The sequence below is a fragment of the Rhinatrema bivittatum genome, chromosome 3 (assembly GCF_901001135.1).
Source record: "Rhinatrema bivittatum chromosome 3, aRhiBiv1.1, whole genome shotgun sequence".
Classification (NCBI taxonomy): domain Eukaryota; kingdom Metazoa; phylum Chordata; class Amphibia; order Gymnophiona; family Rhinatrematidae; genus Rhinatrema; species Rhinatrema bivittatum.
The window spans coordinates 408,677,257-408,749,345 of NC_042617.1; the positions used below are offsets into that span (position 1 = coordinate 408,677,257).

The 72,089-nt window shown below is 42.4% G+C and overlaps 1 long non-coding RNA gene across 1 annotated transcript; it reads right to left on the reverse strand.

The window, feature by feature from the left end:
* Window positions 1-36,751: 36,751 nt before the first annotated feature.
* LOC115088803 lies at window positions 36,752-41,999 on the reverse strand. Its single transcript, XR_003855895.1, has 3 exons — window positions 41,896-41,999; window positions 38,058-38,149; window positions 36,752-37,443 (listed from the first exon to the last, which is right to left on the reverse strand). It is a non-coding gene; the product is annotated as an uncharacterized LOC115088803 (long non-coding RNA).
* Between the last annotated feature and the right edge of the window lie 30,090 nt (window positions 42,000-72,089).

The window sequence follows — 72,089 nt, forward strand, 5'->3', positions numbered from 1 at the left end:
GGCTTGCGCGCGCCACCGAGCCTATGCAAAATAGGCTCGGCGTACGCAGGGGTAGGTTTTCGGGGGTTACGTGCATATCTTATGTGTGTAACCCTTTGAAGATCTACCCCATTATACTTATCAACTGCCTATGATCAAATATCAAAAACTTAGGAGGACAGGAATAATGATTTCTTGTGTGACATGTCAAAAAGTGCTTCACTGAGACTAAGGGCCTATGAGTACCCACATCAACTTGGTGGTAGTGATTCCACCGCTTAGATGTGTGCAGGTGGCAATATAATTAATTGGGTTTCTGATGGTAGATGGTGGATCACTGTTACACCCAAGTGAAAACAGAGAGGGGATATATATTGCTCTTCTTCCAGTTGGGTCTTCTCAGAGGAAATATGGGTCAGAACCCATCCAGGCAGTCTCTCAGGGGAAGAGAGGGAAAACAGAGTCTTGACAGCTATAATTCAGATAGAATACAATTGTATGTAAACAAAACTTTAAGTGTTCAGTTTTATTGGTTACACTCCAGAAACCTTTGCAGAATTAAACATGCAATGGCATCATCACTGTCACCATCAGCATTTAAAACTTTTCTTTTTATTCCTATAGATATCCACAACCTTAACTATGAAAATAACTGGTTCCTTCACCATAAGAGAATACTCCTCAGATAAGTTTGGTCATTTCCACAACTACTTTACTTTTTTTGCAATGTAATTGCTCAACTGCTATTTCTTTAAAGAAATGGAGTCTTTGTGGCAACTTCCTCTTTTTCAGCTGTGGTGAATTACAGCTATCATCTGGATATGGTAAGTATTAAATTACTGTTCTCCTATTTGTCTGTGTTTGTGTTTCTCTTAGCTGTTTTTCTTACATATATAGGTAACTTTCTCTCTCTGTCTCTTTACTTTAGTAGTAAACTCTGGATTTCTTTGTAGGTGTCCTTTTTCTGTCTTTTATAGTTGTTAAATCAGAGTTAGTAAGTAAGGTTATCTCATTCTCTTTCTCTGTGTTTCACTGTTTAGGTGTTGGTAATGTCTCAGTTTCATGGTGGTCTAGCTAGACTGTGGGTGGAAGCTTTGGGAATACACTTAGCTATCTCTAATGTGCTCCCTTGCTGGCCTTCGGACCCTCCATCAATGTTTGATAGCACAGCTGGCTAAAAAAGGTCATAGCTTGAGCAACTGGAGGGGATCTGTCACCAGAACTGTTTGGGGAGCGTAGTCTTCTTGCTTGAGCCCTAAGCTTTAAATAACAAAAAAATTAAAATAAATAGTTTACTTCTAACTGCACTGATACCGATGGTATCTTCCTCAAGTGTACTAAATTTGAGTTCCCTCAGACTGTGATCCTACAGTCTTGTTCAACTTGCCTATCATAGTGAATGAATAAAAAATAATTCACTTTCCTCTTCTATCTAATGCACAGAGGAATTTTTCAGCAGTTTCTTCAGTGTGTTTAGCAGTAACCACACACTGTTCACACACACTGTTTGTATATTAGTCCTCTCCAGTGTTTATTTTATTTCTCTGTGAATAGAGTAGTAAATTCACACTGAATGTGAAGCACTGTACTCTATATTATTGTATAGTACAGCTTCTACAGTGGGACTCTCTGCTTCAGGATTACCATTTAGATAGGCAAGCAGTTTCAGTCAATTAGTAACTACACTTGGTATTAGCTTGCCAGACACACCTCATCTCCCATCAAAGAAGCAGAATTCCTGTCTCTCTCTCAGAGGACTTTATTACCATCTAGCAGATGAAATTAGGGAATTTTGTATACTCACAGGGGATTGACCTTCTCTGCCTTGCCTCAAGTATAGCCTTAAGTAGTTGGGCTCCCAAGGTATAAAAGAGTCTAGGATTGAATATATATATATATATTATATATTTGAGGTTATGAGCATGAGTTCCCTATACCCTCTCACTTCCCATGTTCTCTATAAATGACTGATAAAAAGTGGCATACATGATTCAGTCATAGTTATTAAAATTACAGAGTTAACTAATCCTATCCTGGCTCTAACCTGGATAATTCTGAATTCCCACCATTAAACACTTTTTATGCATTCACACACAAAATATTCATATACTATATGGTGTGTGCCTTTCTCTCTGTGCTTTCTAACACTTTTGAAAGTTTTCTGAGCAGACTCCGGTAGAGCTGGGACATACCAACCCTTCTGCTCTTTCTCACTCTCAATTGCCACACTGATTAACTTCTAACAGTTTGAGGTGAATTCATCCGCTGATGCTGACACCATCTTAAATAGTTCTTTGGAATCCTTTGGGGAAAGTTTTATTAGACTTTTTTCTTATAGCCACCCCCTTCTTTATATTAAGTTATAGGAATGAGATTTAGGGAATTTTAGAGCCATCTTTGAAACTTAAATAGGATCTGAGTTATTTGCTCAGTAAGGAACTCATTTATGTGTATAATTCTGCCAGCCTCTTCAAAGGACCCCCCCCACACACACACACACACCCCACACCACCACCACCATTCCCAGCTGTGGCACATGAAATGGTGGAGGCTCTCTCATTTACATAGACGCTGACAGGAATTCTATACAGTGCCAAAGTATTTATTTATTTATTTTATATTCTGCACTTTTTCCTGCCATCTGCCTGTGGCAGGAAAAAGGATCCTAAGAGAGAAATTCAAATCCCATGACATAAGACATTTAAATTAGATGACGGGGGTAGCAGAAGGCCATTGGAACATCACCCGCCTAATACAAATACAAATGTAATGGAAATGGGTGCAGTGGATAACAAAAGTCAGCTGAATAAGGCACAAAAGAAGTCCAAGAGAAGCAGTAACCTGAAATAGAGCAGCTGGAAACTATGACTACAAATGCTCATAATCTGGGCAACAAAATCCCAAACCTACAGGCCTTAATGGTGGAGGCGGACATTGTTGCTGTTACAGAGACATGGTTCACAGATTCTCATGATTGAGATATGGCCATACCAGGCTATAACATGTTAAGGAAGGACAGAGAGGACAGAAAGGGGGGAGGAGTAGCTCCTTATGTCAAAAATAATATCCAAGCAACTGAACTGCAAGGAAATTGGGGTAGAGAAGAAGCATTATAGGCTGTCCTAAAAAAAGATGATGGTGCATCCATTTTTACTGGAGTGGTTTACAGGTCTCCTACTCAGATGGAAGAACTAGACAGAGATCTTGTTGAAGACATCCAAAGGTGGGAAAGAAGGGAGAAGTGTTGATTGTTGGAGATTTTAATCTGCCAGACTTAGTCTGGAGTATCCATTCTGTGGAACCTACCAGACGTAGAGAGTTAGTGGATGCCCTGCAAGGGGCTCTGTTCAAACAAATGTTAATGGAACCCACAAGGGAGGGAGTTATACTTGATCTATAGGGGATAATGTCTCTAATGTCCAGAGGGTGCCCACCTCAGCACCAGTGATCTTCAAACAGTATGGTTTGATATTGCAAATAGGATTCAGAGAAGACACACAAAGAGCCGAGTTTTGAACTTCAAAAAACTGACTTTGTGGAAATGGGGAAATATCTGGAGGCAGAACTTAAAGACGGAGAAAACAAAAGAGGTGGAACAACAGTGGTCCATACTAAAAGTAGCAATTATTAAGGCAATTAATCTATATGTTAGAAAAGTAAACAAAAGCAAGAGAAATAAGAAACGGATCTGTTCTCAAAGGAGGTGGTTGATAAAATAAAAGTAAAAAGAACAGCGTTCAATAAATATAAAGGATCCCAAAAAGAGGAACACAGGGAAGAATATCTGGTGAAACTGAGTGAGGCGAAGAAAGCAATCAAGAAAGCAAAAAGTCAGGCGGAAGAAAGGATTGCCAAAGAGGTAAAGAGTGGGGACAAATCATTTTTCAGATATTTCAGAGAAAGCTCCAAAGTGGTATAGGAAATTGAAAGATGACAAGGATCAATGTGTGGAGAGTGAAAAAGAAAAGGTAGAAATATTAAACAATTACTTCAGCTCTGTGTTCACTTAAGAAGTCTCTGGAGAGGGACCATCACTAATTAACAAGACATTGGAGTAGATAAAACTCTGTTTACAGAAGAGAATGTATGGGAAGAGTTAGAAAATCTGAAAGTGGACAAAGCCTTGGGACCTGATGAGATTCACCCCAGGATACTGAGGAAGATTAGGAATATGCTAGCGGGTCTGCTGCAAGACCTGGTCAATAGATCCCTGTAAACGGAAGTGGTGCTGCAATATTGGAGAAGAGCAGTGGTGGTCCCACTTCACAAGCAGTGAAGTGGGAGCAGAGAGAAGGTTGGATATTACAGGCCAGTTAGCCTCACCTCAGTGGTGGGAAAATTAATGGAGGCTCTGCTGAAGGAAAGGAAAGTGAACTATCTACAATCCAATGGGTTGCTTGACCCGAGACAGCATGGATTCACCAGGGGAAGCTCCTGTCAGACAAATCTGATTGAATTTTTTAATTGGGTGACTAAAGAATTGGATCGAGGAAGAATGCTTGATGTGATCTAATTGGATTTCAGCAAATCTTTTGATATGGTCCTGCACAGGAGACTTATGAATAAAATGAGAAGCTTGGAAGTAAGCACAAAAGTGTTGGAGTGGATTGAAACTGGTTGATGGTTAGAAGGCAGCGTGTGATGGTAAATGGAACTTACTCTGCAGAGAGAATGATGTTAAGCTGAGAATGATGTTAAGCTGAGGATTGGTGTTGGGACCGGTTCTGTTCAATATCTTTGTGAGTGACAATGCGGAAGGGATAGAAGGTAAAGTTTGTTTATTTATGGATGATACTAAGATCTGCAACAGAGTGGACATGCCAGAAGGAGTAGAGAGAATGAGACATGATTTAAGGAAGCTTGAACGGTGGTCAAAGATATGGTAACTGGGATTAAATGTCCAAAAGTGCAGAGTCTTGCATCTGGGGTGTGGAAATCCAAAAGAGATGTATGTGATAGGAGATGAAGGGCTGTTATGCATGGAGCAAGAGAGAGACCTTGGGGTGATAGTGTCTAGTGATCTGAAGATGGCAAAGCATTGTGACAAGGCAATAGCTAAAGCCAGAAGAATGCTGGGCTGCAGAGAGAGAGGAATAATTAATAAGAAAAAGGAGGTGATAATGCCCTTGTACAAGTCCTTTGTGAGGCCTCACCTGGTGTATTGTGTTCAGTTCTGGAGACTGTATCTCAAAAGGGACAGAGACAGGATGGAGGCTGTCCAGAGAAGGGCAACAATAATGGTAGTGAGTCTCCAAAAATGGTAGTGGGTCTCCATCAAGTGACTTATGAAAAGAGGTTGAAGGACCTAAATATGTATACCCTGGAGGAGAAGAGGTGCAGGGGAGATATGATACAGACCTTCAGATACCTGAAAAGTCTTAATGATGCACAATCAACAAACTTTCTCCATTGGAAAGAAGTTAGTAGAAATAGGGGGTTACAAAATGAAACTCTAGGGAGGTAGACTCAGAACCAACATCAGGAAATATTTCTTCATGGAGAAGGTGGTGGATGCCTGGAATGCCCTTCCAGAAGAGGTGGTGAAGTAAAAAATGGTGAAAGATTTCAAAGGGGCATGGGATAAACATTGTGGATCCCTAGGGACTAAAAGATGGAAATGAAGAGAGAAGTGCATGGGGGTAACTTCCTATGTGGTGGTTGCTACCCTTAAACAATAGGCCTTCATGTTGTTGATGCAACTCTAATATTGCTCTCTGCTCCAATATTACTCTTTGCTTTAACATTAGGGGGGGGGGGGGGGGAAGGGGAGAGGGGAAATCGGACTCAGCAACCAACAAGGACACTAAATTTTAAGGTCTGGGAAAACAATTAGGAGTGGGGGTAATTTGCTGATATGGCTGTTACTAATAAGCCTGATATTTTTTATGCTACCACAAGCTTGCTGGGCAAACTGGATGGACCGTTTGGTCCTTTTCTGCCATAATTTCTTTTTCTAAAGCTGATTACATTCAGGTACTGTAGTTATTTCGCTGTCCCCAGAGGGCTTCTGTGAAATGGAGTCTACTGTGATGGAAATCAGGACTGGATTAGAGGGAATAAAGTCTGATTTTTTAAAAAATGTGGGTTCTCTTTCAACTGGTTCTGTGAGAGTTCTAAAGTCATTCACAGTATTCATCAGTGTCTCAGTTCCCATCTGTAGGATAAAAACTATCTCAAATGACTCCATCATAAATTTAAGCGTTCCATGCAGATTTCTCTTAAAATAAAAAGGATCCCCCAATTCTCCTTTTGGGGTTTGCAGGTGTTTGTTCACAGAAACTCCCTGCTTTTGGTCTAATTGTAAAGCATTTTATACAGCTTATGTCACCACCAACATTGAAGCCATTAAAACCCCTCCAAACCCTTTTGGATCACAGGCTGAGGGTATCTATGCTCCTCTCTCCTGACCACTACTGCCAATGAGGACCATTTTGTGCAATTTGAGTTGTTTTGGGGCATCCATTTAAAATGGAGTAATTTGGAGCCAATTTAGGACCCCAAACAGCCAATGGCCACCAGGAGAAATCCCACCCAACTTGACCTCAGCCTTTGGTTTGTCTATTTTTAATGTTTTGGAGGAGATTTGGGAAAAATCAGGTCAAGTGACCTTCACCTGAATACTCCAAATTAATGTGGGGGCATTGGCTGAGTCTCCCCATTCCGAATTGGCTGTTATTTTTAAATTTTACCATTTCTTTCTTTCTTTTTTTATTAATTTAAAAACTTCACTGAACTTGCCATGAACTGGAAGTGATTCACTTCGTGACTTTCGGCGTAGCCCACATGTGCTACCAGCATGGGGGCTATTCCAACTGTCCCTGATGCCGAGTTATTGCTTGCCTGAGGCAGCTGTAGCATCCCCAGTGCTGCCGTTGCAAAGATTAAGTGCCCAGACACTGTTTCAGTCTCCGTGATTGAGGGCATGTCTCCTCCTCCTCTCTGAGGCACTTCTTCACTGCCACAGACCCTGGAGCTTCGGCGCAAGGCAGGAAATCCCCACAGCTGCATTCTCAGCTGTCTGATCCTCTGCTCTGCATTGCAACAATTGAGGCACAGCAACATAAGAACATAAGAACATGCCATACTGGGTCAGACCAAGGGTCCATCAAGCCCAGCATCCTGCTTTCAACAGTGGCCAATCCAGGCCATACGAACCTGGCAAGTACCCAAAAACTAAGTCTATTCCATGTTACCGTTGCTAATAATAGCAGTGGCTATTTTCTAAGTCAACTTAAATTAATAGCAGGTAATGGACTTCTCCTCCAAGAACTTATCCAATCCTTTTTTAAACACAACTATACTAACTGCACTAACCACATCCTCTGGCAACAAATTCCAGAGTTTAATTGTGCGTTGAGTAAAAAAGAACTTTCTCCGATTAGTGTTAAATGTGCCTCTCCTTCGGTCCCTGAACCTTGCAGTTCTCTCTTCCTGCCTGATCTATGGCTGCTTTTATAGCAGCTACTGGCTGCCAATTCCTGCTGCCCCCTTTTAAGGGCCAGGACACCCAGAACTGCCTTCCCAACAGCATGAGCCATGACAGCTCACATACTGAGCCCAGCAGCATGGACACACCTCAGACATAGGCTAGGTCTGTCCAAGGTTCCAGTATGGACTATATGAGCCCAAGACCATAAGATTCACGGCCTACTCTGGGGAAGAGGCAAATAAAAAAATGTGTTATCCTCTTTCTTCTTTCATTTTAACCTATTGGGTTACACATAGAAAATCGGTATTAAATGTCTTCATCATGTCTCCCTTATCTCGCCTTCCCTGTAGGATATATGTTTATATGCTTACCTCTGTCATACTTTTGAATGAGAATCACTAGCCATATTTTTAGCCACTGTCTGGGTTTATAAACTTTGAAGGTGTGGTCTGTATAATTGCACACAGCATTCTAAATGAGGTCTCACCAGGGACATACTACAGGGGGACTATTCTCACTTTTCTAGCTGAGGTCTAACTATCCATGTCCTATAATGCTGCCTATAAATTAACATAGTCTGGAGCTCAAGCTGTAGCTAGGAAGAAAAGGCAAGTATAATTACATATATCCTGAAGAAAGGAGCACATACATGTACAGGGTGGCCCATGGAAAAGTAGCCTGCCTCCAATACCAGTGCCACGCAGGCAGGCTACTTTTCCATGGGCCACCCTGTATAATAACTACCGCTGTTGTCTTGAGATAAAAGTACAAGTGCTGGCCGAGATGCAAGCATCAAGCAGTGATGATTTCATCATAGCAGCTGATCAGATCTGCAGGCACACTAGTTGGGAAACATTGGCCAAAATGCATAACTGTCAGGTTTTAACAACTCGGCTAGCAAATTCCTATATGCTAGAATCCCTGCCTCCCAGAGACTGTACCACTCAATCTAGCCCCCATAGAAGCACGAAAAAATTCTGGACAGGAGAGATGGGCAATTCCACCTGGCTAAGAACATTCATGGGACACTGCAACCTGTCCCGCCATTTAAAGCTGATGCAGGTAGTATGCAGCCTTTCTCAATTGTGCTCCTCTCAAAATAGCTATTCAAACCACTATTTCTGGCCCCTTCCAAGATGGCCATAAGGTTATAGTCTGCTCTCCCACATATGGCTACAGGCTCTAATTCAAGCTTCTAAAAAAAAATAATAATAATGACCATTGCCATCAACTCAAGCCCTTCTAAATTAGCTACCACAAACCACGTCAGGACACATCATCATGCAAAATATCTGGCACCAGGTCACTCACTGCCAAGGGACCCTGCAAAACAGTTCCACATGATGGGGGATGCAAGTTTCTAGGACCAAGAGAGAACCAACTAGGAAGAGAAAACCAAGCCTATGGTTCACAAGCTATGAGGCAGCATTGGAACAAATTACCTATCTTTCGACCTTAATCTCACTAGGCCCAAGACATGGGATGGCTATGATCCAGGGACAGGTGGGTGGGTAACCTCCCATGCTCCTCCTTTATGCACCTCTGCCAACAAGGAGGCCTATGGGTGCCGAAAATTCAGCTGCCTACAATCTTTTCACTGGAGCTGACTGGGAGCAAACAGCCCACCCTCATGTACCATATATGCTCATGGTTGCCAGATCAAAGGCTTCTATTATGGTCTATAAAGGAACATTTCCACTTAGTCCGCAAGAAATCATGCCTAAATCATGTCCACAAATATACTGCCCACTAGGGGATGGAGTGGGGGCTAAGGGCCGCCATCTGGGAGCCTTAGGTGCCAGGGAAAGAGGACTGCCATGCAGGCTCCCGATCAAGACTCAGACTATTTTTTATTTAAATCCCTGCCATGGAGTGCACATAGTAATAGGCACAGGGCCTGCCCCAATGCAACACATGTCCGTGAACATTGATGACCAGGAGAAAAGAGAAGAAAGGCCATTCTCTGCACCAATACCACTGGAGTGTTAATGTGCATCAAAACGTGCCTCTTCAATACGAGCAGAAGCATTGCTACCCCTCTGGTCTGAAACCAGTCCTGCCAGGCTAGATGGCTGCATAGTCCCAAAGTTTGCTGAAATTGCACCTCATTTACCTCCGCAAAGGGCCAAGGGTGCTCTGTTCTGGCCTCTAAATCTCACAGGCCCAAAGATCTCAGCTGCCACAATAATGTCAATGACTGGCCTCCCAGGAGTGTCAGGAGAGGAAGGCCAGAAGAGATCTTGAACTCTCACTAGCCCCAATTGGGGGGGGGGGGGGGGGGAGAGGTGCTGAATATCCCATCTAAATTAGCTGGATAACTCTATCCAGCTAACTTAGATAAACAGATACATTTTTAATATCTAACCTATTAGTATTTTATGGCTTGTTTTTCTTTGTTCTTATTCCTTGTACCTTCTCCTTACCATATGGGCTAGTGGTACAGCATGATGTGGCTTGTTAACTATTCTGTTTGCGGTGCAATTTGAGTTGTTTCTTTGAACAACTGCTGTGTATTTCCTTTATCAAGGTTCTCTTGAATTGTTTATTTTGAAACTAATAAAGAGAAAGTTATAATAAAATTAACTCATCCTTCATCCCCAATGCATATTATAAACTGAAAGCAGAAAAACCATGATCAAGTCATCTGTCCCATTGCATATTTACTTAGTCCTGAATCTCCTCCATTTATCAGATAACATCGCTAAGCCTTAGGGATGTGCATTCGTATTGAACATAAATGTAAAACGCTACTTTTTTTTTTTTTTAACTTAAAAAAGTGATAAGACATAAACGATCGGATTTCCAACTTATTCAACATAGCTATGTTGAATAAGTTGGAAATCGCGATTGTTGATCCAAAATAAAAATTTAAACCCCTCACCTTCCTTAATCCTCCCCCCCAAAGACTTACCACAACTCCCTGGTGATCCAGCGAGGAGTGAGGACGCCATTTCTGAAAGCCTTTCCGAGGAGCAAGTGACGTCGGCGCCACGTCAGCATGACGTGGCGTCACGTGATTCCCCGCGGGTTCGCGCCGGAACGCTCGTTCGGCCCAAAAGGAACTTTTGGCCAGCTTGGGAGGCCCCCCCAAGCTGGCCAAAAGTTCCTTTTGGGCCGAACGAGCGTTCCGGCGCGAACCCGCGGGGAATCACGTGACGCCGCGTCACTCCGACGTGACGCCGACGTCACGTGCTCCTTGCAAAGTTGGTCAGAAATGGCGTCCTGACCCCGCTGGACCACCAGGGAGTTGTGGTAAGTCTTGGGGGGGGGGATTAAGGAGGGTGAGGGGTTTAAATTTTTATTTGCACATATGGACATATACTCAACTCATTGAATTCTGTTTATGTCCATATTGACTGCAAATGGGACCCCCTTTGGACATATGGACATATTAACTTAAACTTTTGCTCTGCACATCCCTACTAAGCCTGATCTCACCACTAAAGAAGAGCCAAGATTTTACAAGTTCTCTACATTTTAAATAGTGAGCCTGAAGTCTCAAATTTCAAGGTAAGCGTTCCACAGATTTGGGCCAAATTTGCAGAAAGCTCTGCATTTCGTACTTGAAAGATCTGCCTCTCTCAGACCAAGGAGCACCATATGGGCTTTCCAGAGGGACAGTAGGATCTCGTAGGTTCAAAAGATTTTACCATTCTAGCTGGATAGATTGGTAAATCGTGATGAATGCATTTGAACATCAGCGATAAAACTTTAAATTGAATGCGGGCCTCAATGGGCAGCCAATGTCGTTTGTGGAAACTAATCGTGCTGCAGTATTCCGTATCATTTTTCATTTGATTTTCGATATACCTTCTGAGAAGCATGCTCGCCTTTCAATAACAAGAGACAGACTATGCCTTTTCTGTGGCTGCTCCTTCTATTTGGAGCTCTCTGCCTGAAGCATTAAGGCAAACGGAATATCCGAAGACTTTTAAAACTTTGCTAAAGTCCTTTCTCCTTAATCAGGCATATACATAGACATCTGCAACAGGCTATTCATTCTTGCTTGCTCTAATGATATGTATTTGGAAGCTGGCCGCTGTCTAGGCCTGACAGTAAAATACACACATACCATTTAAAGCTATTAATCAACGCATTGTGTGTTACACTTAGAACAAATGTAATTGTCCTTTATGTCTATTGTTTATGTATTTGCATGTTATTTTAATATTATGTACGTTACCATATACATCGCTTAGTGCTTAGGCATAAGCAATTAACAAATGTTAATAAAAATAAAACAAAATACTATTTGACAAATGTTATTGCAATTATAAAGTGTATTAGTAATCAGTTGATGTATTATTGTTTTTAAATCAGATAAAGTAGGGATGTAGTTGTCTAATTTGTCTAAGATAGAAGTCTGAACTGACCATGGCATGTTTATTCAGAATCAAAATACATGTATTTTGGTTGGTGAATATAGTGGTGGCATTTAAGTAATATTTTATAAAAAGCCATCATTATCTTCACCATACATCATTATCTTTGCCAAAGACATCATTACTTTCACTATAATAAAGAAACCTATATATATATATATATATATATATATATATATATATATGTACACCAAAAGAGAGAGAGGGAGTGATGGGGTTGACTAATAAAGACAAGGCATATATAAGGACATAGAGATAGAGGTACAATATATTCTGCATTTTGCACAATGCATTTGAAACAAGTTTCAGTATGGTTTTAAATTCATACCAAAATGACAAAAGGTACATTGTTTTGCAGTTTGAAACTGTTTTTCAGCATCATTTTGAAGATGAAAGATATGAACAGACCATTCTATAGAGAAAAATATAAATGCAGATTGAGAGAGAGAGAGATGTGGAGAATGCAGAATGCATTGTACCTCATTTATTATGCCCCTTTATATGACTTGTTTTTATTAATCAACACTATCTCTTTGTGTGTGTATTTTCACCCTTAAAATTACTAATGAAAAAATGAGTGAGGGACTGAGAAGATTGATTCCATGGAACTTGAAAAGAAAAATTCTGTAGATAGAAAATAAATCAAGAAAGAGCAGACTCAGAAATACCAATTTCACAGAAAGAAATAGTAAATGTCTGTTGATTGATGGCAGATGGCAGGTCTAGAAGAATCTGAAAGGATGACAGTGAAGCATGACATATGAAATGCAGTGACATAGTTATAAAGGGAAGTACACTTTCTCTGGGGTAGTGTAGAAAATACTCATACAGGAAAGGGTCAAGAAGGGAATGGAGAGAAAGAAATGAAAAGAGTTGAAATGGCATGTTCCAAAAACCCGAAGACAAATGGAAGCACAAGAGGAGATAAATGTCAAATGATCAGAATGTGTTTCCTTAAAAAATGACAGATTATGGCCTATTTTAAATAGTACAAATAAGTGCCAGAAGCAAGAAAAGCTATCAGCACTTTAGAGCTTGATTTATCCAAATGCTTTCTTTTTTCAGAACTCTCTTTATTAAGTTATAAAAATAGAGTTTACAGTAGGGATTATAAAAATCAGATACAGTTCACAATATTTAGCCATACATCAAGACAATCCCACTGTAGTATATTTATTTTCTCGATCAGGTCTACATTTCTAGCGTCTCTGCATTGGTCCTGTTTCAATGGTTTAGTTGTTATGTGCTGATAAGGGGTCGGGGGATAGGAAGGGTGGGCGAGGATAGACTGGGGGGTGGGGGGGGGGGTACGTAAAAAAGGTGAAGGTTACGGAGGGGATAAGTGGTTGAGCCCAAAGCCTTTCTCTATTTCTATTCTGCCTCCATTAAGTTGTATTATTGTTTTGGATATTCATAGTTTCTCAATGTGGAGCTGTTAGGGTTTTGTGCAGGGTGGGGAGAGGGCGAGGGAGAATAGCAGGAGAATTGTTCACCCATTTCTCCATCGTCTGGCTGTAGGGGCACCAGGTGCCTATACATTGTTCATGTTTGTTATCCCAGGAGCCAGGTTCAGTTCTAAGTCTGTGATTTTTGTCTATATAGGAGCCTGTTTTTGCCAAAAACATCCCCATCTCTCCCTCTCTTTGGACATTGCCACCACACATGGAAAAAAATATATTCTCATCTCTCTCTCCAGCACTGGGGAAAGGTTTGTATGTGAAGATAATTTATCTTATCTGGCATTTGGTATGCTCTCCTGAGGGACTTGTATTGTATTTCCCTGCGTTGATAGCAAAGGTGCATCTGTGAGCTAGTTTGTGGATTTGTCTTTAGTCCTTCATCCAGTGGTCTATTAATATGTGTGTATGTGTGTGTGTAATGGGGTAGTGTTTGTTATCAGAGCCTTCTGCCAGTATTTTCATGTAGTTTGGTCAACAGAACTTTCTACATTGGGCTTTTAAAGAGTGGTACTTCATTTTAAAATTGTTTCCTCAGGAGCTGATTCATGGCTGTAGAGTCACAGATTTTAAAATAGTGACAAAAGAGTGGTCAGATATTTGGATTTTTGGATATTTGGATGCAGTCAAATATTTGTTGTAGTGACATGAATATTAGGTATTCATCAATCTGTTGGAAAAACATTTGAACACTCACCTTTATGAGTTTGGTCATTTATCCTACATACATTGAAGCTACACGTTTTTATTTATTTGTTTGGAAGCTTTTATATACCGATGAACGTTGGGAACATCTCATCGGTTCACATAAAACACAACTTAGCAGCAGAGGCTTTACAATATAACAAGGAACTATAGAATACAAGTGGTATATGTATAGGAAAGAATTTTAACAATTAATAAGTAATAAATGTAAAGAAACGCAACAGTAAACTGTTATGAGGCGGGCAGGAATAAAAGAATATCTGGGATAGCAAAAATTTTCAACAGTGTACATAAAAAGGGGAGAAAGTACAGCAGGTACAATTCGAGAGGAATATTTACAGGAGGAATTGTAGAGTATGGAGGCAAAGAAGACACTTGAGGCAGCTTTCATCGCAGGCAGCAAAAAAGGACTGGAGCACACTTCGGCGCTCTCTTTTATTGTACATTCATACAAAGGCAGATGATGTATCATTACATGATTGGCTACTTTCCCATAGCAACAGACGAGTCCTTACACTATTGGCTTTGGCTCAGGGGGTGTGCACGGATCATTTCATTGGCTGCTGAAATCTATACCTCCTGACTTTTGTCCTGCCTCTGACTAGGGAACACCCAGCCCTACTTTCAGGCTATCAGGAATAATTATAAGCCAGAGAAATACATGAAGTCAGGTATCCTCTCCTTGGCAGAGACTTAAGCACAAGTGATGCTTTTATTCAGGCAAAGGTCAGGGAGAAGGGAAGTTAGTGTTTAAACCTGATGAAATGGCTTGCTGGCAAGTGCATATTTCCCACAAGGAATATTTACAAAGAGGTAATTTAGTGCCACATTACACTAGTAGTCTTTGGGTGATGGGATATGAAGAGTTGCTTGGTGTTGCTGTCTAGTGGGTCTGGTGGCATTGTGAAAAGAGAGTTGTTCATTAAACCATTGCATATCTTGGTTATGTAGGGCTTTGTGGACTAGAGAGAGGGCTTTGTACGTTATCCTTGCAGTACATTTTTACATATAGGGGGGAAAGGTTCCCTCTATGTTAATTCTTTTTAAACTGATTTCTATGTTATGATTAGAAATTTGATTAATGGGTGTATCTGACAATATTCACCAGAATATCCTTTCCTACCCCTATAGCTATCAAAAGGAACATGAGTTCTAGAAACTATTTTCTGCCTCTACCCAGGGATGTGCAGGTCAAAGATTTTCTGTTTTGGCTCATTCTTTTCATTTCATTTTTTTTTTTTTTGTTCATTTAATATTTTTGTCAATTTGGTTCATTTGTCAAATCAAAAACAAAAAAAGCAAAATAGGCCTCCTGGAGACCCTATGACCCCCTTCCACCCTAACAGAAGCCTTGGAGCCAGGCCAGGACCCCCTGAACCTCCTTCTGCTGCAAAATATTTTGGAACCCAGGCCTACCTAGGCCCAGCTGGGATCTAGCAAGGATCCTCCAACTTCCCTCCCTCCCCATTAAAAAATTACTGGGGCCAGGGGCCACGGCCCTCCTCTATCATCACTTATCCTTTCAGTGGCCATCTGGTAGTTGTAAAGGGCAGGAGTAATGCCTACTCACCCCCTTTCTGTCTTGGTCTCTTTAAAAATGGCAGTACCAGTCCTCCTAAGTAGCACTGAAGTGATGTCTCTTTGGAGTCTGTCTCAGATACAGCTGTTGCCATGTTATATGGTCATATGTTTGCACAGCCATACAACATGGCACCAGCTATGCCTGAGACAGAGATCAAGAGGATCAGCACTGACATTTTTAAAGAGATCGAGACAGGGCAGGGGCAAGTGGGCAAATGGGCATTACTGCTGCCCTTTACAACCACCGGACTGCCACTAAAGGGATAAGTGGGGACCAGGGAGGTCCCTAGCCAAGGCCTCAAACCCAATGACTTTTAAAAATAGGGACCCAGCCAGGTAAGCTTGGGTCCCAACCTATGTTGTAGCGAAAAGAAAGTCAGAAAGGTCTGGGGAAGACCCAGCTGGATCCTACCAGAGACCCAAGGCTTCTGTAGGGATGGGAAGGGTCTCAATGGGCCTACAGGAAGCATTTTAAAAAATCTTTTCCCCCTATATAAATACAAAAATTCCCACGCATTTTCATGACAGGTCTTTTTTGGTTCATTCCATATGGAATGAACTAAAAATGGCTTCATTTGTCCCTTTCATAGCCTTTTATTCAAATTAATGCACATATTTATAAATGATCTGGAAAGGAATATGACGAGTGAGGTTATCAAATTTGCAGATGATACAAAATTATTCAGAGTAGTTAAATCGCAAGCGGATTGTGATACATTGCAGGAGGACCTTACAACTCTGGAAGATTAGGCATCCAAATGGCAGGTGAAATTTAATGTGGACAAGTGCAAGGTGTTGCATACAGGGAAAATAAACCCTTGCTGTAGTTACATGATGTTAGGTTCCATATTAGGAGCTACCACCCAGGAAAAAGATCTAGGCATCATAGTGGATAATACTTTGAAATCGTCGGCTCAGTGTGCTGCAGCAGTCAAAAAAGCAAACAGAATGTTAGGCATTATTAGGAAGGGAATGGTTAACAAAACGGAAAATGTCATAATGCCTCTGTATCGTTCCATGGTGAGACCGCACCTTGAATACTGTGTGCAATTCTGCACACCACATCTCAAAAAAGATATAGTTGCGAGGGAGAAGGTAAAGAGAAGGGCGACCAAAATGATAAAGGGACAGAATAGCTCCCCTATGAGGGAAGGCTGAAGAGGTTAGGGCTGTTCAGCTTGGAGAAGAGACTACCGAATGGGGATATGATAGAGATCTTTAAAATAATGAGAGGTCTTGAATGAGTAGATGTAATCAGTTATTTACACTTTCGAATAATAGAAGGACTAGGGGACACTCCATGAAGTTAGCAAGAAGCACATTTAAGGCTAATCAGAGGAAATTCTTTTCCACTCAACACACAATTAAGCTCTGGAATTTGTTGCCAGAGGATGTTGTTAGTGCAGTTAGTGTAGCTGGATTTAAAAGGCTTGGATAAGTTGTTGAAGTCCATTAATTGCTATTAATCAAGTTGACTTAGGGAATGGCCTCTGCTATTACAGGCATCAGTAGCATAAGATCTTCTTAGTGTTTGGATACCTGCCAGGTACTTATAGCCTGCATTGGCCTCTGTTGGGAACAGGATGCTGAGCTTGATGGACATTTCTTTATATATATATATATCTGCATTACAGAGCTATTCCTTTTTTTGTCCTCATCTAGACATGATTCAGAGGTGAAGAGGTTTTGGTAATACTCTAGATGCTTTATACAGAGATTTCCCTGTTTGTTTTCAAACTCCTTTATTCTCTTGCCACTAATTATTTTTTTTAACTTGCCAGGCTAAGAGTTGACTTCTTACCCTCTGTTTTCTAGGTACTTTCTTTTGGTAAGCCTCATTAGAGGCTCTATTTTATCTTCTTTAATCTGGGCTATTTTGCTATGAGTTTCATTTTTTTTTTCCTATTCTAGTACAAACAGAGGCAGAACCCCAATTAGCAACTATTGTAAAAGCAGATATTTAGCAAATAAAAAAGATGTCATCATGGTCTGAATACAGATATTCACAGTGTACAGAAGAACCCACCATAGACACCCATTAGAAGCCTTCTGCTTCACTCATTGACAAATCAACAAATGCCTATTCAGTAAAATGCATGTGAGCCTTTTATTCTCTTATTGCAGCCCTTTCATGCAAATATATTTATTCTTGCTCAAGAATGGCCTACCAAGAACAATAAAAAGATTATTATTTCAAGAACTGAAAACACACAGTACAAATAAAAAAAAAATATGTACAATTTAATTTACAGTGGGTGGGCCTAGTGGATCATTAGTAAATGTTGTTCACTAGAGATGTACAGGCAAAATACTTTTGGTTTGGCTTAGTTCATCCATTTTCAGTCAATTGTTTTGTAGAATTTTGTTTAGGATTTTTTAATTTTATTCAGATATTTCATTTCAGCAAATATTGTGTGCTACTTGCAATTAGTGTTCATATAGTATATACTATTTGTTGAAACCAAAGTTCAGAATGTTTTTTTAGATTTTTGGAGGCATTTTTGATTCATTTCAGATTCTACAAAATAAAATGAAAATGGCACACATTCAGTTCAGAACGCAAATTCATTTTAAACAAATGTGCATCCCTAATGTATGTTGTCATGAGGAAGACCTGGGATTAACTCCTGGATCATGTTTTCTGTTCCCTGGCCTGGCCAGGGCTGGAGATACTGCAGAGGCAGCATTCACAGCTTTAGGGGGAGGGTATGTCAGTCATTGCTTAATAACAACACCAAGTACCAGGCCTTCCTCACTTCAGATCCAGATCTTGACCCAGGAGTCTTCATCAACTGGTGCAGCCTTTTGCTGCCACCAGTCATGAACTTCTTACAGCCTCAGGCCCATCACCTCTTAGCAGCTCAGCACTGGAAACACAGGCCCCTCTCCCTGGGCAAGCAGCTCTTCCCATCTGTCCTCCACTGGACTTCCTTTTCCTGCATAAGACCAAGGGCTGTCCACCAGTATGCTGCTGTTACTGGTGGCACAGACAGCCCCACTTAACCAGCTACTCCAAAGCTGCTTCTCCCACTTCCACCCCTCTCAAAAATAAGCTTTCCAGTCACAACCCCAACCACAGAATCAGTCACAGCCCTAGAACCCAGGTAACATATTTTATTTTACTTTCATTTAAATTTTAGCCCCCGTTTACAATAAATTTGAAAAAAGTCTAGGAGACTTTAAAAGTGAGGTGAGCTCTGTCTGTGGTTTCCTCTTGTCTCACCTTGTGTTACTGTGGATAAATATTCTTCTGCCTCTTCAGTGTTACAGAGTTACACTGTGCTCTATCACTGAACAAGCAAAATGAAGAGTCTGAGGCAGGGTGTCTGTATGTGCTCTGCACTTTGCCTTTCACTGCATTGCAGACAGAATATAGTACAGAGAAAGGTTTATTTTAAGAGCAGTAATGACAATGACTACTGCAGTTAGATAAAACAGCAGCCTGAATATGGGTTCAATTTTTTTCTTCTCTGTGAGTTTATTTGACTGTCACACTGAATATAGTGCTCTTTTCCCATAAACTGTGTCATCTGTGGGAAATTGTACTTAGGCATTCAGCAGCGCAGCAAGGAGCAAACAATGAGACATGATTTTGAGCAACAGAGTGTATGAAATCTGTGTTTACTCTACAGTCTTTTCCTGTAGTTTGTGTGTGTGTGTGTGTGTGTGTGTGAGAGAGAGAGAGAGAGAGAGAGAGAAAGATAGAGATTACTGAGTATGAAGAGTATATTAACACTATATAATATAGTGACTGCCAAATTCCATCATGGTATAGGATATGGAATCAAGAGAAATGTGCCCTAATACTAACAATAATGATAAAGGGCAAAGCAGAGGAAAAGCTTTACCTCTTTTTGGAAAGGCACCTGCTAAACCAAACTCAAATATTTCTTGTAGCCCTAGTAGTGAAACACTTGGACTCCCCTACCCAAGTTAAAGAGAAATTATTTTAGTAAAGGAAAATCATAGGTAGAGACAGCTTGGAGCAAGAAGAGGCTGCAGCTAGAAGAGAATGTGCTGTTTTCTCCCACCACTTGCTCTGTTCTGATGGCTCAAGGGCAGGAGAAGGCAGAGTCAGTGCAGGGTGGAATCGGTAGTGGAGACGCAGGGGTAGCAGGAGTAAGAACATAAGAACATAAGAAAATGCCATACTGGGTCAGACCAAGCGTCCATCAAGCCCAGCATCCTGTTTCCAACAGTGGCCAATCCAGGCCATAAGAACCTGGCAAGTACCCAAAAACTAAAAAGCTAAAAGCTGCAGTGTTCCTCCCTGACTCCTCCTGAGCAGTGTCTGTAGCACCTACTACAAGAAAATACTATTTCAGATGAATCATGCGAGGACTGCCCAGACTCCGATGACATAGAAATATGAGTAGCTGAGGAGAATTTGAGGAGTCTAATCACTAGCATGCTATCATCTAATGACTAGATACAGGAGGCAGAAAGTGACACTGCTAGGGCAAAGAGCACCCCCCATCCCCAAGATGAGGAGGTAGTGGAGTGCATGAGAGAGGCCTCTGGCCCATTGTTTCTCAGTCTGCCCTCAACTCCTTCCCCAACAGCAGCACCCAAGCCTGCAAAGAGGTGCTGTATGTGGCCAGGGCGGGGTTGATACTACCTATAGGGGGTGGAGCCCGCTGTAGGTCCCCAATATTGGCAGGTGGTCCGGGGTGATGCGGAGACCATACCAGACCTTCACCACTACCAGCCCTCGTTCCCCACAGGTTGAGCCTTTGGGTGCCGGGGCCGGCTGACTTAGGCGCAGGTTTCCATGCGAAGGTTCCCGGCAAATGTTGGACGAATACAGAGTCGGATGGGCAAGGTCAGGACAGGCAGCGAGCAGAGGAGTCCAGGAGACTAGCCGAGGTCGGGGCTGGTAGCAAGCAGGGGAATCCAGGAGACAAGCTGAGGTCAGGTAGCAAACAGGAGAATCCTGGAGACAAGCCGAGGTCAAGCCAGAGGAGCAGTCGTGAACTGGAGCAGGAGCTGGATCAGGAACTGAAGCAGAGATGAATCAGGAACTGAAGTGGGGATGAATCAGGAACTAAAGCAGGAGCAATTGTGATAATAAAATATATTAGGGCCATCTGTTTAGTGGAAATGCACTAAAAGGAGTCCAGAGGGCACTGCTGGCTTGTAAATTAAGGCATTCTGTTGAGCTGTCTCTCTCTAGATAAGTAGAAGAAATGATCTTGGCACAATGCACTACCCTCGCGGAGCTGAGCCATTGGTGAGGGGATTCTAGGAGGGCTAGAACCTTATATAGAGTGTGACAGCCAGCCAGTGCAACAAGAGGGAGACGAGATCTCACAACACATCAGGGTGTGAAGGCACCTTAGAGTTTCTAAGGACCAATGTTATGGTGAATGTATTCACTGTTATAAGATAAACAGCAGAGGAAAGATAGTGGGCCATTTTATAAATAGTAGCATGTGGCATAATTTAAAAAGAGAACCCGCATTGGCATTGGATTCAGGAAAGGCTGTTAGTACTAGCCTGGAGACTCCATCAACAGATCAAAATAGCAGCAGCAGTAGGGAAGCCCTAGAATAGGGTAAGTCAATCTCCAAAACCACCCCCTCAGCCTCTTCCTCCAAAGAGGTGATAGGTAAATAGCATCCCCCCATCTCCAAGTCAGTGGCAAGCCACCATGGAGCAGATGGAGTGTTTTGCCACATCACTCCTACATAGTAGGAGGAAGGCATTATCAAAGTGGTGACATGTTGCATTGGGGAAATGATTACCATGGATGACCAGCCCCTACAGATCATGGAAAAAATACAATTAAGCAGTTGCTTTACCGGTTAGCCCCTAATTACACAGTGCTTTTCCAAACAACATTCTATAGATAGGTTATCCCTTGCCCTCTACACACAATTTCATGCTCACATGAAGGTTCAGGTGACCAAGGTGTAGAAAAGAAGCATACATTTCACTAATGAATTCTGGAGCAGCCAGAATGTTATGCCTATCTTTTCCTGATGGCAAACTGGTGGCAACTAGACAAGGCAGGAGGGAGCAGTCAGCAGTCCTTGCAGGGGCAAAGCAGCAGGATACATGTGGGCTGTGCTGAGCACCCACTTCATGGATATCAGTCATAACTCAGGGTATATCCTAGGAGCAATAAGAAAATGATTGAGGGATGGCAGCTAGAGTGGAGTAACAGTACAGTTGTTTCTGTTTTTTTCATGAAATAAAGTGGTAAAAATATGAAAACGTTAGTGGAAGATGGCAGCAAAGGATCCCTTGAGGGCCAAGGTGCAACATAGCAGCTTAGTCCTGAAAGAGCTAACTAAGAGGTGAAGGGAAATAGTGGGGCATTTTCACCAGAATATGAAGGGTGGGCAGCAACTCTTTACAAAACAGAACCTCTTTAGGCATGTGCATTACATGGGCCCCATGGCAGGAAACACTCATCAGCACCCTCCAATGCCATTAGGCCTACTGGCCTATTTAAGCAAGGACCTCACAGCATTACCTTGCTTCAGCAATGGGTCTCCTGCCTTGCAGTGTGTGTTACCTAGTGTTTCTGATTCCTGTGTTCCTATTTCTTGTCAACCTTGCCTCATCCAGCCTTGTCTTCTCCAGCCTTCCTCGTCCAACTTTGCCTCATCCAGCCTTGGTTTCTCCAGCCTTTCTCATCCAACCCACCTTGTCCTGCCTCGCCCTATATTATCCATCTTGTCCAGTGTTTTAGTGTGTCTTTGTCCACACTTGGCCTGATTCCCTGGATCTTGATATTTTGCCTGCTGCCTGCACCTGACCCCTTGCCTGGACCTGACCACTCTTGCTAGCTGCCTGCCTCATCCTTGACATGTCTTTGATTCTATTAGCCTGCTGCCTGCCCTGACCCTGGTGTGTTCTTGGACTTTAGATATCTTCACTGCCCTAGGGTCCAACACAAGTCCTGCCAGCTGCCAGAACCCAAGGGCTCTGCAGGGAGGTGGTTGGTAAATGTGAAGCTCCAGATTGTCCTTCTTAGGGCATGTTCGCCATCTGTTGGTGTTGATATCATTGGTTCTTCCTTGAGGCAGCATCAACTATGTCGCAGCACAAAGGGCTCACATACCCACTACCCTTCACAGCTGCAGAAGTTAATGAAAATACAAACAATCCTTCATGATTTGACGCTGGAAAATGAGATGCATGTGGATCTTCCCCTTGGGCATCATAATTGGCTACACATGATGTAGCTGATTTGAGTCCCAAAGCCATTCATGGATGCCATGGAGGATCTAATTTCCTCAAGAGCCATTTTGGGTGAGGTTATACCCATAATCAACATCTTTGAGAATAAGTTAGAGGGTTTCCAGCAGAAACAGGGACTGGCTCAAGAAGTGTTGCTGTTTGTGTTTCCTTATAGCAGGAAAGATAAGGCTGAAACACCTCATCCAGAAAGATAATTATTTGCTAGCCATGCTGTGTGACCCCTGGTGAAAGGGAGTATCAACGTCTGGTTTAATTTATTAGAAGGAGATGTTGCTGGCTAGAGTGTAGAAATGGGAGCTCCAGAAACAGAGGGATAGTAAGGATACAACAGAGGAAAGAATGGGCACCCCATACAGAAGTGATAGCATGAGCAGAACCCTGTCAGCTACCACTTTGTCACCCACCTTGGAGTATTTAAAAGAAAATGGGCCATACCAAAGGCCCATCAAGCCCAGCTTTGGGTAGGCGCTAATTTCTGAAAGTAAAATGTGTGGCTTAGCTGCACATTTTCCTTTCTGAATCGCGCGGGAATACCTAATAGGGCCATCAACATGCATTTGCATGTTGTGGGCGCTATTAGGTTCGGGGGGGGGGTTGAAGGCACATTTTCGATCCCTTACTGAATTATGGATAACGCTAGCATGTCAAAAACGCGCATCCAATCGCGGGTTAACAGTGCGCTCTGCCGGAGTGGACTGTACTGTATCGGCCTGAAGGGAAGGCAGCCCCTTCAATAGAGCTGGCCTATTTAGAGTAAGGATTATGGAGCTGAGATTACTAAATTTGAATGCTGACATTTTTTTGCAATGTAAATAAAAGCACAAGAAAAAAACTTGACCAGTCATCATTGTGCCACATATGCTATCAGCCTGGGGATTTTTTTTTTTTAGCTAACCAGAGCACAGCCAGAAATACACACTTCCAGAAAAATAGCAGTATTTGGAACCATGTTAATGCTTGTATTAGACAAAATTCTTACCCACAAAGAAAGGGTACAATAAAGAGTAGGGATGTGAATCGTTTTTTGACGATTTAAAATATCGTCCGATATATTTTAAATCGTCAAAAATCATTAGGGCCACGATACAATACCAATTCCCCCGATTTATCGTTAAAAAATCGTAAATCGGGGGAAGGGGGAGGGCAGGAAAACCGGCACACTAAAACCCCCTAAAACCCACCCCCGACCCTTTAAATTAAATCCCCCACCATCCCGAACCCCCCCCCCAAATGCTTTAAATTACCTGGGGATCCAGCGGTGGTCCAGAACGGCGGCGGTCCGGAACGGCCCCCTCAATTGAATCCTGTTGTCTTCAGCCGGCGCCATTTTGCAAAATGGCCGCCGCCAAATGGCGGCGGCCATAGACAAAAACGATTCGACGCAGGAGGTCATTCTGGACCCCCGCTGGACTTTTGGCAAGTCTTGTGGGGGTCAGGAGGCCCCCCCAAGCTGGCCAAAAGTTTCTGGGAGTCCAGCGGGGGTTCCGGAACCCCCGCTGAACGACCTCCTGCAGTCGATCTCCTGCCGGCGCCATTTTCCGTACGGAAAACGATTCGCGGCAAGAAATCACTTCCTGAACCCCGCTGGACTCCCAGAAACTTTTGCGTCGAATCGTTTTTTTGTTTATGGCCGCCGCCATTTTGCGGCGGCCATTTTGCAAAATGGCGCCGGCTGAAGACAACAGGATTCAATTGAGGGGGCCGTTCCGGACCGCCGCCGTTCTGGACCACCACTGGATCCCCAGGTAATTTAAAGCATTGGGGGGGGGGGTTTGGGAGGGTGGGGGATTTAATTTAAAGGGTCGGGGGTGGGTTTTAGGGGGTTTTAGTGTGTCGGCTCATGATTTTAACGATTTTCACGATAGTTTACACACCCAAATGGCAACAATACGATTCCCTCCCCCTCCCAGCCGAAATCGATCGTTAAGACGATCGAGGACACGATTCACATCTCTAATAAAGAGTACACACATACAGCACTACTGCAAATAAAAGGATGTGTGAGCAACACTCTGAACTGTTCGGTCCTTCAGTGTGGTCCATTTGAAAGATGATAATAACATATAGCTGCACAGAGCAGTGCTCAAATCAGAGAAAAAAAGGAAGAGATATTTTTTTTTTTTGCCTATGCAAGAGAGTCTGGACCTAATCAGGGCACAGGCCAGACAGGCAATGAAGCAGCATAGATCAATGGTCAAGCCAGAGAAAAAGAGAAGAGAGAGAAAATTTTGCTGAGCAAAAGAGCCTAAGCAAGGCCCAGGTCAGACAAGCAGTGAAGGAAAAAAAAACATATACACACACACACACACACACACACACACACACACACACACACACACACACACACACACACACAGAGAACAGAATTTCCCAGGTGCCTGGATGCAGTGGTAAACTGAAGGATTTTAATTCATCTAAAAGGAGTAGCCTTGCCCGAGTAGTCAGGAGACCAGTGAGTGTGAGTTAGATCTCAACAGGCAGGAGTTTATTTTATGTTGTAAGAAAGAAAAAAATAAAAAAAGAGGGGGAATTTTTCTTCTGCACACCAGAACAAGTGGGTTTTTCTCTTTTTGTGGTAAAACTGAGCAGAGTGGAGCTCTATGTAAACAAACAGCCTGGTCCACACGTGTAAAAATCCAATTCTTTTGGATTCAAGAGGAACATAAATTGCTCATGCCAATAAGAGGATTGAAGCAGAGCTTGTTCTCTTAATCTCTAGCTCTCTAGAAGCAAAGCCAGAAAGGGCTTGGAACACCTGGAGGCTGAAGAAGCTCAGCAACCCTGGGAGTCACTAGAGTGGGGAGATACCCTCAAGGGCTCTGAGAGGTAAAAAAAGAAAAGAAAATCAGCCTGACCAAGACCAAACAGGATCGTCCCAGAGAGTGGCCTGTGGATGGTGCTACCAGGAGGCCTGGAAAATCACCAGTGGCAGCAGTGACTGCACCAGTGGAGCCCACAATGAAAGTACACCCAGCAAAAACAGGCCCAGTGGAGGGCAAAAGATGAGCATGGAAGTCTGGTGAGTGATCAACAGCGCTAATGTGCAACGGTGAGGCATAGTAGTATGGATTTATGTGGAAGGACAAGAATCCCATGCACTATCACATATAGGAGGGCATAAGCCATGCTGTATTCAACAGCAGCAGGGCCTTGGCATGCTAAACGTTTCTTCAAGGCCTGCACGGCGCAGGAAGCCAGGGTGGCTGAAGCCAGAGCAAGAAGGCAATGAAAGAGCTGAGACAGCGGTAGCTTCTTTGAGCCCAAGTATCCAGCTGTCTGTTGCCCAAGTATCCAGCTAGAGGAGAAGCCAGACCATATTTGGGAGAAGCAGACCGCTACCCATCAGCAAGTGGAGGATGCCGAGTTTGCAATGATAGAGTGGAGTCTCATGAGGAGAGGCAGACCACTTGGGGGAGGAAGCACACACTATTCAGAGCCGCCCAAGTCAGAAAGATAAGAAAAACAAACATAAACTAACAGAATCTCCCAGTGTAAGCTTACTGGAGGAGTCCCCCACACAAGCCCTGATGGATCTAGGGAGGTCTGAGGACTCTCATGTGGAGAGGCTGTGTCAAGTGAGTATCAAACAAGTCCAAGAAACTGTATCTCAAGCGACCTATGGTAGTCAAGCCATGAATGAAATAATGATGGAAGATAACCAAGCAAGTCCAAATGTTAGACTGTTGAGGGTAGAGCCCCGATGGGAGAAAGCATGGATATAAAGGATTACTGGGCCAGGTAGGGAGCCCTGGAATAGGCAAGTGCTGAACCTAGCAAGCTTGAGCTAAATGAGAGAATGCACAACAGAGCATATAGTCAAGAGCCTCAGAACACCTTATGGACCAGCTCCAATTATCTTGCCCGGTCCACCTTAAGACTTAATTCTGCAAGGAATTATGGTCCCATGGAGGATCCCATACTGGAAAATAAGAATGCAGGCCCAGGAGGAGGAAGGGTAGCCCTGGGAACTCCAGGAGAAGACAAGTAACAAGAAAGAAGCAAACTCTTAGAATAGCTGGCTGGTATTCTGTGTGTATTATAATAGAAGGCATCCCCTTCAATGTGACTGGCCTATTTTGAATTGGTATTAAGGAGCTGAAATTACTAAATGGGAATGCTGACATTTTGTTTTGCAATGTAAATAAAAACACTTAAGAAGAAAGCCTTGACCTCTTCTCTCTGTTACAGATCCTAAAATCAAGGACTAAATAAGATTAAAGTAGGTCCAGGTAGGATAAGGGATATGATTCAGAGAAACACATCCCCAAACAATACTATTACACAATCCTGTCACAAAAATGAATTCTACACCAAGATATCTGACAAGTAGGGACCTTAATTTTCAGTATTTATTTTATTTTCTCTAGGAATTTCAATGTTAAAGCAATATAATCAGTTGAAAAATGCTTTGTTATAACATACAGGAGAAATAGCAGTGGAAAAGTCATTTTTTCTTTGATTATTTTTTTTTTTTTGTTATAACATTGAAGTTCCCAGGTAAAATAAAATAAAAATTGAAAATAGAGGACCCTACATATAAGTTAACAGATTTGAAGAGTAAGGCCCACCAGAAAGCAGAATTCAAGTGTAATGCTAGAGGATCCCATAAAAGAGGAATCGTCTTCTGGTAGGGCAAAAATATTATCAGAGAAATAGATTTAGAGGCACTATTGGAGGGAGACAAGAAGATTAAATGTATACCAGGAAAGCTTTATATAGAGGTATATTACCTCTATAGAATGTCATTTTTTAAATGTGAAATATGCTAAAGAACTGGTGAAATACATGCTGCGCAAAACATGTAAACCCTTTCATAAACCTTCAGGAGATCAATTGTCTCAGCTAAGGGTTCCATATTAGTACCACTTTCTATATAATGTGGATACGTTTCTAAAGGATGTAATATGATGTGCTCCATCTTATCTGCAAGACTCTAACAATGTCACACTGATTTTTAAAAATCGTGTTGTAGAAGATTACACAAAACATTTACTTGTCGCATTCAATGTTGCTTCTTTTTACACAATCATGTCACAGATGTCAGCTTTAAGAATCTTTAAAGGGAATCAGGTTGCATGATTCTTTAAATGCACTGCAAATATTCATGCTTATGCATATGTCAAGTTAAGGTTTCTACATCATTTGTTCTTTCTTTGGCTACTTTAGAATTGAAGAATTTCTTCTTATTTGAAAGTAACTTTAATCTACAGATTCAAAATACAGTGATGGGATCAGCTATGGCCACAGATATGATCAATTTACGTACAGCTGAGTTTGAATCAATCTGGATTCACAGTCCTTTTTTGAATAGTATCCATATTTTTTGAAACATTTTATTGCTGATATCCTGTTTAAGTATGTACACGAAAAGGGGCTAATTTAGCACAAGTCTGAAACCTGTGTGCAGCAGCATCGATCATCAAGCCTTCAGCCCTGGCTACTGTCCATTCATGCATCTTTCATGTACATTCATAATTCAACATCTTAAAAAAAATTCTTTCTAAAGTAGAAAGTATATCTCACATTTAGTTACCTCATGTTTGAATCTGAAATGACTGAAAGGCATTTACAGTTTGCAGTATCTCTTAAGCAGTTGCCTAAGGAAATGTAAATATCAATAGGCAAACAAGTTTGTAGGTAGAGGTGATTGTCCAGGGAGGGGAAGGGAGAGGACTTGGAGTGAAGCATTTGTTTTTTAAGTATCTAGGTTGCAGTCCTAGGGAATGGGGTTAGTTGAATATGTGTGATGAAAATTTTAAAATTCAGATGCACTATGCTTACACATCCATTTTATTTCTCGATATTACCATCAGCAAGTCCACACAGGGATTTACTACTTTCATTTTTGAAAACCTATGGGCAGAAATCCAATTCTGCATTTTTCTAGACATCATCTGAAACATCTAAAATGTAATATTCCCCTGGGATAATTCCTCCATTTTAGAAGACTGTGCTGAAACTTGAAATATTTCAATGTAAAGTCTAAGATCATAAGTAATATTTTATGTAACGAGGATATCCTCTTTGTTGTATAAAACAGCATATAAAAGAGCTCACTGCACTAGTAGAGAGCTGTTAATACAAGATAAAAGATATAAATGTATCTAATGATATCTGCAAGATATTATGATGACACTAACATGAGGTTTTCTTACCTCATTCATTTACAGACAAATTAAAGAAGTCTTACTCTAACTGAAGAAACATAAGGGATGTTGTGGTATTATTGGCTTTACCTCCAGTTTAGTTCTTGAATAAAGACAAGTGTTTACTTAAATGATGTTATAAGTGTACTAATTGCACTAATCACTATAATCAACTGTGTTTAATACTTTAAAGGTAGAATATAAATCCTAGTAATTAAATTAAAATTAATATGGTTCAAGATAAGAAATTCATAAGAACATAAGATATGCCATACTCGGTCAGACCGAGGGTCCATCAAGCCCATTATCTTGTGTCCAACAGTGGCCAACCTAGTCACAAGTACCTGGCTGGCAAGTACCCAAACATTAAGTAAATAAATCCCAAGTTACTAATCCTTATTGATTAATAGCAGTTTATGGACTTCTGCTCTAGGAACTTAGCCAAACCTTTTTTTAAATCCAGCTACACTAACTGCCATAACTACATCCTCTGGTAATGAATTCCAGAGCTTAATTATGTGTTGAGTGAAAAATAATTTCCTCTGATTTGTTTTCAATGAGCTACTTGCTAACTTCATGGACTGCCCCCAAGTCCTTGTATTGTCCAAAAGAGTAAATAACTGATTTACATTTACCTATTCCAGTCCTTTTATGATTTTATAGACCTCTGTCATATCCCCCCTCAGCTGTCTCTTCTCCAAGCTCAACAGCCCTAACCTCTTTAGCCTTTCCTCATAGGGGAGCCGTTCCATCCCCTTTTATCATTTGCATTGCCCTTTTCTGTATTTTCTCCAGTGCAACAATAACTTTTTGAGATGTGGCAATCAGAACTGGGGTCACCATGGAGAGATATAGAGGCTTTATGACATCCACAATTTATTCACCATTCCCTTCCTAATAATTCTAGGATTCTGTTTGTTTTTTGACCGCCACAGCACATTGAGCCAACGATTTCAATGTATTATCCACTATGATGCCTAGATCTCTTTCCTGGGTGGTAACTCCTAATGTGGAACCTAAAATCATGTAACCATAGCAAGGGTTATTTTTCTCTATATGCATCAACTTGCACTTGACTAGAGATGTGAATCGTGTCCTCGATCGTCTTAACGATCGATTTCAGCTGGGAGGGGGAGGGAATCGTATCGTCGCCGTTTGGGTGTTTAGAGTATCGTGAAAATCGTTAAAATCGTGAACCGGCACACTAAAACCCCCTAAAACCCACCTCCGACCCTTTAAATTAAATCCCCCACCCTCCCGAACCCCCCCAAATGCCTTAAATTACCTGGGGGTCCAGCGGCGGTCCATAGCTAAATCGGGGGAAGGGGGAGGGCAGGAAAACCGGCACACTAAAACACCCTAAAACCCACCCCCGACCCTTTAAATTAAATCCCCCACCCTCCCAAACCCCCCCCCCCAAATGCCTTAAATTACCTGGGGGTCCAGCGGCGGTCCGGAACGGTCTCCTGCAATTGAATCGTGTTGTCTTCAGCTGGCGCCATTCTGCGCCGCCATTTTGCAAAATGGCGGCGCAAAATGGCGGCGGCCATAGACCAACACGATTCGACTGCAGGAGGTCGTTCCGGACCCCCGCTGGACTTTTGGCAAGTCTTGTGGGGGTCAGGAGGCCCCCCCAAGCTGGCCAAAAGTCCCTGGGGGTCCAGCGGGGGTCCGGGAGCAATTTCCTGCCGCGAATCGTTTTCCGTACGGAAAATGGCGCCGGCAGGAGATCGACTGCAGGAGGTCATGCAGCCGGGGTCCAGAACCCCCGCTGCACGACCTCCTGCAGTCGATTTTCATTATTTTTTGCTCTTGTCTATTGATTTATGTAGGAAAGACTATTCTTCAGTTAAGAACAAGATTGACTGAGCACCGCAGTTGTCTAAAAAGAGAGAAATAAGAGGAACCACTGGTTCAACATTACATGGAATGCCACACTCAGTTGGTGATATTCATTGCTTTGTGATTGATCATGTCCAATTTGATATTAAAGATGGTGATCATGAATGACAATTAGTTCAAGCTGAGCAATGGTAGATATATAGAATGGACTTGGTAACAACACAGGATTTGAATCAGAATGTAGCATGGGGAATTAACTGTTTATTTAACAAAGCACACTATTACCATCAACAGAATCAAATCCCATAGTCAACACATCGCCAATAAAGTCATCTCTTACACTGTGATGAAGAATGACCAAGTACAAATACAAATTGTAGCCACCATCAGCTTGATGAGGATGAGATATCAGCTCACCACCTCCAATAGGGGGACTAAATGTCTGTAAATCTGTCCATTTGTTCTTGAAGAACATTGTGATTCTTTCAAGATTAGCACTCTCTGCTGTTTTTTGCTCCCAACATGAAAGAAAAGGTGCCTGTTTCCACAGATGCGCTATGTGCAGAAGACAATTAGCTTCCTATATCCCCGCATACAAAATCTATTAGACTATATACACAGCAAAGACAGAGATCCAAAGGGGGACCATGACCACACATAGCCGAAATATTATCAATTACTTGACCCCAAAAGGACTGAGTGTACTCACATTCTCACCACATATGTAAATATGTCCCCCTTTGAACACAGCCTCTCGAACATAAAGTACTAGCAGCACTGAACTTAGAAAAAAATACAGGAGTTCTATATATATGATGTAACAATTTAAACATAAGTTCATAGCTTTTCAAAAATACCAAAATACATCTTGAGGAATTCCATATGGACTTCAAAACCTTAGCATCCAGAGCCAAATTTAGGTCCTCATTACACTGAGCAATTAGCCCTCGATTTGTGAAATTCCTACAATCTGCTCTGACAAAAATATATAAGACAGAAATCAATGTTGTCCCTCCCCAATGGGTATCTTCTTGTAATAAATAAAATAAAATAATTTTTATGTTTATTGGATCATTTCATTAAGTCAAGGAATATTAATGTTTTGGTCGTGGGGCAAAAAGGACCACATTGAAGCCATTCACTATTTTTGGATACAATGACATGGTCATCAGGGACTGGGTTATTTGAAGTGTAAAACTTCTCCTAAATGTCCCAAGAAACTGTTTAAGCTTATGTCAGCATCAGTGGAAGAATAAATGCTAGAAGAGGAGGCCTATAAGGCAGACTTACTGGCCATGGAGCATGAGGAGGATAGTTGCTAGAGAGGAAATATTTCTTAAGAAGGGGAAATATTGACCATCAGAATGGAGGAACTCAAAGATCAATAGGGATACGGATGAGATTTAGGGACTCTAGAACCACTGGAAGGAGATAAGAATCTTTGGAGAAATCATGAAGAGGGTCTGGGAGGGCTTGGCATAGAGAACCAGGATCACCAGAGCTGAAAGGAGGAGGGAGGGTACAGAAAGGCAGGCCCATTCTGTCTACCCTTTTTCTTACCTCTGTGACCCTCCATCCACAGCTTCCAACAACTCACAGTTATCCTTCACTCACCAGTGCTTATTGATCTCTGGTAGATGAAGAATGGCTGAGGGTTGAGCAGTATAGGAGGCTGGAGGTGAAGGATCACTGGGATAAGTAGGGAGAAGAATGTTATAGCATCTATGTGTGTATAAGTGTGTGCATTTAGGAGTGTGTTCATACCCAGCCCTGACCCCTTCTCCTCACACAGGTCACATCTGAGCCACTACCACCTCCTCTTTCTTTTCCCAATCTCCCCCAGCTCACAGTTCCACTTCCTTTGTGTCTACAAATTAAGCCCAAATTTACTTTCCTTCTCTCCTTCTTTAGCTATTCAAGCACAGGTCTCATCCTCAAGTGAAATCAGCAGACTTACCTCTGCTTAGCGGGGCAGAAACATACTGGTGTGCTTGGTGTGTTGTCATTGGTCTCCTTGGACATGGATGTGTTGCCTAGTATTGTACTGCATGATCTTCTCTTGGCCTCCTTTGGTGTGGAACGAAGGGAACAACACCAAATGTTTTCTGCACTCCTCTCTCTACCCACCATATCCAAACTTCTCAGCTACCCTCTTTCATTCCCTTTAATCACTTATTTCACAGACTGCCACACTTCCCTTGGACTCAGATGCCACCTGCCTGCGGTCCATGGGCAAGGTCGAGGATCTGCATTTCTAGTCCTCTCACTGGCTGGCAGGATTTCTAGATTATTTGGAGATTCCAGAGATTTCTCATTGTAAGATGCCTTTGAAACCCTTGGTTATTATTTGGGGAGAGGGCACAGGGAACCATCTCCATGGGGGGCCCAGAATAGGGAAGATCTGCCCCAATGTGAAATTCCTAGGAAGCAGTGGGATGGTGGTGATTCACTGCAGCGTCTTCTCATGTTTGAAGCATTTTTGGAGAAAAAGTTTTATTAGAGGACCTGGGACTAAGAGTTTTGCTGCCCCCCTTCTTCCTGCCCTGATAGAGGAATATCAAGAGCCGTGTGTTCTAGGTGATCCCTTTCCAACTTGGGATAAGAGAAAAAGATTATGAGAGACATTGATAAACTATGAGTAAGATCAATATATATTTACTTCTGAGGACCTGCACTTAGAGTCTTCACCCATGGGAGTGAGAGAGGAATTGAGACTCTCTGTGCAGAGGCAGTGTTAGCAATTTTGTCAGCATTGGAGGAGGTTTTTTTTAGGGATGTGCAGAGCAAACGTTTATGTTCATAAGTCCATAAGTCGAAAGGGGGGGTCATTTGCGGTCAATATGGACATATGGAGAATTCCATAAGTTGAGTCTATGTCCATATGTGCAAATAAAAATTTAAACCCCTCACCCTCCTTAATCCCCCCCCCCAAAGGCTTACCAAAACTCCCTGATGGTCCAGCGGGGTCAGGACGCCATTTCTGAACTCCTTTGCAAGGAGCACGTGACATCGGCGTCACGTCGGAGTGACGCGGCGTCACGTGATTCCCCACGGGTTCGCTCCGGGACCCTCGTTGGGCCCAAAAGGAACTTTTGGCCAGCTTGGGGAGGACCCCCCCAAGCTGGCCAAAAGTTCCTTTTGCGTCGAACGAGGGTCCCGGAGCGAACCCGCGGGGAATCACGTGACGTCGGCGCCACGTCGGAGTGACGCGGCGTCACGTGATTCCCCGCGGGTTCGCTCCGGGGGACCCTCGTTGCACCCAAAAGGAACTTTTGGCCAGCTTGGGGGGGCCTCCTGACCCCGACGTCACGTGCTCCTCGCAAAGGAGTTCAGAAATGGCGTCCTGACTCCTCGCTGGATCACCAGGGAGTTGTGGTAAGTCTTTGGGGGGGGGGATTAAGGAAGGTGAGGGGTTTAAATTTTTATTTTGGATCAACAATCGCGATTTCCAACGTATTCAACATAGCTATGTTGAATAAGTTGGAAATCCGATCGTTTTCGCCTCATCACTTTTTTAAGTTAAAAAAAAAAAAAAGTAGCGTTTTACATTTAAGTTCAAAACGAATGCACACCCCTAGTTTTTTGCCTAAACAAGATCACCCCTAGCCACCTGGGAAACATATTTGTCCAAATCCTGGAGGTTGAGTGTTTTCCCTTGCTCTGGAAATGTTAAGAACTGATGTGAAGTGTGCCATTTCTTTTTCAGAACACACCTTCAGTAAAGATTAATTAAGACACTCACCCAGAGTCTCATGCATGGTTTTTTGGGCACATACTTCCACCCAAGTATACCGAGAATAAGTATACCTTTCCCAGGGACAAGTACCCAAAAAACACAAAGGAAGGCGATCTATAACAGCCGTCAGGATGAAAAGAAAAGAATAGATGCCTGTAGTCTAAAATTAATCCTTTATTGAAGTGGAGACACAAGGGTAGCCTGACTCTGGCCGAGTTTCGCCGTCACAAAACGGCTGCCTCAGGGGCTAAAACATAAATAAAAAACTTTAAGAATAAAAATTTACATTACTAACAGTAATATCATATATGAATATCTAACATGAATGCCTAAAATATTGTAACCACTTATAATATAAATACAGAGAGTAAAAAAAATAAATAAGTGAATAAACAAAAAACTCAACGTGACATGACATATAAAGGACTCAAGGCAACATGTAGAATATATAAATTGTACGAAAACTAGCATATTTTAAAGTTACCTAAAATAAAAACAAACTTAGTGGATAATTAAAGACACCACGGTTGCATACACAAATAAAGATACCAAACAGGTCCACAATATTGGTAAAAAAGTGTAAGTATTACCTTAAATCAATCTTCTTGGGTTCATCAATCATAATAAATGAAAGATGATCGTATAGATCACTATGTGATCTCTTATACTGCTCTGTCTCTGGGGATGCAGAAATAGATGGCAAAATTTCATAAAGTGTAAACTACTATAATTAAATAACAACTACACATATCCATCGATCCCTTACTCATTTATTGTATAAATTTAAATCATCATTAAATCTATTGTCAAAACTAGTGTATGGATAATATGTAAATGTTTATATAGTCTATATTATTATACTTAATAAAAAAAAGGGCAAAAGGGGTAAAAGTGATATCTGGTACATGTATGGGAATGTATAATGTAATAAATGTATCGTGTAGTTTTATTTGAAAGTGTAAGAGTGACTCTTATAAATTTAAGTGATGTTTGTGTGCTAAGTGTAGAAGTGATTGTAAATGTGAGTATAAGTGCTGACAATGTTAAGAATATTCTCCTCTTGTAACAAAACACATTACTTCAGTGGACAAAGCGATATGACTGGGTCATATCGCTTTGTCCATTTTATATCTTTTATATCTTTTTATATCTTTCACACAAAAATTTGGTGCATAGCTCTCACGCTGTCACATTCACACACTGAAGTAATGTGTTTTGTTACAAGAGGAGAATATTCTTAACATTGTCAGCATGTACCAGATATCACTTTTACCCCTTTTGCCCTTTTTTTATTAAGTATAATAATTTAGACTATATAAACATTTACATATTATCCATACACTAGTTTTGACAATAGATTTAATGATGATTTAAATTTATACAATAAATGAGTAAGGGATCGATGGATATGTGTACTTGTTATTTAATTATAGTGGTTTACACTTTATGAAATTTTGCCATCTATTTCTGCATCCCCACAGACGGAGCAGTATAAGAGATCACATAGTGATCTATACGATCATCTTTCATTTATTATGATTGATGAACCCAAGAAGATTGATTTAAGGTAATACTTACACTTTTTTACCAATATTGTGGACCTGTTTGGTATCTTTATTTGTGTATGCAACCGTGGTGTCTTTAATTATCCACTAAGTTTGTTTTTATTTTAGGTAACTTTAAAATATGCTAGTTTTCGTACAATTTATATATTCTACATGTTGCCTTGAGTCCTTTATATGTCATGTCACGTTGAGTTTTTTGTTTATTCACTTATTTATTTTTTTTACTCTCTGTATTTATATTATAAGTGGTTACAATATTTTAGACATTCATGTTAGATATTCATATATGATATTACTGTTAGTAATGTAAATTTTTATTCTTAAAGTTTTTTATTTATGTTTTAGCCCCTGAGGCAGCCGTTTTGTGACGGCGAAACTCGGCCAGAGTCGGGCTACCCTTGTGTCTCCACTTCAATAAAGGATTAATTTTAGACTACAGGCATCTATTCTTTTCTTTTCACCAGGGACAAGTACTCCACCTAGGGTTTTGGAAGCTACATTCTCCCCCCCCCCCCCCCCCCACCCCATCAGTAAAATAATCCACACCCTGGAGAAAGAAACTTGTGAAAAAGAGTTTAAGCCAGTCTGGCCCCAAAGAGAACTGAAAAAATAAAGGACACACACACAAAGTTGAGACAATTAAACAATTTTACTTAAAAAATGATTAAAAGAAATATTTACAAATCTCAAAATAAAAAGGATAGGGGGGGGGGACGACAAACATGGACCAAAACTATTTACAATAACATAAAAAAGGACCGGGCAGTAGGGTAGTCAGGGACAGCAGACTTAGGTGTCTGGTTGGTACATTAACAGGCTCCACACTATGACCTGGAGTGCCTCAGTGTGGCACTGTAATGTCTGAGCCTGGTGCTCTGATATAGAAGCCAGACTGCCAAGTGCTACTCACATTGCCCTCAGCTCACCCACCATCATCTGTATGCCTTTGCCAAACAGGTACTGAGACACAAAGGCTCATCGCCTGGAGCAGGTGCTCTAGACAATGAGCCTGGTTCTGCAGCTGGGGCAGCAGATGATGGTGGTGGTGGAGAAAGAGAGTGATGTAAGCCTCCCTCGGCCAACAATGGCAGGCCAGTCTGTATACCAGCATCCCTACTTCCCTGCTCCAAAACTTAAGGAGACCCTACTGGGATTGGGAGGGAGTGCTGAGGCTATAGTGGCCTGGGGTGTGCCACCTGGAGGTGGAGGACTGCAACTGCTGCTGTTTCTCCTAATGGTGGGTGGGATAGGTGAGGAACATCCTGTTCCTCTCCAGCAGTGGCAGCTGCATTGGCACGGCCTGGGGTTGGAACCTCATTACCAGACCGCTCCTGCTCCTCCTTCACTTCCTGCTGCTCTTCTTGCTCCTTTTTCTTCCTGCTGCTGCTGCTCTGGCAACGAGTTGTTGTCATCTGTAACGAGAACAGCAAAGGTGTCATGTCATGTGCTCCCATTCTGTTAGAGGATATTCCTTTAGTTGGAGAGATGTAGGGCAAGGAAAAATGTCATTGCTATGGGGCTTTGACATCCTATCTGTGGTATCTCACCACAGAAAGATCCTTTGACTTTGGAGAGGGAGAGACACGCCAAAGTGAATACACATTTCAGCTGGATGTTGGTTGATGCTGCCTTGCATGTATAATGGGCTGTGTGTTAGACTCAGTGACAGGGTTTGATACAATGGGAGGTGGTCTACATAGAAATACATCTAAGGCCATGAGGCTGTACGTAGTTGTGTTGAATAGGGCCCTTATAGTTAGCATGTGAAGGAATATTAGAGTAGTTGTGAAGAGCCTGAAGAGCTATCAGCTAGGCCAGAGCATATCTTTCAATGAACACCTCATGACAGTGCTGCCTGTGACCCAGAGAACTTTCTCAATATAAGTATGAATGAATGAGGATTTTTGGATGCTGAAAACAGAGGCAAGGTCATGCAGAGCAGTAGGCCCATAGTGTGTGTGCTGATGGAAACAGAACCTATACAGACCATGTGAATATGGCCTTGATAGCTAGAGAAATAACTTACCTCCAGAACCATCTCAATAAACCCGCAGTCAGTCCATCAACCTCCTCTTGTGCAGGTTGCAACCACTGGGTCTTCTTCTTCAGGTCTTTGATCTATAGGGAAAAATACGATGACAAAGTTGAGTGAGCACTATCTGTTACTATGGCCTCCATAATGGTATAATGGTACAAAAACCACATACAAGCATAAAAGCCACTTATATAATAAAAGTAGGTGTTAAATCCTCATAGATGAGCAGAAGGCATGAATGCAAAAAGTGTTTTTTCACAATTTGTTCACTTATTAATAAAGTGTAACAGTAATGCCTGCAAATGGACAGGGTGGTTAGACTCATTCTTCAGCCTAGCAAACACTTTCTCTGTCCATCTCCCATCTAGAGTTAGTACACCATTCTGGAACAGTAACCATGCAAGTAATCGATCCTTTTCTGGGGCCTCAATTATCACTGTGCTGTGTGCAAAGGTGGCATCGACTGTCAAGCAGTTATTTAACTCCTTTACAACTCCTGGGGCTATTTCAATAGGGCTTTTGCTCCTTTGCCATATCTCCCCCACTAAATCCAGCACCTCATTTCGGCCTTAAGTACTAGAACCCAATAACATCATCATCCTGGGCCGCAGGTTGGATTCCTGCCACGGCCCCTTTAAAGGGAAACTGTGCGCGTGCCTAGGGAAGGGCGCGGTGCGAGACGGTGGTGTCTCCCTGTGGATCACGCAGGGAGGCCTGCCGCGGAGCTGAGACATCCGCTGCAGAGCTGGGAGCATGGGGAGTGGCCCGAGGTTGTAGGTGGTGTCCACAGCCGCAAGAGAAGCTGAATTAGGCACTGGAGCAGGCAAATGGGGTTAAGAGGGCCTGGCTGCGGGCCTGCCGCGGCTGGCACACGCAACATAGTGTGGGGGGGGGGGGGGGGATCAGTGTGTGGCACACTCTCTCCAGGTTGGTGCAAGGATATCAGGTGCACTAGGCAAACTTTACACACTAGCCCTCACCATACACAATTAAAAACTGCATTTATTACAGATTGTACATGAAAAAAGATATTCATGTCTTCCAAGGCAAAAATATCACAGCAACATGTATATTATTTTTACATGTACTGCATTGGTGCCATCCAGAAAGCTCTGCAAAAAATACATTTGTTATTAGGCCCATTATAAAGTACATTTGATGTGTGCTTGGTCCTCTGAAAGCCATGAGTAAACTGAACAGCAATGATAATATAGTAAACCTATTATGATGTATTTATGTTTATATTGGAATATGGTTAGTACAATATGTTTGCTACAAGCAGCCTAGAAATATTTTAAATAAATAAACCTCCTATATGAAAACAGTACTAAATGCCAGCACTCAAGCAGTAGCAACCCTACCTTTGAAAAGACAACACTACAAATATGACACCAAGTTCAAAAGTACCAGTATACCTCCTGTTAGGAAAACAAAATAAGCCAAGCTGCTGTATCCTATACAGAAACTACATGCCAGCAGAATATGTCCTTTCAATCACATATGTAGAATGCAGATGGATCAACACTCATAAGAACTGCACAGAGATATTAATAAGGTAATTGGCTAGCAACAAATGGATTACCCTACCACCCCCAGCATGGTTATCTGCAGATTGTAGCAAAAAGCAAGGTCCATAAATAAAGCATATTACAAGCTGCTTTGTCTGATCTACCAAGAAGGCTGCTCACTCCAAGGCTGCTCACTCCAAGAACATCGCCAACAGTCAACCCCGTCATGGCTTTGAACAGTCTTGAATGTAAATATGACTACCCTTAACCTGCTGGAATGGCAGTCACCACCCACAAAAGAAGCATGGGGTAACCTGCACGAAGGAGCAGAAGAACTCACTGGGCAGGCTGAATGGAACAGGCTGTCCCTCACTGATTCCTAGTATATGTAAACGAAAAATGATGTACATGCAGACCATGTATTGAAATTCTTTTAAATACCTGTGCGAAGTGTTCTTTTTTCTCAAAACTGAACAGTGGAGTTTCTGTCAATCCTTGTCAGTGGGGTGTACCTATTTTACATTACAATGATTGTCTGAAGGCATGGTGTCAATAGTACCCCCCAATGCAATGAGTTCATTAAAGAAATATTTCCTTATATAAAAAGATTGCTTAAAATATATTTCGTAGTCTTACTGCTTTTTTTATATAGTGCCACTCATGAATAGTGAAAAAAGTATAAAAAGTGATAAAAAGATAAATAAAAAGTGTGATATAAATAATGTCTTACTGAATGTTCACTAGTTAACTTGTTTTAATGTATTTCCTTAATAGTTGAAAATTTCGATATAGATGTTAACCTTTTGATTTAAAGGAATTTTTAAGATAATTGTATCTGTGTTCATTATGAGGTTATTCAAATCTGTCGGTCTCTATGCCTCAGATAATTTATTGAATACTGCTAACAAACTATCCCCCTCATTTATCAAAATGCTGTAAGGCATTTTTGCTTACCATTTTGCAAAGCCCTATCTTGTGGCTTGAACTGCAATGTTGAGTGAGTGAGAGAGAGAGAGAGAGAGAGAGAGAGAGAGAGAGAGAAACTAGCCATGATGCCCAGTTTGACATTCAAAGTGAGATGTATGAACAGAACAGTGCTCTCTTGTGAAGATTTGATGACCCTCGGAGTGAGGACACTCACCCAAAGCTGAGATTTGTGCAATGTTCTCTTTGATGTTATCAGGTAGAGAGTCCATCAAGCTAGGTTGAGAGAACATTGCACAAATCTCTTCTATGGGTGAGTGTCCTCACTCCGAGGGTCATCAAATCTTCACAAGAGAGCACTGTTCTCTTCGTACATCTCACTTTGAATATCAAACTGGCCCCTAACCCCTATACTAATACCTAAACCTCACCGCGAGTTACTAGGTAGGTCTCCCATAGGGATATAAATACCTATCTAGTAGATAGGCATTATGGCTAGTTTCTCTCTCTCTCTCTCTTTCTCTCTAAAATGCCACATTCTGGCACTTATCTCAAAGAGTGAAAAACTTATTGCAGTAACTTAGCTCTTCACATAAGTATTAGTGCCTATTACCATAAAACACATCCCTTTTTCTATCACAGGCAATATTTAGTGCATTTTGATAAATCCAGGCCTATGCTCTCTTTATATGTTTGTAATACAATTATGTTTGATATTAAATATATTTAAACACAATAAAGACTATATTAAGATTGCTGCAGGTTAAATCAAAATATATTCTTTTGTGGTAAACTTACACTATATGGAGATATAAATAAATGCAATTTGTGCCGCTAGTATCATTAAACATATGATACCGAGTACACCGGACATACCATGCACTTCTTCCCTTATTACTATTAAAAAACTGACACTCGTCCTCTGGTGTTCTCCATATAAATTTAGTTGGCTGACAGTGCTTAAGGATGTATTTCAAATACACGCTGTTCAAAGAACGAAGATGCTGTTTACCAGAGCATAGAGACTGTATGCAAATGCATATGAGCTTAAAGAGGTGAGAATGTTACTACAATATGATGGCCTGTGAGCGTAGATCAAAGCAGTTCTACACTTCTCTTGTCTTTGTTTAACTTATCTGCGGGTGCATAATTAGAATGATTCATTCAAGTAATTTTCTCAATCTAATTTGTAAAGTATTCTTTTTTCTAAATTTTAACATATGTCTGCAAGATACAACAATAAAACACATATATCAGGTGCCACATTGCTATACAATGATAGTATGACCAACTATTTGCAGACCAGAAGAAAAAAGAGGAGTCCTGTGGTGTGAAGAATACATTAGGAAAAGTGTAATCAGAGGGAGTCGCACATAGCAAATAGCGTCTGGGCTTACCTTAATAATGCAAAAAATCAAGGTGCTAACTCCGGCGCTTTCATTAGCTGGTATTATCAGGTTACAATAAAAGACTCATTTAAAAGCATAAGTGTTAAACAGCGTACTGACTGCAGTCTCGCGATACTTGGAAAACGCACCAAATTTATGGTCCGGTTGAGACAGGATCCATGCAACCATAATTGATGTAAATGAGAGAGAGGATGCGGTGTATGGCTGTGGTGAGAGTATGATTAGATTGTTGTAATTAATTTATGCAACAAGGTTAGGATGGGCAGGTAAGCTCACCCATCTCAGGAGTATAAAATAAATTAATTGATTACCGGAACATCTTGTGTGTATCAAAATATATTATACTAACTAGTGTTTTGAAATGTAAATGTTAATTTCCATTGAATAAGGAATGTGACAGTAGGAAAAGGAGCAACTGTATGCATAGCTGTGGAAAATAAAAATGAAATTATTGTGGCACAAGACAAAAAATATTTATGGAATATGGAGCTAGAAACATGTACAGTGTTGAAAATATATTAAAAAAATATAAATATAGAAATGTAGATATAAACATATATTGAAATATATTAAATATGTGGAACTGGCTAAAAAAATGCATGTTAGCAAAAATAAAAACAATGGATGTGGCAATAGAAAACTTTTACAGTATGAATATAAAAATATAAATTATGTAAGACATATGTCATATATTATTAATAATAAAATGGCACCCGCATATTGTCATATGCTGTCCTGAGCATAGTCTCTCTGTATTTTGTGTCGTGATAATTTGGGAAAACACGCCAATTATAAACATTTTTTTGAAATAGGATACATATGTGGAGTCCTTACCACAGATGATAAAATAGAATATATTTTATTGTATAAAGTATGCGATGTCAAGGGCTACTGTACAAATGAAAAAAAATAATATAAACAGCTCATCTTAATAAACATAAAAAAATGAATGAATACCGACTAATACTAAGTAAATCGAAATAGTGATCATATTTGAATCTTGAATTATATATATAGACTTTTAATAGATCATATGATTGAAGTGTGTAATTATGACAATAATTATAATATAAAATAGGTACACCCCACTGACAAGGATTGACAGAAATTTGGATAAGATCTCCACTGTTCAGTTTTGAGAAGAAAAGAACACTTCGCACAGGTATTTAAAAGAATTTCAGTACATGACCTGCATGTACACCATTTTTCGTTTACAAATACTAGGACTCAGTGTTTATTGTATGTATGTATGTAGATAAAGTTTTTTACATTCATTTTTCATAATTTTATAATTGTTCTTCATCTGTGTATACGTGTTTAGTAGGGATGTGAATCGGGTGCCCGATCGTTCCCACTTTCGGGATCGTCTGGCCATGGGAAAAAATCATTTTCCCGTGTTTCCTCTTTTTTTTTTTAGTGAAAAATCATTTTTCGGGTTCGTGCGCGCTAACTCATGTTAGTGCGCGCTAACAAAAATAGCAAAAAATAACAAAAAGTGTTAGCGCGCACGAACCCGAAAAATGATTTTTACGAAAAATCCGGGGTAAAATTGATCGTTTCTTTCTTTTAACCGATTTCTAACGAATTTAGAAATATCGTACGATATTTCAATTCATTAGAAAAACAATTCACATCCCTAGTGTTTAGTACATTTATTTTATCATTTGAATTATTTGTGATGTCTAAACAATTCTATATGCTTTTATATATTTTTTTAAATGTTTTAATTATAGTAGCCCCTGAGGCAGCTCTATTGACAGAGTGAAACTCGGCCAGTCAGGCTTATATACTATGGGGCGGATTTTAAAAGGCCCGCGCGCGTAAACCCTTCCGGATTTACGCACGCAGGGCCCTCGCGCGCCGGCGTGCCTATTTTGCATAGGCTACCGGTGCGCGTAAAGCCCCGGGCCGCGCGTAAGTCCCGGGGCTTTCAAAAGGGGAGGGAGGGGCGTGTCCGGGGGCGTTCCCGAAACGACGCGGCATTTCGGGGGCATGCTGCGGCATTTCAGGGGCGGGCCCAGGGACGTGGCACCGGCCCGGGGGCGTGGTCGAGGCCTCCGGACCAGTCCCCGGGACCGGAGGACGGAGCGGGGCTGCCAGTCGACGTGCGCAAAGGTAAGGGGGGGGTTTAGATATGGCCGGGGGGGTGGGTTAGGTAGGGGAAGGGAGGGGAAGGTGGGGGGAGGGCGAAGGAAAGTTCCCTCCGAGGCTGCTCCGAAATCGGAGCGGCCTCGGAGGGAACGGAGGCAGGCTGCGCGGCTCGGTGCACTCAGGCTGCCGATTTTGTGCAGCCATGCGCGTGCCGACCCCGGATTTTATAAGATACGCGCGGCTATGCGCGTATCTTATAAAATCCAGCGTACTTTTGTTCGCACCTGCTGCGCGAACAAAAGTACACGCTCGCGTATATTTTGAAGATCTACCTCAGCGAGAATAAAGAATTTTACTATTATACCGATCCCTTTGTTATTGGTCGCTCCACCCCTTTAGACACAGGAGGGCAAGTGTGATGTGTGGATATATCCTGCAATGCGGGTCAACAGCACTGGTAATGTTAAATAATTTGAACCTTAGCTGAGAGTATTACATGGTCTAACAAAATATATTATAGTTTTTCTTCTTTGTCATTCCTTAGAATCTAAGATCCAGGTGTCATAGTGAGGAAAACATCTGAACATTCGGATTGTTGGGCCACCTCAGTCAAAAGCAAACAGTATATTAAGAATCTGCATCACTCCATGGTGAAAAAGCACCCTGGGTAAAGAGGATAGTGCTGTTCAGCATGTGAACAATGCGGATGCTGACAGCCCTAGAGTAGTTAGGCAGGATTTGCCGAGTGCCAAAAAGCTGTAATTCAGATCAAAGGAATAAATAAATAAGCACCACAACCTGCTCTGTTCACATCCCTGTACAAAATGTTAGCTAGCATTGGGACTACTCACTGCCACCAACAAAGGGTGCTGACCGGGCTGCCCCAGACGCAATGCGAGGGGAGATTGTAGCATCAGAAGGAAATAGACAGACAAGCATACTGCTCCTGGAATGTACCCAGACAGAGGCCATGACTCAACAATTCTCTTCCAATTTGAATTGTTCTCCTGTAAGACCATGCACAAAAGCCAAGCACAGGAGCTGGCAGGCCGCAGCACCCCACCTCCCATACGGCAGTCCCACCCAGCAGCCCTGTTCCAGAAACACTCTTTAAACTGCCCTGTCTCACCCGAAAGCTACCTCCCGGACACAGAGCAAAACCTGCTCACATCAACGAGAGGCTGTTCAGGATCAGGTTCCCATTTTAAATTCAAATTTTTATTGTATTTTGTTTTTTAATAAACAAATGCAATATGGCACATGCAAAGGCATGCTAGCAGCAGGCCCCAATCAGCAAGAGCAGCAGGCCCCCGATCAGCAAGAGGACGACATGAAAAACCCCGCATTCCACCCCAAAATGGCCATGCACACTCTCCAGCCACACATTAGTCACCTCCTCCCACCGGGTCCTCTGGTCAACCCTCGTCCTGTACCTGAACACTGGGTTTCTACCTGGCATCTCCGGCTCCCCAGCTGCCCCTCCCGACCTGGTCTCTATCACAGGAGACCCCCTGCCAATGCTCGCTGCCTCGGCGGGGAAGGCACATGCATGCACATGCTGTGGCTCACCTGGTACATCACGCCATACTCCTCCTGTTGCTGCTGCGTTGGTCCTCCATAGCTTGGCCTGATGCTCACCAGAGCACTGGGACGGGAAGCTCCCCACCTCATCGCCATGGGCCACACCTGCTCTGAAGTGGCCCCTGGAGCCCCAAAGACCAAGCAACATGCTTTTTGCCACTCTCATAGTGCCCAGATGTCCGGTCACAAATCGTGAAAAGGCCGCCAAACCCCTGAGGCCGGGGGAGGGTGTTCCAGCTGCCACTGCCACATGCAGCCAAAGAGAGAGCCCACCAGGTTCCAGCTAGCCTCTTAACTGAATCAATCCAGTGGGGGCACTTCGGGAAGGCACCGGAAAGAAAAGAGATGAGCCACCTCAAACTGCCCGGCGCAGCCCACTGCACCATGGCCCAGCCAGAGAAACAAAACCGGAGAGACCACTGTACTCATGGGGCAGTGCCCCGGATGGCACCAGGACCCCAGGTGATCTGCTAAGGGTGGGAAGAGAAAGCAGAGGATACGAGCCGGTTCAGCAGCAAACACCGCCAGAGGCTGGAGGTCTATATCAAGGTAAGGGCCCAGAAAACCAGAGAAAGAAGGAAAAAAGACGATACATGCCCTTACCCTAGAAAAAAACACCAAAAGAAGAGGCTGGAGGGTGGGCCGGCTCACCTTTAAATTCTCTTTGCTGTCCCAACCCCCCCAGCTCCTACCCTCCCCCCCCTTGCTCCAGAGGCAGAGCACCTCCCTGGTTGTGGCCTCCTGCCTTAATTGGGGGTAGGCTGGCCCTTTTGATGAATAAGGCCCCAAGAATGCTGTAAGTGAAGTTATATTGCTAAGCTGAGCAGACTGCTGATGCATTATTTGCTATTCACTGTAAATGAAACCACTTATAAAAGGCATTGGCTGTGTCATTCCTCCCCCTTTCACATTCATTTACCTGTGGCAAAAAGAGACAGTGCTAGGGTTGGGATGTGATAGAGATTCTTCAGTATGCACAAGGACTTCAATTTGAAATTCTTGCAAGTGGTTTACCTTAAATGTTTTGCACAAGCACGCTCTACTGGGTAAATTACCCCCCTTGGCATAGGCCTGCTAACAGATATTCAAAGGAAAATTGGCATGCAGAATTTATTAGCTACCCATAAATTAAAATTTAAATAGAAAGAATACAAAGGAAGAACATGTATTTACAATGCTGCATGAAAGAGTGCTCCATTTTTTTTAGAATGTGAAATTAAAGGAGCTGTGATTTTATTCAATATCAAACAGTTCCAATGTCAATTAAATGAGTCCACAAAGATCTGCTAGTTTTCTATCCATCTCTTTAAATTCTTATTCTAATTTGATAATACAGAGCCATCAACATGTTCACCACTGGGACCTTTCCATTACTTTTTACACAATTTTAAAGAGTTAGTCCTTAAGGATGTCACTCAGTTCAAATCAGAACAGGTTCTTTATACTAACAATTTGACTGAAGAGGAACTTCAGACTTTGATTAATCCTTCTAATGATCACATCATTGTATCCCATGCAAAGACTCCAATTATTTACATGCTTTTGACTGGGTCAATAAATCATATCAGCAATGGGAACAACAGTGGATCTTTCATCTGCAGTCAATACACCCTGCAGGGATGAACTTAGAGACTGAGTGGTTCCACTTTTTCTGATTGAAATCTTGTCATGTTTAGTTTCCTTGATATCTCACTACTAATCTTTTGATAGTCACATTTGAAAGCTGTCATTTTTAATTACATTTATGCTGACGTCATCACGGTTCACTTTAAAAGGAACGTTGCAGAGATCCGCTATGTGCAGCCATTTTGAATTATGCAGACGTGGCATCTCTTTTTCTCATATAATCAGCTTACTTGTGTGTGTTCATTTTGAAAAATTGCAGGTGTGCTGTTTCCTAATATCTTATTTGACTTATCCCTTACTATTTCAGAGAGACATGAACACAGTTTCTATGTGTGCCCCTGATGCAGCCCTCCACGAAACATGACGTTATGTCAGGTACATCATGAGTGTTAGCTGCTGCTGCTGCCACTGCTTCCAACAAACAAAGGGAAACAAATTAATTTTATTTGAATTAAATTAAGAATTTAAAATTTAAAAAATTTAAGAAGACATGTTTTCTGTGTGAAAGTAATGGACCTATTATTAAAGATGACCCGGGCATTTTGTGTATGTTGCATGTCCAGGTGTAATGAAGGTCCTAACTGTAGCTATTTGATTGATTTGATTAATGTTTTTGAAGTGTCACTGTCTGCAAAAAAGTTTTTGAGGATATGAATCATGTTTAAAACAAGGGTGAATGCTGTGTTGACGTTTAAATATTTGGTTAGGGACAAGACTCCATCTATATATACCACAAAGGGAGTTGCGCTTGATGAACAAAGAACTATTGATAGTCCCGTCTATCTAATAAGCTCATTTAAGAGAAGTACGTGAAAGGGCCACATCAGAAGCAGGTCCATTGCTTTGGAATGCCATGCCAGACGAACTTTGCCTCCTGGGAGATCTTTAAAACCTTGGTTCTTTGAACAGGCATTTCAGGAGTAGAAAATCACATGGAAGTCTCAGAGATAAGAAGGCAATATCAAGTATTATGTGCTTTTTTTCAAGAGATGAACTAAAATAGTTTCTGTATTGATGTTTGTGGTTTATAGCTAATCCGGTTTTTTTTTGTTTATTTAAAAATTTTATATTGTCATTTTATAATGTTTTCACTGTATGTAAAGATTGATATTATTGTTTTTAAGTGAAATTATGTATGTGAGAAAAATGTAAACCATTTAGATTTGTGATAGCAGTATAGAAACCAAATAAATAATTTTACTGGGAGAATAAATCTGATTTAAGTATAACCAGTTGGTTCAGTGGTATTAAGTCTGAGCAACTTCAGAGTTCTTAACAGTTGTGGTTGATTAGATAGTGTAGTGAACCAGTAGGGCGAATCACTCACTACACAGGACTGTGGAATGATTTTAACCCTCCTTGTATGCACAGACATAGGATCTACTCCAGGAACCCTCAAAATAGGATAATAGTTGGTAGGAATCTCTCAAGTAATGATGGAAGTCTGTAGGCAAGGGATTATGGTTCTAAATAAAGATCTGTTTAGAAGTATTTACAGGATTCATTCCACAAGAGATTGCACAGTGAATGTTCTTCTATTAAAACTCTGACACAATAATAGAATCCTTCAAACGTTATATCCTCAGAAAAAATTCTGGGTGATTAGAATATGTAATATTAAGACTTGCAAGAGATTTAAGGATAATTGCAGCAGTGCTGAGTAAAGTCCCTGTCTCCTTGAAGAGGAGAGTTGTTTTCCTTGACTGTCTACAAATCTCAGTCAATTGGTCTTATCTGTAGTTCACCCCAATCCCAGAAGTAAAGTACAGCTGACAGTTCTATAGGAAAACACCATCAGGATCTTTAAAGAAAGGAGATCACTGTGTTTGTATTGCATGATCCTCGGGGCTTGAACAGGCTCATACCTAGGAGTAGTTTGGAAAGCTTGAATCTTCCATGGCTGAAACTGGAGCATACTTGATGAGCTGATCTTGAAAAGCAAGACCCCTAGTTGTCTTATAACTCATATATAATGGCTTTTTTTTAAAACTGGTCAGCAAGGACTTAAAGGCACATAATTATCAAAACAGGGTCCCCAATACTTAATAGAGTACCGAGTTGTACAAAAAACGGCTATATAAGGAACATTCTCCATAGAGGTAATGTATTTATAATTCATACAAGGTAAAAAAGGCCTAGTCCTTCTGCTTAGTGCATCACAGTTGCCTAATATGTGGCATAGTTTGTATTGTGGTGCTTCCCAATAGGTGTCTCCCCTCCTGTAGCATGATAACAAAAAACACTCCTTTTTTTCAGCTGTGTTGCAAAGTAGAAAGTTATGTTAAATGCTAGCTGAAATTTAAAAAGCTAATACATTTGACAACCTAATAATAATGGGAGATTTCAACTACTCTGGTATTGACTGGGTCAATGATTCATTGAGACATGTTAGACAAGTTAAGTTCTACATGCCATAAATGACTGCTTCATGGAACAGTTGGTCCTAGAACTGATGAGAGGGGCAGCTTCTCTAGATCTCGTCCTTAATGGAATGAATGACCTGGTATAATGGATTACTGTGGTGATGTCGCTAAGCAGTAGAGATCATAATGAAATCAAATTTGACATAATCAATGGAGGGAGGACATTAAGTAAAACTTCTACAGTAGCATATAACTTTATAAAGGGAGACTATGATAGAATGAGGAAATTAGAAAAAAACTAAAAGAAGCTGTTGCAAGGCTTAAAATTTTGCATAAGATGTGGACAATGTTTAAAACCTGGAAGCCCAGATACAACGTAGAAACATACAAACATGATGGCAGAAAAAGACCATCCACACCTGAAACATCCTTTAATGGTGGAGATTCTGAGGAACTAAAACAAATATGTGACAATGGAGGATGTAAAAGATCAGAATGACAAACTAATAAGTAACAAATCACCAGGACTTGATGTCATCTACCCCAGAGTTCTAAAAGATCGAGAACAGGAAATTGTTAACCTGTTACTAATAATCTGTAACCTTTCATTTATAATAGCAATTCTAGAACAAGCAAGATGGTAGTCTTCACATGTGGGTGACATCATCCAATGGAGCCCGGCCCGGAAAACTTTTTGACTGGCAGACTGAGCATGCTCAGCCTGCTGCTATCCATGCATCCACATGAGGTCCCCCTTCAGTATCTTCTTTTCCACGGTGCGGTAGCCTCGCGGTTGGTGGAGCTCCAAATCCTTGAAAGTGTTTTCTGTCTTTTCGGGGTTTTTTCTGCGTGAGGTCTCCCTTCGCATCTGGTTCCTCCGTTCGGTGGGTACCCTTGGCTTTTGCCTTCATTATTTGTGGTAGATTTCCCATACTGTGGTGCCCGTCAGTCATTGACTGCACGCTGGCCTCTTTTTTCGATGGTGTGGTCAGGTGTCCCCAGTGCCCGTGGTCCATGTCTATCACGGATCCACTTGAGATGTGTATCCTCTGCCTAGGGGCCTCACATGATGTCCAGGAGTGTCATTTGTGTGACCAAATGACCCCCAAAGAGCATTGTGCATGCCTGGATAAAAAGGAGAAGCTCTTTGGCTCTCCAAAACCCTCCACTTCAGCTTCAGTATCCTCCAAGCCCAAGGAACGTGTAGAACCATAACCGTCTCTTCCCCTGGTGGTCCCACTCTCCAGTACCCCTAAGAACCGGGGAGAGGAAGATTGATCCTCGGAGGTCTTCCCCTCCCCCTAACCTTGGGGTCATTGTCTTCCTCGGAGCTGGAGAAAGACCAGGCTGAGTGCCGGAAATACAGGAAGCATCGACACCAGTCACATTCCCGCCACAGGTCCAGATCTGAAGCAGCATCAGTGGCTGCTGAGCCACCATTGAAGTGGCATTGGCCACCGGAGACCCCATCCTTCTCTGCCGAGGCATTCCCACTGGTAATGGTGCTGGATGCCATGCCTCCTCGTGAACCTTCCGAGAATGTACTGGTGATGCCTCATCCCCCCTCCATCAGTCCTTTTTACCCAGGACTTCCAGGAGTAGTTGGACCACAGGGTGCAAATGGCAATGCTCATAGCGCTTAAAGTGCTACAGAGCATCGAGCTGCCGGTGCCACCGGCCCCCATACTGGCGCCCAAGCCGCTGCCTTCCATGTTAATGCCCCTGCTGGAGTGTCTGGATGTCCTTCTTGGCACCCTACTGATGCACCCGGTGCCTGAGAGGCCTCTGATGCCTCCTCGGCCATCAACACCCTCCACCAGAGCAAGTCCGATTTCCGGGTCTGAGTAGGAAGATGAGGCTTCGGGGACAGGGCACCCATGCCCATGCTTCTCCGGGCCGCTGCTGGTTCCTCCTGGCATACCGCGGCCGATGCCCCCTTCGATGCCTGGGGATCCATCGATGTTGCCGGTGCCCCCACAGCCTTTGGGGCCCAGGCCTCCCAGTCCCTACCCTCAGCATCTGGGCCCTAGCGAGAAGGAGGGTTCCTATAACCTGGGGGATGATGACTCCTTGGATTCATCCTCTAAGATCTCCAACGACCCCTTCCACGGCATCGATCTCTGCCCATAGACTTGTCATTTGCCAGCTTTGTAAGGGCCATGGCAGAGAGGACATCCCCTTCCAGATTCTGTCGAAGGAGGATACCCGTCACAAGATGCTAGAGGTCATCCAGTTCATCGACGCTCCAAAGGAGATCGTGGCAGTGCCAGTCCATGACATCTTTAAGGAGCTCCTCCTCCATATGTGGGAATACCCGGTGTCAGTTTCCCCAGTGAACAGGAAGGCTGATGTTACTTATCTGGTTCAACAGGCTGTGGCTTTGAATGGTGGCACCTATCCCACTAATCAGCTGTAGTGGAGTCTGTGCTTAAAAAGGCCAGATGCTCCCGACACATGCTTCTGCCCCTCCGGGACATGAACACAGAGAGCTCAATGGCATAGGGAGGAAAATATTCCAGGGGGCTATGCTGGTTGCCCGTGTTGTAGCCTACCAGCTATACATGACCCAATACAACCACAACCTGTGGAAGCAGGTCCAGGAGTTTGTGGAGGGCCTTCCCCAGCAACAGCAGGAGTCCCTTGCAGCAATTGCTTTGCTAGGGCTTGAGGTGGGTAGACATCAAGTCAGGTCTACCTATGATGTTTTTAAGACTGCAGCCTGCCTAGCTGCCAGAGGCATTGGCACCAGACAGCTGGCTTGGCTCTGGGCCTCCGGTCTATGACCAGAGGTTCAGGACACATTTGCAGACCTCCCCTGTACAGGCGAGAACATGTTTGGGGATAAGGTGAAAGAGGTCATGGTGCACCTGAAAGATCAGCATGATACTCTTCAGCAACTCTCCGCTAGCCCCTCTGAAGGCCCTTCTTCTGCCAGGAAGTCCTTCAGGTCAGGCTCTCGGAAGCCCTTCTACCAGCCGAGGAGATACTTTACTCCAGCTGCCCATGCCTGCCCGCCTCAGTCCAGCTCTAGAGGTCGTGGCCAACAGCAGCAAGTTCCGAGGGCCCAACCAGCCCCCCAATCTGCAGGCTTTTGACTGGGAGTGAGGGGGCACAAGCCAAACACCGGTTCCCCTGGTGGTCAATCCCCTAGTCGGTGGCAGGCTTCTTTGCTTCACCTGCCATTGGGAAGTGCTCACTTCGGACCATTGGGTGCCCTCCATTGTCTGCCAGGGCTACCGCCTAAACTTCAGCAGGCTCCCAGAGACCGCTCCCCCATGTCCATCGTGGGGTACGCCTGCCCATCAGGTCGTCCTTCAATCGGAACTTTCCATCATTCTAGCGGCGGATGCAGTAGAACCAGTTCCCTGCGAGCAGCGGGGCCACCATTTCTATTCGAGGTACTTCGTCATTCGAAGAGGAATGGCGGCTTGCACCCCATCCTCGACCTCAAGGCATTAAACCCATTTCTATAAGAGAAAAATTAAAAATGGTCTCTCTGGGCATGCTGATCTCATTTCTTCGAAGAGGAGACTGGCTCTGCTCCCTCAACTTAAAGGAGGCTTACGCCCATATTGTAATTGTCCCTAACCACAGGAAGTACCTCCACTTTCTGGTGGGGACAGCACATTTTCAGTACAAATTGCTGCCTTTTGGGCTGGCTTCAGCCTCACGCATCTTCACGAAATACTTGGCGGTGGTGGCTGCCTACCTCAGGCGTCGCTCGGTCCATGTCTTTCTGTACTTGGACGATTGGTTGATCCAGAGCAACTCCCATTCTGGGGGCCTGGATGCACTGGCCTTGATGGTTCAGACCTTACAGACATTGGGATTTGTTATCAACTTCCCCAAGTCACATCTCAATCCATCTCCATGGCTGGACTTTATCGGTGCCAGGTTGGATATGGTACAAGCAAAGTCTTTCCTGCCCAAAGATTGAGCCGTTGCCCTCAGCTCACAGGCCACCCTCAGTCGCAACAGAAATAGGGTGCCGGCCCATCTGCTGTTCCACCTGCTGGGCCATATGGCGGCCTCAGTCTACATGACCCCCTTGGTCCACTTCTGCAGAAGGGACCCTCAGTGGGCCTTGTGATTCCAATAGCGGCAGGCATCCTAGAATCTGGAGGTGACAGTGATGGTCACCGACCCCCTTCACCTCTCTCTGACCTGGTGGGAGGCCCTGCCCAATCTGGAAACCTGGCTCCCATTTCAGCCCGCGCCGCCCAAGATGACCCTCACCACTGCTACCTCACTTCAGGGGTGAGGGGCCCACACAGACAGCCTGCATACCCAGGGCCTTTGAACTGTGGCAGAGGTCCGCTGCCAGATAAACTTTCTGGATCTGTGGGTGATCTGATATGCCTTGTGGACATGCCAGGACAGGCTGTCCTCCAAGGATGTCCTCATCAGAATGGACAACAAGGTGGCGATGTGGTACATCAACAAGCAGGGTGGCACAGGTTCCTTCCCCCTCTGCCAGGAAGCAATACATGTCTGGGATTGGGTCCTTTCCAGAGGGATGTAACTATGGGCCACCTACCTGCCGGATCACCTGAACACACTGGCGGACCACCTCAGCCAGTTCTTTCAGCCACATGAGTGGTCCATGAACCTGGCGGTGACAGCCAACTTTTTCCATCACTGGGGCACGCCAGACATGGACCTGTTCACCTCTCCCCACAATCACAAGTTGAGCATGTTCTGCTCCCTGATTCCTGGGAAGGACCTTCCGGCCTGCAACACATTCTCCCTTCACTGGGGACAAGTTCTCATGTACGCGTAACCCCCTATCCTGCTCCTCTCGAGGACTCTGATGAAGCTGCAAGAGGACAGGGGGACCATGATCCTGGTGACACCCTCCTGGCTAAAGCAGCTGTGGTTTCTTCTGTTCCAGGACCTGTCCATGAGCGCACTGGTTCTGCTGGGGATGGCTCCCGACCTTCTATCGCAGAACCAGGGCACCTTGCACCACCCGTACCTCCGGGCCCTGGCCCTCACGGCATGGATGTTGAGCGCGTGATCCTCCAGCCCTTACAGCTCTCGGATGGTGTCTCCAAGGTCTTGATTGAATCCTGGAAACCTTCCACCTGGAAATCTTACAGCTCAAAGTGGAAGCGTTTCTCCACTTGGTGCGGCATCCATGGACTGGATCCTTTCTTCTGGTTAAAATGGCAGCAGATTGCAAGAAACTTCAAAGGAACCATGTGAGACTAAGGTACTGGGCAACTGAATGGCAGATGAAATTTCCTCCTTTGCTCCTACTTCTGAGAAGTGGCAGGGTGAATTCTGTCAAAGGAAGAAACATCTGCACAGTGGACCCAAGATAAAACTACTAGAGATGTGAATCGTGTCCTCGATCGTCTTAACGATCGATTTCGGCTGGGAGGGGGAGGGAATCATATTGTTGCCGTTTGGGGGGGTAAAATATCGTGAAAAATCGTGAAAAATCGTAAAAAATCGAAAAAACGTAAAATCGCAAAACCGGCACATTAAAACCCCCTAAAACCCACCCCCGACCCTTTAAATTAAATCCCCCACCCTCCCGAACCCCCCCCCAAATGACTTAAATAACCTGCGGGTCCAGCGGCGGTCCGGAACGGCAGCGGTCCGGAACGGGCTCCTGCTACTGAATCTTGTTGTCTTCGGCCGGCGCCATTTTCCAAAATGGCGCCGAAAAATGGAGGCGGCCATAGACGAACACGATTGGACGGCAGGAGGTCCTTCCGGACCCCCGCTGGACTTTTGGCAAGTCTTGTGGGGGTCAGGAGGCCCCCCCCAAGCTGGCCAAAAGTTCCTGGAGGTCCAGCGGGGGTCAGGGAGCGATTTCCCGCCGCGAATCGTTTTCGTACGGAAAATGGCGCCGGCAGGAGATCGACTGCAGGAGGTCGTTCAGTGAGGCGCCGGAACCCTCGCTGAACGACCTCCTGCAGTCGATCTCCTGCCGGCGCCATTTTCTGTACGGAAAATGGCGCCGGCCATACGCGTATGGCCGACGCCATTTTCCGTACGAAAACGATTTGCGGCGGGAAATCGCTCTCTGACCCCCGCTGGACCTCCAGGAACTTTTGGCCAGCTTGGGGGGGGCCTCCTGACCCCCACAAGACTTGCCAAATGTCCAGCCGGGGTCCGGAAGGACCTCCTGCCGTCCAATCGTGTTCGTCTATGGCCGCCGCCATTTTTCGGCGCCATTTTGGAAAATGGCGCCGGCCGAAGACAACAAGATTCAGTAGCAGGAGCCCGTTCCGGACCGCTGCCGTTCCGGACCGCCGCTGGACCCGCAGGTTATTTAAGTCATTTGGGGGGGGTTCGGGAGGGTGGGGGATTTAATTTAAAGGGTCGGGGGTGGGTTTTAGGGGGTTTTAGTGTGCTGGCTCACGATTCTAACGATTTATAACGATAAATCGTTAGAATCTCTATTGTATTGTGTTCCATAACGGTTTAAGACGATATTAAAATTATCGGACGATAATTTTAATCGTCCTAAAACGATTCACATCCCTAAAAACTACAGGTAGTGTGCAGCCTGGAGAAAATGGGGGAACTACATTGTTCTCTCCAGAGCAAACTTTATTTTCTTTGTCCTCCACATGTTTATTTCCTTTTAAAATAAAAATGTTTACTACTGTGAGAGGAGTGGCAACTACAGAAAATAGCGTCAGAACACTTTTATTTTCTCTGAATTTTGCTGTTGCTACTTTCATTGCCATCTTAAAGAAGGTGAGGGTGGTGGTGGTGGTGGTGGTGCAATGAGAGCTAGAGACAGGATTTGAAGTGAGTACTGGGTATTATGAGATAGAGATGGGGCATAGATAGGGACCTTCAATGTTATAACAAAAAAAGCAGTATGAAATGACTTTGATATAACAGGAGAGAAATCAGTGGAAACATAATTTTTCCACTGATTTCTCTTTTGTTCTAACATTGAAATTCCCAGACAAAATAAAATAAAAACTGAAAATGAAGGTCTGTAGGCATTAGAGATGTGAATCATTTTCCATATCGTCTTAACGATAGAAATCGTGTGGCAGGAGAAGAAAATCGTGTTTGGCACGATTATTTCGTTGAAAAATCGTTAAAAATCGTTTTTTCCGATTAGTGCGCACTAACTCGAGTTAGTGCGCACTAACTCCCCGTTAGTGCGCACTAACTCGAGTTAGTGCGCACTAACTCAAAATGATACAAATAGACACTTTCCAGGTCACTGAAGGTCAGTTAGGAATGAATATGTGTTCCTATTGGCTGGCAGCCCTCTTATCTATTGATGTTACCAAGGTTACCACTGAGGTGATGGTTGGGGGGATGGGAAATGGAACTGGAAACTCATGAACACCAACAGAAAATGAAACAAAGTGTTCACACTTCCCAGGTCAGTAAAGGTCACTTAGGAATGAATATGTATTCCTATTGGCTGGCTGTGCTCTTATCCATTGATGTTACCAAGGTTACCACTGAGGTAATGGTTGGGGGGATGTGAAATGGAAACAGTTGGAAGCTTGGCATGTGATGATCAGCACTCACGTGACTAGAACTTCTTTGTTTATTATTTTTGTTAGCAGACACGTGCATGTTGAATTTGCCAATCACTGTGCATTTTAGAAAGGTGGTCTTGGCTGGAACTGTACACAGTTCAAATATATGTAATTGATTGTTGGTAAGTGTATTTTTTAAGTAGCCACACTGGCACAAGTATGTTTACTTTTCCTCCTACTTAACTCACTAGCTCAGCTTTGTAAGAAGGGCTTCTCTGCTTGAGTGAGGGTCAGGCAGCTCCCCCCTGTCTGTGAAGCCAGCCTCTCACTAGTAATGCAGGGAGGGAGCTGTCTCAGACTTCACCATCCTCCCCCCCCCCCCCCCCCTCACCCACACACCATTCACTAGCTGGGACATGGGGGAAGTCAGGAGTGAGGGTCAGGCAGCTCCCCCCTGTCTGTGAAGCCAGCCTCTCACTAGTAATGCAAGGAGGGAGCTGTCTCAGACTTCACCATCCTCCTCCCCCCCCCCCTCACCCACACACCATTCACTAGCTGGGACATGGGGGAAGTCAGGAGTGAGGGTCAGGCAGCTCCCCCCTGTCTGTGAAGCCAGCCTCTCACTAGTAATGCAGGGAGGGAGCTGTCTCAGACTTCACCATCCTCCTCCCCCCCCCCTCTCCCACACACCATTCACTAGCTGGGACATGGGGGAAGTCAGGAGTGAGGGTCAGGCAGCTCCCCCCTGTCTGTGAAGCCAGCCTCTCACTAGTAATGCAGGGAGGGAGCTGTCTCAGACTGGTATCAGGGTTAGGGCACTGTGTGCAGGAAGATCACAACACTCCTGGTATTAATAGGGATAGGGCACTGTAAGAGATGACTGTAGTAGATTGAATAAAGATCTGATGTTTCTGCTCTCCTCACACCAAACAAAAACAACACACAAGCAGAGAAGCCCTTCTTACAAAGCTGAGCTAGTGAGTTAAGTAGGAGGAAAAGTAAACATACTTGTGCCAGTGTGGCTACTTAAAAAATACACTTACCAACAATCAATTACATATATTTGAACTGTGTACAGTTCCAGCCAGGACCACCTTTCTAAAATGCACAGTGATTGGCAAATTCAACATGCACTAGCATTTCAGGTGCCTGCTAACAAAAATAATAAACAAACAAGTTCTAGTCACGTGAGTGCTGATCATTACATTACTTTTTTTGTCAAGCTTCCAACTGTTTCCATTTCACATCCCCCCAACCATTACCTCAGTGTTAGCCTTGGTAACATCAATAGATAAGAGCACAGCCAGCCAATAGGAATACATACATACATATTCATTCCTAAGTGACCTTTACTGACCTGGGAAGTGTGAACACTTTGTTTCATTTTCTGTTGGTGTTCGTTAGTTTCCAGTTCCATTTCCCATCCCCCCAACCATCACCTCAGTGGTAACCTTGGTAACATCAATAGATAAGAGGGCAGCCAGCCAATAGGAACACATATTCATTCCTAACTGACCTTCAGTGACCTGGAAAGTGTTTATTTGTATCATTTTCAGTTAGTGCGCACTAAATCGAGTTAGTGCGCACTAACGGGGAGTTAGTGCGCACTAACTCGATTTAGTGCGCACTAACACGATTTAACGATTTTTAACGATAAATCGTTAGAATTTCTATTGTATCGTGTTCTATAACGATTTAAGACGATATTAACATTATCGGACGATAATTTTAATCGTTGAAAAACGATTCACATCCCTAGTAGGCATAGAGGAACTGCTGAGGGTTAAGAGCTAGAGAGGGGACATGTGAGTAAGTGCTGAAAGTGAGAGAGAGGACTCATGGAGACTGTATAGTTAGTGAAGCTCTAGAAATGGGGCATGGAATGAGAGTACTGGGTGTGAGAAATAGAGAAGGAGCAATGTAGGGAATAGAGAGAATCATATATTATACACCAATTGTGACTATGTAACCCCTGTTCGATGTAATGCTTTTTGCAATGTTTCTCACTGTAAACCGATATGATATGTAATTCTCCACATGAATGTCAGTATATAAAAGTTCAAAATAAATAAATAAATACTATCCACCTTTTCCTTGGAATTAGAGAGAAGGCACAGGGCAAGTGTTTTGGGTTGAGATGTAGAGAGGGAGCATGGAATGAATGTTGTATGAATGTGGGGGGAAGGGGAAGATAGCTAGAGAAAGGACATGTTTGCCTGTACAACCCTCCTAAGGGTCTGAAAGAGGGCCATTGGAAGAGGGAATCATCATAAGAAAAATCAATACTCTCTAAATGTATTCACAAATTCTTAAAATGGAAGAAAATAGGAAATGTATTGGGCCCATATTCCAAATAAGCCAGAAATAATGATATACCCTGGCCCCAGTGTTTCCCACTCCTGTATTCAACACCTTGGAAAAGAGGACTAACCTCAAAAAGGGATAAATAAATACAGAAAATCATGTCACAATACATAAACAAACACAATGCCATATAACACAAATAAATGAATTAAAGTAAGCGGTTCAGTGAAATTTAGATGAAAGTTCCTTCTCCTTCTCCACCAAGCATTTTCATAAGAGGAATATGGAAAAAAGTCAATGATAATCTGGTGAAGGAATGAAATTAAACCAGAAACAGATCTGTGTATTGGGTAGACCAAAAACAATGTTTCTTGGCTGGTAAATAGGAAGGAATTCCTGAATATCTATCTAATTGGGAGTGAGTATAACTAAGGGGCAGATTTTAAAAGGGTTATACGTGTAATATATGCGCATAACCCTTTTAAACACGCTCTTGCACAAGCCAAGCCTATTTTGCACAGGCCCAGTGACGCACACAAGCCCCGGGATGCGCGTATGTCCTGGGGCTTGAAAAAAGGGGCGGGGAGTGAGAAATAAAGGTCGGAGCAGGGCGGGGCAGGGTGAGACCGAGGCCTCCGGCACAGCAGCCGTGCCTGGGGATCGCGCGCTGGCACTCGGCTGGCGCATGCAACCTACGCCTGCCCAGAGGCGCAACTTATAAAATAAAGGTGATTTAAGTTGGGCTGGGGGGGCAGGTTAGGTAGGGGAAGGGAAGGGAGGGTGAGGGGCAGAAGGAAAGTTCCCTCTGAGGCCGCTTGGATTTCGGAGCGGCCTCGGAGGGAACAGGGAAAGCCATCGGGGCTTCCCTAGTGCTCGGCGCATGCCAGGTGCACAAGTGTGCACCTCCTTGCACGCACCGACCCCGGATTTTATAACATGCGCACGCCAACCCCGGATTTTATAACATGCATGTAACCCTTTTAAAATCTGCCCCTTAGTAATAGTTATACTCACTCCCAATTAGATAGATATTCAGGAATTCCATCCTATTCACCAGCCAAGAAACATTGTTTTTGGTCTACCTAATACACAGATCTGTTTCTGGTTTAATTTCATTCCTTCAGCAGATTATCATTGACTTTTTTACATATTCCTCTTATGAAAATGCTTGGTGGAGAAGCATTTCACTGACCCATCAGTCATCACTACTGGAAAATGTGACCTAAGAAAGAGGAAAGGGAGACTGGTCCCACATAATTCCCTTTTAGAATGTTTTTAGTAGAAGAAGTGAAATAAAATACATTTTTTTGCTTAGACTTAATCAGGATTTTTTAGTCTGTGGAATTGACTTTTGTTGCTAAGTAGCCTATATAGTTCAGTAAGCCAAGTTTATAGCAAAGGCGAACTTACTGACCTTGAACAGAGATATGACTGAGTTTCTTTGTAATGTAACAACTACAGAAAAAGAAGCAGACAAAAAACAGTCTGCATAACTCGCTTTTAACAGTTTTAAAATAAGACTTTTTTTTTCTAGAGGAAAAGTTACACAGACAGCACAAATGCCATACAATATCACAGTAGCTTCTTAAATGGCAAAAATGTTCTCCTTAACTGGATGTCATTACTTTTCTATGTGTCACTCAGAGCAGAGTGAAACAGGCTTAACTTAGCTAGTGTGAAATATTTTAATGCAACTGTAGAACATCATCATGGATAGGAAGTGGGGCCTACGGGTATTCCATATGTGTGAGCTGCATTCAATGAGATAAGGGAATGAATTAAATTGAACGAATAAGACAAAAAGAGTTTGAAACTGCATTGCCTGGCTCTGATCAGGTTGTGGATATTTGAAACCAGAGGTACACTCATTATAAATCTAGGCTAGATGGCCACAAGAGACACCGTGAACAGGAAGACATCTTAGAAACATCCCCATCACTTTAACTGTCTTGACTTTGAGCTGATTCTCACTGTCTCCTTGTCTAGTTTCATTAAGCATTTCCAGTTGTTTTCTGACATATCACAGCTCTTATATTTTATTGTAAACTCTATGAGAACAAAAGATTTATAAGGCTAAGGACAAGCCAAGGACCAGCTGTACCCAGGACATTTTCTTTCTTGAATCAAATTGATTACCTTAATGTTTATCTATTGTTTACAGTGAAATGCTCTTTCTTTCAATGTTTTTGCACAGTTAGAGCAATCACCATCCTAGTAGAGATAATATTGACTTAATCCAATGAAAAATTCATGGAGTGTGCCATTGTGTTTGGTCTACTGTGTGTGACTAAGTAAGTTGATTCTGAATAAGCTATTTCTAGGTTTAATTGCTGGGAGAACAAAAACTAAGGGGATAAAAGCTTGACCCTTTGAGAAATCTGCAATCCAATTATAGAACTCCAGATAAACTTTGCTGTAGTGGAAACTTAAAAATATGTAATGCATAGCTATACTTTAAGCATTAGTTATCATACAAATTTGAAGTTTTTGAGTGGATAAGTAAAATGGATAACAACATTATAATTATTCAATCCAAGCGAATTAAGAGGAATTTAGTGAAATTCTGGCAGCTCCATTGTCTGATCCTTTTCAATGCTTTTTTAGAGTAAGGAGTAGGGATGTGAATCGTTTTAGGACGATTAAAATTATCGTCCGATAATTTTAATATCGTCTTAAACCGTTATGGAACACAATACAATAGAGATTCTAACGATTTATCGTTATAAATCGTTAGAATCGTGAGCCGGCACACTAAAACCCCCTAAAACCCACCCCCGACCCTTTAAATTAAATCCCCCCACCCTCCCGAACCCCCCCCCCAAATGACTTAAATAACCTGCGGGTCCAGTGGCGGTCCGGAACGGCAGCGGTCCGGAACGGGCTCCTCCTACTGAATCTTGTTGTCTTCAGCCGGCGCCATTTTCCAAAATGGCGCCGAAAAATGGCGGCGGCCATAGACGAACACGATTGGACGGCAGGAGGTCCTTCCGGACCCCCGCTGGACTTTTGGCAAGTCTTGTGGGGGTCAGGAGGCCCCCCCCAAGCTGGCCAAAAGTTCCTGGAGGTCCAGCGGGGGTCAGGGAGCGATTTCCCGCCGCGAATCGTTTTCGTACGGAAAATGGCGCCGGCAGGAGATCGACTGCAGGAGGTCGTTCAGCGAGGCGCCGGAACCCTCGCTGAACGACCTCCTGCAGTCGATCTCCTGCCGGCGCCATTTTCCGTACGAAAACGATTCGCGGCGGGAAATCGCTCCCTGACCCCCGCTGGACCTCCAGGAACTTTTGGCCAGCTTGGGGGGGGCCTCCTGACCCCCACAAGACTTGCCAAAAGTCCAGCGGGTGTCCGGAAGGACCTCCTGCCGTCCAATCGTGTTCGTCTATGGCCGCCGCCATTTTTCGGCGCCATTTTGGAAAATGGCGCCGGCTGAAGACAACAAGATTCAGTAGCAGGAGCCCGTTCCGGACCGCTGCCGTTCCGGACCGCCACTGGACCCGCAGGTTATTTAAGTCATTTGGGGGGGGGTTCGGGAGGGTGGGGGATTTAATTTAAAGGGTCGGGGGTGGGTTTTAGGGGGTTTTAATGTGCTGCTTTTGCGATTTTACGTTTTTTCGATTTTTCACGATTTTTCACGATTTTTCATGATATTTTACCCCCCCAAACGGCAACAATACGATTCCCTCCCCCTCCCAGCCGAAATCGATCGTTAAGACGATCGAGGACACGATTCACATCTCTAGTAAGGAGTGCTTGCAAAGGGCAGGAAACAAGTTCTTATGGTTCCTCATCACAAAAGTAGAAGAAAAGTCTAGGAATTACAGTTCAGTTTGTCTGATCAATATTAATTGGGAAATGTAACATCAGGACTTGCTAGAGACATAAAGTTCCTGGATGTAATAAATGACTGCTTCACGGAACAATTAGTTCAGGAAACTATAGACTGGTGAGCCTGACTTCAGTGCCAGGAAAAATAGTGGAAAGTGTTCTAAACATCAAAATCACAGAACATATAGAAAGACATGGTTCAATGGAACAAAGTCAGCATAGCTTTTCCCAAGGCAAGTCTTGCCTCACAAATCTGCTTCACTTTTTTTGAAGGAGTTAATAAACATGTGGATAAACGTGAATTGGTAGATGTAGTATACTTGGATTTTCAGAAGGCATTTGACAAGGTTCCTCATGAGAGGCTTCTAGGAAAAATAAAAGTTATGGGATAGGTCGAGATGTCCTTTCATGGATTACAAACTGATTAAAAGACAGGAAACAGAGAGTAGGATTAAATGGACAATTTTCTCAGTGGAAAGGAGTGGGCAGTGGAGTGTCTCAGGGATCTGTATTGGGAACCTTACTTTTCAATAAATTTATAAATGATCTGGAAAGAAATACGACGAGTGAGGTAATCACATTTGCAGATGATACAAAATTGTTCAGAGTAGTTAAATCACAATCAGATTGTGATAAATTGCAGGAAGACCTTGTGAGACTGGAAAATTGGGCATCAAAATGGCAGATGAAATTTAATGTGGATAAGTGCAAGGTGATGCATATAGGGAAAAATAACACATGCTATAGTTACACAATGTTAGGTTCTATATTAGGTGCTACCACCCAAAAAAGAGATCTAGGTATCATAGTGGATGACACATTGAAATTGTCAGTTCAGTGTGCTGCAGCAGTCAAAAAAGCAAACAGAATGTTGGGAATTATTAGAAAGGGAATGGTGAACAAAACGGAAAATGTCATAATTCCTCAATATCGCTCCATGGTGAGACCGCACCTTGAATGCTGTGTACAATTCTGGTTGCCGCATCTAAAAAAAGATATAGTTGTGATGGAGGAAGTCAGTTGGACCATGAGATGACAAAGGGGTTAAAGGGGCTCCTAGGGAAGATAAGGCCATTGCAGAAAGACTAAATGAATTCTTTGCTTCCGTGTTTACTAATGAGGATGTTGGGGAGATACCAGTTCCAGAGATGGTTGTGAGGGGTGATGAGTCAGACGGACTGAACCAAATCACTGTGAACCTGGAAGATGTGGTAGGCCAGATTGACAAACTAAAGAGTAGAAAATCACCTGGACTGAATGGTAAGCATCTAGGATACTGAAGGAACTAAAAAATGACATTTCTGATCTATTAGTTAAAATTTGTAACTTATCATAAAAATCACCCTTTGTACCTTATGACTGGAGGGTGGCCAAAGTAACCTCAATATTTAAAAAGGGGTCCCTGGGTGATCGAGGTAACTATAGACAAGTGAGCCTGACTTCAGTGCCAGGAAAAATAGTGTAAACTATTCTCAGATGAAAATTGTAGAGTATATAGAAAGACATGGTTTAATGGAACACAGTCAACATGGATTTACCCAAGGGACGTTTTGCCTAACAAATTTGCTTCATTTCTTTGAAGGGGTTAATAAACATGTGGATAAAGGTGAACCGGTAGATGTAGTGTATTTGGATTTTCAGAAGGAGTTTGACAAAGTCCCTCATGAGAGGCTTCTAAGAAAACTAAAAAGTCATGGGATAGGAGGTGATGTCCTTTCATGTATTACAAATTGGTTAAAAGACAGGAAACAGAGAGTAGGATTAAATGGTCAATTTTCTTAGTGGAAAAGGATAAACAGTGGAGTGCCTCAGGGATCTGTACTTGGACCGGTTCTTTTCAATATATATATAAATGATCTGGAAAGGAATACAATGAGTGAGGTTATCAAATTTGCAGATGATACAAAATTATTCAGAGTAGTTAAATCACAAGCGGATTGTGATACATTACAGAGGGACCTTGCAGGAATGGAAGATTGGGCATCCAAATGGCAGATGAAATTTAACGTGGACAAATGCAAGGTGTTGCATATAGAGAAAACTAACCCTTGCTGTAGTTACATGATGTTAGGTTCCATATTAGGAGCTACCACCCAGCAAAAAGATCTAGACATCATAGTAGATAATACTTTAAAATCGTTGGCTCAGTGCACTGCAGCAGTCAAAAAACCAAACAGAATGTTAGGAATTATTAGGAAGGGAATGATTAATAAAACAGAAAATGTCATAATGCCTCTGTATTGCTCCATGGTGAGACCGCACCTTGAATACTGTGTACAATTCTGGTTGTCGCATCTAAAAAAAGATATAGTTGCAATGGAGAAGGTACAGAGAAGGGCAACCAAAATGATAAAGGGGATGGAACAGCTCCCCTATGAGGAAAGACTGAAGAGGTTAGGGCTGTTCAGCTTGGAGAACAGACGGTTGAGGGGGGATATGATAGAGGTCTTTAAGATCATGAGAGGTCTTGAACAAGTAGATGTGAATCAGTTATTTACAATTTCAAATAATAGAAGGACTAGGGGGCATTCCATGAAGTTAGCAAGTAGCACATTTAAGACTAATCGGAGAAAGTTCTTTTTCACTCAACGCACAATTAAGCTCTGGAATTTGTTGCCAGAGAATGTGGTTAGTGTACTTAGTGTAGCTGGGTTGGTTTGGATACGTTCTTGGAGGAGAAGTCCATTAACTGCTATGTATCAAGTTTACTTAGGGAATAGTTACTGCTATTAATTGCATCAGTAGCATGGGTTCTTCTTAGTGTTTGGGTGATTGCCAGGTTTTTGTGGCCTGGTTTGGCCTCTGTTGGAAACAGGATGCTGGGCTTGATGGACCCTTGGTCTGACCCAGCATGGCAATTTCTTATGTTCTTATTTTCTTAAGGTACAGAGAAGGGCGACCAAAATGATAAGGGGAATGGAATAGCTCCCCTATGAGGAAAGACTAAAGAGGTTAGGACTTTTCCGCTTGGAGAAGAGACGGCTGGGTGGGGATATGATAGAGGTGTTTAAAATCATGAGAGGTCTAGAACGGGTAGATGTGAATCGGTTATTTACCCTTTCAGATAATAGAAATACTAGGGGGCACTTCATGAAGTTAGCATGTGGTACATTTAAAACTAATCTGAGCAAGTTCTTTTTCACTCAATGCACAATTAAACTCTGGAAATAGTTGCCAGAGGATGTGGTTAGTGCAGTTAGAGTAGCTGTTTTTAAAAAAAGGATTGGATACGTTTTTGGAGGAGAAATCCATTACCTGCTATTAATTAAGTTGATTTAGAAAATAGTCACTGCTAATACTAGCAACAGTAACATGGAATTGACTTAATTTTTGGGTATTGCCAGGTTCTTATGGCCTGGATTGGCCACTGTTGGAAACAGGATGCTGGGCTTGATGGACCCTTGGTCTGACCCAGTATGGCATTTTCTAACAAGAAAGGTTGCTATTTTAGATTTAATTCTTAGTGGAACGCAGGAGTTGGTGACAGAGATAACGGTGGTGGGGCCACTTGGCAATAGTGATCATAATATGATCAAATTTAAACTAATAACTGGAAGGGGGACAATAAGTAAATCTACAGCTCTAACACTAAATTTTCAAAAGGGAAACTTTGATAGAATGAGGAAAATAGTTAGAAAAAAACTGAAAGGTACGGCTAAAAAGGTTAAAAGTGTGAACAGGCGTGGACATTGTTTAAAAATACAATCCTAGATGCGCAGTCCAGGTGTATTCCACGCATTAAGAAAGGTGGATGGAAGGCAAAACGATTACTGGCATGGTTAAAAGGTTAGGTGAAAAAGGCTATTTTAGCCAAAAAAAAATCCTTCAAAAATTGGAAAAAGTATCCATCTGAAGAAAATTGGATAAAGCATAAGCATTGTCAAGTTAAGTGTAAAACATTGATAAGACAGGCGAAGAGAGAATTTGAAATGAAGTTGGCCGTAGAGGCAAAAACTCATAATAAAAACATTTTAAAATATATCTGAAGCAAGAAACCTGTGAGGGAGTCGGTTGGACCGTTAGATGACGGAGGGATTAAAGGGGCTCTTAGGGAAGATAAGTCCATTGCAGAAAGATTAAATGAATTCTTTGCTTCTGTGTTTACTAATGAGGATGTTGGGGAGATACCAGTTCCTGAGATGGTTTTCAAGGGTGATGAGTGAACTGAACCAAATCACTATGAACCTTGAAGATGTAGTAGGCTAGATTGACAAACTAAAGAGTAGCAAATCACCTGGACTGGATGGTATGCATCCTAGGGTACTGAATGAACTCAAAACTGAAATTTCTGATCTATTAGTTAAAATTTGTAGCCTATCATTAAAATTATCTATTGTACCTGAAGATTGGACGGTTACCAATGTAACCCCAATATTTAAAAAGGGCTCCAGAGGTGATCTGGGAAACTATAGACCAGTGAGCCTGACTTCAGTGCCAGGAAAAATAGTGGAAACTATTCTAAAGATCAAAATTGAAGAGCATATAGGAAGATATGGTTTAATGGAACACAGTCAACATGGATTTACCCAAGGGAAGTCTGGCCTAATAAATCTGCTTCATTTTTTTGAAGGGGTTAATAAACATGTGGATAAAGGTGAACCAGTAGATGTAGTGTATTTGGATTTTCAGAAGGCGTTTGACTGTTAGAGATCCACCCGCCAGGGGGGTGGAGTTAGCAATCATATTGGTAACATAAATAAATTGAGCACTAAGTATGGACCCTAACGCAATTGTCTGGGTTAGAAACTGGTTGAATGGGAGGCAATAAAGGGTAGTAGTAAACAGAGTTCACTCCAAAGAAAGAGAGGTCACCAGTGGCGTGCATATAATTGAAGCAGTGTGCTTGCAAATATATCTTATGCATATTCATTAGGGATATCCTAAAAATCAGACTGGCTTGCAGCCCTCAAAAACTGGATTTGAACACCTCTGCTATATGAGAAGATAGAAATGCAGATGTGCATCATTCTAACTTGGCCTAGCTATATGGATATCATTTTGATATGCATTTGTTTCTGATGGTCTATGAATGACCCTTCTGTTTCAAAAACATTATAAGGATTGTAGAGCCTTATATATGTTAGCCCCTTTCAAGCACTGCTGACCACTCATTGCAGGATTGGGGAATGGATTCTTGAAGGGGACATGCTTAAACTACAGGGTCTTAATAAATAATATTTATTTATTTTATTTGGACGCTGTCATTCTATACACAATCACGGTGGTCCTCATCAGACATAACATTAGATAAGAAACCGTCACAGGGGGGTTCCTGGTAGAGGAGGAGAAACAAGGAGGCTTGTAAAATCTGTTGGCACAGCTGATGCCTCCTTACTTGACTCTGCCGCTGATTGGCCCCGACTTCATCTTCGGGCTTCTGACCTGCTCCATAAGTCAGCAGGGCTGCAGCATCTGGATCAGGGGTTCCCAGTACAGGAGGAGGAATGAGGAGGCTTGTAAAATCTGTTGGCACAGCTGATACCTCCTTACTTGACTCTGCCACTGTTTGACCCCGATGTCATCTTCAGGCAACTGACCTGCTCCATAAGTCAGCGGGGCTGCAACATGCGGCCAAAGTCACGCACCAAAGGGACATGCTCCTACAGAAGATATATTTCCAGGATAGTCTGAATGGGTTGCAAACGGAAGTGTATGCTTTCTATGTCATCTACTATCCCCATTAAAGGCCCTATGGATTAACATATTCAACAGCCGCTCGAGAGCCCAATGATGGACAGAGATAGATACTCTTCCATTATTGGAACTTCATTAAGTCCCTGGTGCAGCATTGCCCTCCCCCCCCCCCCCCCCCAATAGCCTTCCTGGAACTTGGAAAGCTTGAGAAATGATGACTTACCAATGGATAATAATAGCCCATGGGATGCTGTTAATTCTCCTCTTTCTTCTTCTGGAAGAAATGAGGTCTCTTTAATCTCGCCTATTTCTTCTTCACCTCCTTTAAGGGAGCCAGCTGGGGTTCAGAATCTGTTGTTGTTCTCTCACATGGATACTGAGGAATTAGATATGCCTATAAGACTTCCATTGCCATCACATTTGTCCAATGTTAATGGGTCTGACTCTCAGAAAGACCATTCTAATATATCCCTAATGGATATTTGGCAGGTAGTTAATAAACTGGACAAAACCTCATACTATTGTCATGGTTATTTAAACAAAATTGTAGAAGATATGTGATCTAAACTGGGCGAACAAGATACCCATTTGGATATTATAGAAAACTCACTTCAATCTGTAAGTAATCAGTTGGTGTCTCTTAAATCTGTGAGGGCGATATTAAAGATAACTTAATTTTGCAAAATCATTTAGAGAACATGGAGAATATATATAAGGGAAAAATCTGTGATTCCTTAATTTTTCCATGTCTAGGTCACAAATCTGCTTCATTTTTTTGAAGGGGTTAATAAACATGTGGATAAAGGTGAACCAGTAGATATAGTGTATTTGAATTTTCTGAAGGTGTTTGACAAAGTCCCTCATGAGAGGCTTCTAACAAAGCTAAAAAGTAATGGGATAGGAGGCAATGGCCTTTCATGGATTACAAACTGGTTAAAAGGTAACAGAGAGTAGGATTAATTGGTCAGTTTTCTCAGTGGGAAAGGGTAAACAGTAGAGTGCCTCAGGGAATTGTACTTGGACCAGTGTTTTTCAATATATTTATACATGATCTAGAAAAGAATACAACAAGTGAGGTAATCAAATTTGCAGATGATACAAAATTATTCAGAGCAGTTAAATCACAAGCAGATTGTGATAAATTGCAGGAGGACCTTACAAAACTGGAAGATTGGGCACCCAAATGGCAGATGAAATGTAATGTGTCCAAGTGCAAGGTGATGCAAATAGGGAAAAATAACCCATGCTGTAGGTTCCATATTAGGTTCCATATTAGAAGCTATCATCCAGGAAAAATATCTTGGCGTTATAGAGGATAATACATAAAAATTGTCGGCTCAGTGTGCTGTGGCAGTAAAAAAGCAAACAGATTATTAGGAATTATTAGGAAGGGAATGCCGAATAAAATAGAAAATGTCATAATGCATCTTTATCACTCCATGGTGAGGCCGCACCTTGAGTACTGTGTTCAATTCTAGTTGTTGCATCTCAAAAAAGATATAGTTGCAGTGGAGAAGGTAGAGAGAAGGGCAACCAAAATGATAAAGGGGATGGAACAGCTCTTCTATGAGGAAAGGCTAAAGAGGTTAGGGCTGTTCAGCTTGGAGAAGAGATGACAGAGGGTGGATATGATAGAGATCTTTAAAATCATGAGAGGTCTAGAATGGATAAATGAGAATTGGTTATTTACTCTTTCAGATAATAGGACTATGGGGCACTCCATGAAGTTAACAATTAGCACTTTTAGAACTAATTGGAGAAAAATTCTTTTTCACTCAATATACAATTAAGCTCTGGAATTTGCTGTCAGAGGATTTGATTAGTGCAGTTAGCGTAGCTGGGTTTAAAAAAGGTTTGGATAAGTTCTTGGAGGAGAAGTCCATTAACTGCTACTAATCATTAATAGTGTTATATTTCCTCATGATGTGATTTAAGAGAATTTCTTTTCTTTTTCCTTGTCTATTATTGTTTCTCCCCACAAAATATGTGGGCCATTGCATAATTATTGATTTAATTTTCCATTTGAGTGGTTCCTTTATAATTTCTGTAAAATTATGCCTTTCTTGACTTTTTTTGTATGAAAAAATGCAAAGAAAATTAAATAAACTGTAAATTAAAGAAAGAAGTGATTACAAATATTAAAATTGCAGCATTAAATTACACAAAACACCGTAAAATCACAAATTTAAGACAATTACATTCTACTTTTTAATTTTACTCTTAGCCATCTGATATAAGTTGCCTTTAGTCTTAATGGCTCATGTTCTAACTCTCCTCATTGTGCCCAAATAACTAGGTGTTTTGAATCTTTCTTAAAACAGCTTGTCTTTAGTCTTATCAGCTCATGCACTGCTCTCATATGCAAGTCTAAATAACCAGGTTTATAAGTCTTTCCTAAACAGCGTAAGATCTTTCTGTATGCACAATTCATATGACATGGAATTCAATAGTTTTGGCTCAGCAATCAAAATAGCTCTATCTCTCACTTCGCTCAAATATGCAGTCTGAAGTAATGGTATCTTTAGTAATCCTTTATTAGCTGACCTTAAACTTCATTGTGGTATAAGAAACGTGCAAAGATGCACTTAACCAGTGAGAATTTTAACGATTTTGTGAATTATGCATAGTGCTTTATAATGTACTCTAATTTTAACAGATAACCAATGGAATGATTTAAGTATTGGGGTGATATGATCCTATTTTTTATTACCTGTCAAGACCCTTGCAGTCGTGTTTTGAAGCAACTGTAGGGCTCTAATTGTGGTTGCTGGTAATCCAAGTAATAGCGTGTTACAATAATCAAATTCAGAAAATATTAAAGTTTGAAGAACAGCCCCAAAATCCTCCTAATTCAACAATGGCTTCAAACACTCTAACAGATGTAACTTATTATAGCCATTTTTAATTGTATTAGAGATCAGCTTCTTCATTGTTAATCTACCATCAATTATTATAACAGTCTGAACCAAGTATTGTGTTCAAAATATAAATAGATGTTATTGAACAGAATCAAATGTTTAGACGGTACAAAAATGTAGTCCAGAATACAAAAATAAAAACCAGGAAACAGTAATTTAATTTTAAAACTCACAAGAAGAAGACCAGGGAGCTAGGTAAGTTATTTTCTAGTGTCTGTGTGAGTGCCTATTGATTAAAAAAGAAGACCAGGGAACTAGATATGTTATTTTCTAGTGTCTCCTTTGGTAGCATGTAGAGGACAAGATCATCTTACTGATGGCTTAGGAGGATCAGTGAGTTTTGCTTTGGGATATTTTAAGATTAACAAAGTTTGGGG